General features: G+C 47.8%; 1 protein-coding gene across 2 annotated transcripts; it reads right to left on the bottom strand.

Annotated features, from left to right (window-relative positions):
* Window positions 1-25409: 25409 nt before the first annotated feature.
* On the bottom strand, window positions 25410-67426 carry YBX3 (Y-box binding protein 3). Of its 2 annotated transcripts, XM_039535045.1 has the most exons (10): window positions 67074-67426; window positions 60686-60749; window positions 58095-58128; window positions 50971-51060; window positions 49965-50087; window positions 35312-35509; window positions 31827-31921; window positions 29368-29539; window positions 28249-28349; window positions 25410-25958 (listed from the first exon to the last, which is right to left on the bottom strand). In XM_039535045.1, the coding sequence occupies exons 1-9, from the start codon at window positions 67303-67305 to the stop codon at window positions 28284-28286; spliced, it is 1074 nt and encodes a 357-aa protein (XP_039390979.1). In that variant the 5' UTR covers window positions 67306-67426; the 3' UTR covers window positions 25410-25958; window positions 28249-28283. The 2 variants fall into 2 exon arrangements, with proteins under 2 accessions (XP_039390979.1, XP_039390988.1); XM_039535054.1 differs by lacking the exon at window positions 35312-35509 and having other exon boundaries at window positions 67074-67425.
* Window positions 67427-71694: the final 4268 nt, after the last annotated feature.

Raw genomic sequence — 71694 nt, 5'->3', positions numbered from 1 at the left:
GTGGACGGGTGCACGCTTAATTTGAATTAATGCTGCTAAATTCGAATTAAAGTCCTAGTGTGGACCAGGCCTACGACTCACTCACTCATTTCATGTATCGGGGGTAGCCGTGTTAGTCCGTATCCACAAAAACAACAAGGAGTCCGGTGGCACCACAAAGACTAACGGATTTATTTGGGCATAAGCTTTCATCGGTAAAAAACCTCACTTCTTCAGATGCAACTCATTTCAGATAGACAAATAGTTGGCAGATAGTATAGAACTTTTCAACTATATAGTTCAGCATTGGTTCTAACCCAGCTTCAGGTCACAGGCACAGAATGTGTCTGAAGTTCAACAGTATTGAGATGAAGTCCCACTTTTAGGGTAGCTGTTCTATTCAGCAAAAGTACCTTTCAACTCTTGATTATCAGTTCTAATCCAAACAGTCCAAGAATCATAGAAGATTAGGGTTGGAAGAGACCTCAGGAGGTTATCTAGTCCAACCCCCTGCTCAAAGCAGGAACAACCCCAACTAAATCATCTTAGCCAGGGCTTTGTTGAGCCGGGCCTTAAAAACCACTAAGGATGGAGTTTCCACCACTTCCCTAGGTAACCCATTCCAATGCATCACCACCCTCCTAGTGAAATAGTTTTTCCTAATATCCAACCTAGACCATGCCCACTGCAACTTGAGACCATTGCTCCTCGTTCTGTCATCTGCCACCACTGAGAACAGCCTAGCTCCATCCTCTTTGGAACCACCCTTCAGGTAATTTAAGGCTGCTATCAAATCCCACCTCATTCTTCTCTTCTGCAGACTAAATAAGCCCAGTTCCCTCAGCCTCTCCTCGTAAACCATGTGCCCTAGCTCAATATTAATTTTTGTTGCCCTCCACTGGATTCTTTCCAATTTGTCCACATTCTTTCTGTAGTTGGGGCTGTGACGGAGCGGTTCTGGCGGGACCCAATTGAGAGTGCCAAATCAGGACCAATTGCTTAAACTGGGCAGTCACAGCCCTAAGGCTGGGGTTTTTCCACCTCTAAGGCAAACCAAACCAGCCAGACAAAAAGGACTTTGGTCTCACCCCACTGGCTAACCACAAGTCACACAAGCAATTTCCTTAGACACTCCAGTCTCCCAGCATCACCACCAGTGCACTCGTCCTGGGGATGAATGGTTATGAAAATCAACACCCCAATAAAAGAAAAAGGTTCCCTCGATCCCAAAGGACCAAGCCCCAGAGCCAGGTCAATATACACATCAGATCTTACCCACAAATCACGCTGTTGCCAATCCTTTAGAATCTAAAATCTAAAGGTTTATTTACAAAGGGAAAAAGGTAGAGATGAGAGGTAGAATTGGTTAAATGGAATCAATTACATACAGTAATGGCAAAGTTCTTAGTTCAGGCTTGCAGCAGTGATGGAGTAAACTGCAAGTTCAAATTAAGTCTCTGGAATACATCCCCCGCTGGGATGGGTCATTCAGACCCTTGTGTAGAGCTTCAGTTTGTAGCAAAGTCCCTCCAGAGGTCAGAAGCAGGATTGAAGACAAGATGGAGATGATGCATCAGCCTTATATAGACTTTTCCAGGTGTAAGAATCTCTTTGTCCTCACTGTGGAAAATTACAGCAAAATGGAGTCTGCAGTCACATGGACAAGTCTCTGCATACTTTGCTGAGTCACAAGGCGTGTCTGCCTTCTCTCCATGGGTCAATTGTGTAGCTGATGGTCCTTAATGGGCCATCAAGCCAGCTAGGCAGGGATAACACCAGCTTGTCTGGGATATTTCCCAGAAGCAGAGCATAATACAAAATACAGACAGTACAGAGCCAATACTTATAACTTCAACTACAAAATGATACACAGACATACAGACAGCATAATCATAACCAGCAACCCAGAACCTGGTCTTAGACACCTTATATGACCCCCTTTACTTAAGATTTGGTGCCACTACAGGACCTTGGTTGCAACACATGTTCTATATGGTCCCAATTTATATCAATAACGTCACACCCCCAACGCAAAATTGATGCAGGAAGGGATGACAAAACATCGCTGACTGCATCCCAAGAGCCCCCTTTCCTTGGGTCTGTCTCACTACAGCTAGTGTTGGGCTAGAGGCCGTACCAGTGTATAACCGAAATGGTTTATCAGAGTTATGTTCAATAACATGAATGAATCTCTTTACAAACTTAAGGTATAACTTGGTTAGCTTTTGCAGCATGGTTCCTGTATGTTTCATGTGATCTTGCCAAGAGCTAAAGAAAACAGCTACTTTATCCATACCAGCTTTGGCCAATGTTTTGAACCCAATTAACATTAAACCAATGTCGATATTGATGTTGTTCATAGAACAGGAATCTTGGCATTTAGCCATGAAAGCAATATGGTAGTGTGCCTCAGTTTCCCCTCTCATACAGCACATCAGGTCTGGAATGTATCTTCCCCTGTGAAAAGTTCCAATACTGTTTACAGGCATTAACTGTGAAACATCAGTATAGCAAGGCCCTTTAACATAAAGTGTGTTTTCATGTATTCCTTTCAACATGTTCAAGGGATTTTTTAAAAGCTTAGGCACATTGTACATTTTTACAGTTCTTGGCAATAGCAACACATTAGTTACAAAAAATAGCATTAGCAATAACAATTGGCTCTTGTGCTGTCAATATAAAATACCAGCGCTCTGCGGACATCTAGGGAGTGCAACCGCTGCTCCCGTGGAGATGAATGAGGTTTTGGAAAGAAAACTGGGAGGAAAATGTCCTGATTGGTGTGGAAGGCCGAAACCACCTTAGGGAGAAAAGCTGGATGTGGCCGCAATTGAACTTTGTCTTTATGAAAAACAGTGCAAGGGGGGGGTCTACGATGAGTGCTCAGAGCTCGGAGACCCTCCTGGCCGAAGTAATGGCCACCAGAAAAACTGTCTTCCATGAAAGATATAGGAGAGACCAGGTTACCAGCGGCTCAAAGGGCGGACCCATGAGCCTGCTCAGCACTAGGTTAAGGTCCCAGGTAGGGGCAGGGCGACGGACCTGAGGGTAGAGGCGTTCCAGCCCTTTGCGGAACCTAGCGACCACCGGGTTAGAGAATACAGAGTGTCCCCCCTCGCCGGGATGGAAAGCGGATATGGCTGCTAAGTGGACCTTCAGGGAAGATATGGCAAGGCCCTGCTGTTTAAGGTGCCAGAGGTAGTCCAGAATGACTGGAATGGGGACCTCCGTGGGTGCAAGAGTCCGTGACGCACACCAGACCGAGAAACGCTTCCACTTGGCCAAGTATGTGGACCGAGTAGAAGGTTTCCTGCTACTGAGCAGGATGTGCTGCACAGGGGCGGAACAGCGCAGCTTGGAGGTGTCTAGCCACGCAGGAGCCACGCCGTGAGGTGGAGAGCTGGGAGGTCCGGATGGCGGAGACTGCCGTGCTCCTGGGTTATAAGGTCCGGGCAGAGGGGGTGGTGATCGGTGGAGACACAGAGAGGCTGAGCAGCGTGGTGTACCTGGGCTGCCTGGGCCACGCTGGAGCAATCAGGATCAGATGAGCCCTGTCCTGTCGGAGCTTCAACAGAACCCTGTGAACTAGTGGGAATGGGGAAAAACGCATAGAGCAGTTGGTGCATCCACTGAATGAGAAATGCGTCCGAGATCGAGCCTGGTGAGTGGCCCTGGAACGAGCAGAACGCTTGACACTTCCTGTTCGCGCGCGTCGCGAATAGGTCCACCTGGGGAAAGCCCCACCTGCGGAAGATCGCGTGGATAATGTCCGGTCTTATGGACCACTCGTGGCACAGGAAGGATCTGCTCAGCCGATCCACGAGAGTGTTCCAAACTCCCAGGAGAAAGGAGGCTACCAGGTCGATCATATGTGCTATGCAGAATTCCCATAACTCGAGGGCTTCTCGGCAAAGAGGGGAGGAGCGAGTCCCGCCCTGCTTGTTTATGTAATACATGGCCGTTGTGTTGTCCGTAAAAACGGAGACAACGGCCGGACAGAAGCCTGAGGAATGCATGGCATGCTAGGTGGACCACCCTGAGCTCCCGTACGTTTATGTGAAGGGAGAGTTCCTCTGGTGACCACAGGCCTTGGGTGCGCAGGCGGCCTAGATGGGCTCCCCAGCCAAGGGAAGACACGTCTGTTGTCAGAGACAGGGTGGGCTGCAGCGGATGAAACGGCAACCCTGCACACACCATGGAGGGGTTCAGCCACCAGTCGAGGGAGTGGAGCGCACTCGGCGGAACGGTGACTAAGGTGTCCATGGAGTCCCTGGCCGGACGGTACACCGAGTGGAGCCACGTTTGAAAAGGGCGAAGGCGGAGCCTGGTGAACTTGGTGACGTACGTACATGCCGCCATGTGGCCCAGTAGAGCGAGGCAAGTGCGGACCGAGGTCGTGGGGAAGGCCTGAAGGCTGCGGATGATGGTGGCCAATGCCAGGAACCTTGGCTGAGGAAGACAGGCCTTGGCCAGAGTGGAGTCCAAGGTCGCTCCTATAAAGTCCAGCCTCTGCGTGGGAACCAGGGTGGATTTGTCCACGTTGAGCAGCAGGCAAAGGCTCGTGAACAGGTCCTTCGCCATTCGCACATGCTCCCTGATTTGTTCCCGGGAGGCCCCCTTGAGGAGCCAGTCATCTAGGTAGGGGAACACATGGAGCCCTTGGAGACAGAGATGTGCAGCTACCACTGCCATGCACTTCGTAAACACTCAAGGTGCTGTGGAGAGGCCGAAGGGAAGGACCGCAAACTGGAAATGCCGATGGCCCGCCACGAAGCGGAGGTATTGCCTGTGCGGAGGAAAAATGGCTATATGAAAGTAAGCGTCTTTCATGTCGAGGGCAGCATACCAATCTCCGGGATCCAAGGACGGGATAATGGTCCCTAGGGAGACCATCTGGAAAAAACAGTTACTTACCTTTGTAACTGTTGTTCTTCGAGATGTGTTGCTCATATCCATTCCAGTTAGGTGTGCGCGCGCCGCATGCACATTCGTCAGAAGATTTTTACCCTAGCAACCCCAGTGGGTCAGCTGAGCGCCCCCTGGAGTGGCACCATAACGGCACCGGATATATACCTCAGCCGACCCACCAGACCCTCAGTTCCTTCTTGCCGGCTACTCCAACAGTGGGGAAGGAGGGTGGGTATGGAATGGATATGAGCAACACATCTCGAAGAACAACAGTTACAAAGGTAAGTAACCATTTTTTCTTCTTCGAGTGCTTGCTCATATCCATTTCAGTTAGGTGATTCCCAAGCCTTACCTAGGCGGTGGGGTTGGAGAGAGATGTGGCGGAATGCAGGACCGTGGAGCCAAAGGCTGCATCATCTCTAGATTGCTGGACCAGAGCATAGTGAGAGGTGAAGGTATGAACCGATGAGCAGGTTGCCGCACGACATATTTCTTGTATTGGAACATGCGCCAGAAAGGCAGCGGATGAAGCCTGGGCTCTGGTAGAGAGGGCGGTGAGATGGCCCAAGGGAACATGAGCTAAGTCATAGCAGGTGCGTATGCACGCTGTCAGCCACGAGGAGATCCGCTGCGATGAAATGGGAAGACCTCGCATCCGGTTGGCAACTGCAACAAACAGTTGAGGGGATTTATGGAACGGTCTCGTCCGATGTATATAGAAGGCCAGCGCCCTACGAACATCGAGGGAGTGAAGCTGTTGCTCGCATGAGGATGCATGCGGCTTTGGAAAGAAAACCGGAAGGAAGTTGTCTTGATTGTTGTGGAACGCTGATACCACTTTCGGAAGGAAAGCTGGATGCGGACGCAGCTGTACCTTGTCCTTATGAAAGAAAGTATAGGGCGGGTCTACCGTGAGCGCTCGGAGCTCAGAGACTCGCCTAGCCAATGTGATGGCTACCAAAAAGACTGTCTTCCAGGACAGGTACAGCAGCGAGCAGGTGGCCAACGGCTCAAAGGGTGGAGACATGAGCCTGTTGAGGACCAGGTTTAGGTCCCAGGTAGGATTCCGGTGACGTACTTGAGGGTAGAGACGCTCAAGGCCCTTCCGGAATCTAGCAGTCAAAGGATGAGAGAAAACCGTATGTCCACCCTCTCCTGGGTGGAAAGCGGATATGGCCGCTAAGTGTACCTTTAGCGAGGATAATGCTAGGCCCTGCTGTTTCAGGGACCAGACGTAGTCGAGGACAACTGGGATAGGGAGCTTCGAGGGGTCAGCATTGCGCGCCTGAGCCTAGTAAGCGAAGCACGTCCATTTGGCTAGGTAGGTAGAGCGAGTGGAAGGCTTTCTGCTGCTCAACAGGACATGCTGCACAGGAGCAGAGCAGCGCAATTCTGACTCGTCTAGCCACGCAGGAGCCACGCCGTGAGGTGGAGGGCCGTCAAGTCTGGGTGACGGAGAGTGCCGTGATCTTGGGTTATAAGATCCAGGTGAAGTGGCAGAGGAATTGGGCTGGCTATGGAGAGACAGAGCAGCGTGGTGTACCAGTGCTGCCTGGGCCACGCTGGCGCAATCAAGATGAGATGTGCTCTGTCTTGTCGGAACTTCAGCAGGACCCTGTGGACTAGGGGGAACGGGGGAAATGCGTAGAGCAGATGATGAGTCCAGGGAAGGAGAAAAGCGTCCGACAGGGACCCCGGTGACAGGCCTTGAAAGGAGCAAAAGTCCTGGCATTTCCGGTTCGCTCGAGATGCGAACAGGTCTATGCGGGGAAACCCCCACTGTTGGAAAATTGTGTGGACGACATCCAGTCTCAGCGACCATTCGTGGCAGAGAAAAGATCTGCTCAGGCGATCTGCTAAGGAGTTGTTCACGCCTGGGAGGAAAAACGCCACTAGGTCTATTGAGTGGGCTATGCAGAACTCCCACAGTTGTGTCGTCTCGTGGCAGTGTGGGGAAGAGCGAGTTCCCCCTTGCTTGTTGATATAATACATGGCCGTTGTGTTGTCCGTAAAGACTGAGACACAACGGCCGCTGAGTTGAATTTGGAACGTCTGGCACGCGAGGCGTACTGCGCGTAGCTCCCTGACGTTGATGTGCAGGTTCAGATCCTGCAACGACCAGAGGCCCTGCGTACGAAGTTGGCCGAGGTGAGCCCCCCCATCCGAGGGACGAGGCGTCCGTCGTCAGGGAAAGTGAAGGCTGAGGCGGATGGAATGGGACCCCTGCACACACTTGGGATGGGGTCAGCCACCAGTCCAGGGAGCGAAGGATGCTCGTTGGAACGGTGAGCAGGGTGTCCAGAGGGTCTCTGTGCGGGCGATACACCGAGTTGAGCCACAGCTGAAGGAGGCGAAGGCGGAGCCTGGCATGCTTGGTTACGTAAGTGCAAGCCACCATGTGACCCAGGAGGCGGAGGCAAGTACAGGCCGAAGTCATGCGAGAGGTCTGAAGCCCCTGAATGATCTGTGTGAGGGCCTGGAATCGAAGCTGAGGAAAGTAGGCCCTGGCTAGAGAAGAGTCCAGGGTCGCGCCGATGAAGTCCAGCCTCTGGGTGGGTATTAAGATGGACTTTTCCACATTGAGTACCAGGCCCAGTCGCGTGAACAAGTCTCTGATCACTGCTACATGCTGCTGTACTTGGGTCCGTGAATTCCCCGATGAGCCAGTCGTCTAGGTAGGGAAAAATGCAGATGCTGCGCCAATGGAGGTGGGCAACGACGGCCATGCACTTGGTAAATACCCTCAGGGCCGTGGATAGGGGAGGACCGCAAACTGGAAGTGAAGGTGATTGAGCGTAAATCATAGAAAACGCCTGTGCGGTGGAGAGATGGCAATGTGAAAATAAGCATCCTTCATATCGAGGGCGGCATACCAGTCTCCAGGATCCAGGGTAGGAATGATGGTTCCCAAGGAGACCATGCGGAACTTCAACTTTAGCATATATTTGTATATTTGTTGAGGTCTCGCAGGTCTAGGACGGGCCGGAGGCCCCCTTTGGACTTGGGGATCAAGAAATAACGGGAATAAAACCCCTTGCCTCTTTCCCTCTCTGGAACCTCCTCTATCGCTCCAATAGCGAGGAGCGTCGGCACTTCTTGTAAGAGGAGTTGCTCGTCAGAGGGGTCCCTGAAGAGGGACCGGGAAGGAGGATGGGAAGGTGGGGGTGAAACGAATTGGAGGTGATATCCACGTTCCACTGTGCGGAGGACCCAGGCATTGGAGGTCAGCCAGGACCACGCCGGGAGGAAGTAGGAAAGGCAGTTGGAAAAGGGAGGGAAAGGATCTTGGATAAGAGCTGGTAGGCCGTCCCCGGGCGCATCTTCAAAAGGACGACTTCGGCCCTGCCGGAGGCTTAGGTGTGGCCTGACCTTGGGATGGTTGTGGACCAGGCTGTCGTCGACGTCCCCCTCGACCACGACGTCTACCGGAGTCTTGCCTGTACTGGGGCATAAAATAAGGCCAGTTAAGCTGGGGACGGAACGGACGTCTCTGGGTTACAGGAGTGTGCATCCCCAAAGTGCGGATAATAATCCTATTATCCTTCAGGCTTTGGAGCCTGGAGTCCGTCTTCTCAGAGAACAATCCCTTGCCGTCAAAGGGAAGGTCCTGGATAGTATATTGTAATTCGGGGGGAAGATTCGAACTCTGCAGCCAAGAGATGCGTCGCATGGTAATGCCGGCGGCTAGAATCCGGGCTCGTGAATCAGCAGCATCCAAGGAGGCTTGTAACGATGTCCGAGCCACCTTTTTACCTTCCTCTACGAAGGCTGCAAATTCTTGGTGCGAGTCCTGAGGAAGCAGTTCTTTATACTTTTCCACCTCAGCCCATGTATCATGACCATAGCGGCTCAATAAGGCCTGCTGGTTAGCCACTCGTAGCTGTAGGGCCCCCGCAGAGTAGACCTTGCGGCCTACCAAGTCCATTCTCCTTGCGTCCTTAGACTTAGGCGCCGGGGCTTGTTGACCGTGGCGCTCCCTGTTGTTGACAGATTGGACCACTAACGACGAGGGTGGAGGGTGGACATACAAATACTCATATCCCTTGGAGGGAATCATATACTTGCGTTCCACCCCTTTAGCTGTGGGAGTAATAGAGGCCGGTGCTTGCCAAAGGCTGTCAGCATTCGCTTGGATAGTCTTAATGAATAGCAGGGCCACCCTGATTGGGGCGTCTGCCGACAAAATAGTGACCACCGGGTCATCCACCTCCGACACCTCCTCTGCTTGGAGATCCATGCGTAACGCCACCCATCGCAGAAGATCTTGGTGTGCCTTCAAGTCAATCAGAGGGGGCCCTGAGGACGAAGACCCCACTACCGCTTCATCCGGGGAGGAGGAAGAAGATACCCCCGGGATGATGGTGTCCTGCCCAGCCTCTGGGTCCTGGGAAGGTTCCTGGTCGAGAGGTTCCCGAGCAGGCTGGAGGGGTGGTGGTACGTCCGTCTGAGTTTGGGGGCGGCTTATAATAGCCTCTGGGATGCGCGCTTCTGATGATACTGCGCGGGTGGTAGGCAGAGGAGCACCTTGGGCCTGGTGGTAAGCCCAAGGAGTCCAAAAACCCCATTGACGAGGGTCTTGGTCTGTGTATTGGGCCTCTTGGAAGATTCCTGAGTGCACCTGAGGGTCCTGCTCGACCACATAATAGCTGTCAGCCTGTGATGATGCCGACGCGTGCCTGGAGGGCCATGGAAGGGCGGAGAAGCCTTGCGCCGAGGTGCCGACTGATCTTGTCCCTCTCCGCTCCGGTGACCGGTGCCAGGAGACAGAGTAGCCTCAAGAGTGAGAGCGAGAATGGGACCTACGACCGGCACGGTGCCAGGAGGTCGACCGTGACCTCCACTCTCGGTAATGAGAAGGGCTTCGAGAGGCACGGCGTCCGTATCGGCACCGAGATCTGGATCAGTGCCGCGAGTGACGAGTCGGAGAGCGGGAGAAAGACCGGTGCCGCGAGTCTGACCGGCGCCGCATGGCAGAGCGGTGCCAGGACTGCGAGCGGCGTCGCGATCAACGCCGAGAATGAGATCTGCGGCGGGACCGGGAACGCTCGTGAGACCTGGATCGGGAGTAGTGCCAGTCCGACTCGGTGCCGGGAGGCGGTTTGAGCAGCACCAGCTTGCCGATAGATCGGGGCACCCGCACCGTCGGCGCGGGGGGTGGAGGCGGTGCCGGGTCCGTTAGAGCAATGAGGTCCTTTGCCGCTGTGAAGGTCTCAGGAGTTGATGGCAATGTGAGCTCTACCACGGCCGGTGCCGGGGAGGACACAGGATCCGGACTCGACAGCCTCTGTGGTGCCGGAGTCAACGGTACTGGCAGAGTTGCCAGTGCCAGAGCTGTCGGTGCTGCAGCAGGCTTTGGTGGCAGGCGGTCCGGTCGGGGCGCACTCTGCAGCCTCAAAGCGGGCAGTGCCGAGGTGGCAACGGCCTTCACTTTTTTCGACTTTGGCGAGAGAGAGCGTCTCAGGGTCGATTTCGGTGCCAATGGTGCTCTCTGTTTGGGCAGAGAAGAGTGGCCCTGTGCCGAGGAGGTACTGCGAGAGTCTGAAGGCGGTGCCGAAGCTGGAGGGGTTAAGGCTGCCTCCATGAGGAGCTGTTTGAGTCTGATGTCTCTCTCCCTCTTGGTGGGGCCTTGCAAATTGGGCACTTAGAAGATAAGTGCGACTCTCCCAGCACTTTAAACAGAAGCTATGTGGATCTCCTGTAGGCATAGGCCTGAGGCAGGCCGAGCATGGCTTGAAGCCCGGGGAGCCGGGCATGCGCTCCGGTCCCGGGCGCGGGAAGGGGCTAATCCCCTAACCCGCTAACTAATATAACTCTAGAACTGATGGAAACTAATAAAACAAGAAAAAACTAAAAACTAAAGTAATAACTATGTACAATTTTACAATAGAAGAACTATGAGGAATCTAGGGAAGCGGAGGACAGGCAAGCTGCACTCCACTGTTCCAATGACCGACACGGGTGGTAAGAAGGAACTGAGGGTCGGGTGGGTCGGCTGAGGTATATATCTGGTGCCGTTATGGCGCCACTCCAGGGGGTGCTCAGCCGACCCACTGGGGTTGCTAGGGTAAAAATCTTCCGACGAACATGCACACGGCGCACGCACACCTAACTGGAATGGATATGAGCAAGCACTCGAAGAAGAACTTTAACTTTATTAGGAATTTGTTGAGGCCGCGCAGGTCTAGGATCAGCCTGAGACCCCCTTTTGACTTTGGAACCAGGAAGTAACGGGAGTAAAAGCCCCTGCTCCATTGATTCCTTGGCACCTCCTCTATCGCTCCGATGTCGAGAAGCGTCTGGACCTCTTGTAAGAGGAATTGCTCGTGAGAGGGGTCCCTGAAGAGGGACTGGGAGGGAGGGTGGTAAGGCGGGGTTGAAGCAAACTGGAGGTGGTATCCTTGCTTCACGGTGCGCAGGACCCAGACGTCCGAGGTCAGGTGGGACCACGCAGGGAAAAAATAAGAAAGGCAGTTGGAGAAGGGAGGGAAAGGATCCTGAACTGAAAGTGGTATGCTGCCCCCGGGCATGCCTTCAAAAGGACGACTTCGGGTCCAGTTGCGGTTTGGAGGAGCCGCGATTCTGGTTAGACCGAGGGCCTGAATAACGTCCGCGGCCTCCACGCCCTCGGCCTCCTCTGAAATCTTGTCTCTGTCTAGGGACAGAGTACAGACAGAAAGGCTAGGGGCAATAAGTGTGCCGCTGGGTTACGGGCGTATGCATACCCAAGTTACGCATAGTAACCCTACTGTCTTTTAAATTCTGGAGCCTGGTGTCAGTTTTCTCCGAGAACAAGTCTTTGCCCTCGAAGGGCAAGTCCTGTATAGTATGCTGGAGTTCGGGTGGAAGGTTGGACGCCTGCAGCCAGGAGATGCGCCTCATGGTAACGCCAGCCGCCAAGGTCCTGGCTGCAGAGTCCGCCGCGTCTAGGGAAGCCTGTAAAGAGGTCCTAGCCACCTTCTTCCCTTCCTCCAGGAAGGCCTTAAACTCTTGGCGGGAATCTGGGGGAAGCAATTCCCAGAATTTCGCCATCTCCGACCAGGTGTTGTAATCGTAGCGACTCAGCAGAGCGTGCTGATTCGCTACGCGGAGCTGCAAGGCGCCCGCCAAATACACCTTGCGGCCCAGGAGGTCCATCCATCTGGCCTCCTTGGATTTTGGAGCGGGGGCCGGCTGTCCATGGCGCTCCTTGTCATTAACAGACTGAATGACCAGAGAGGAGGGAGGAGGATGCATATAGAGGTACTCATACCCACGGGATGGCACTATGTATTTTCGCTCGACTCCCTTTGCCGTTGGTGGAATAGAAGCCGGCGATTGCCACAATGTATCTGCCTTGGCTTGGATAGTTTTGATAAATGGCAGAGCCACTCTGGTGGGCGCGTCCGCCGCCAGGATGCTGCAGACAGGGTCCTCGACCTCTGGGACCTCCTCCACCTGCAGGTTGATGTTGAGGGCAATTCGCCCGAGGAGGTCCTGATGTGCAGCAAGGTCAACTGGGGGTGGGCTCGAAGATGATGAGCCCGCCACTGCCTCATCCAGTGAAGAAAAGGACGAGACACCGGGGGCGAGGGCATCCTGCATCTGCTCCTCAAGCTGAGGCTCCTGCTCCAGTTGCACCTGTGAGGTGGCTGCAGGAGGTAACTGGGTGTCCGTGCCAGCTGGCGGAAGACGACTAATTGTGGCCTCAGGGGCTCGATGCTCCGAAGAGGCGGCCCGCGATGGAACCAGGGGAGCACCTTGGGCCTGATGGTACACCCATGGTGTCCAAAAGGGACACTGCTGATTACCTTGTGCTTCGGAATGTGCTTCCTGAAACAAGCCCTCCGGCACATCCGCCTCCTGGTCTTGGGAGTAGTAACTTCCCACCTGGGACAAAGCCGACGGATGTCTGGAAGACCACGGTGGAGCAGATAGGCCTTGGGCTGATGTCCCCACCGATCTGGTGCTCTTCTGCACCGGGTAGCGGTGCCATGAAGAACTCCGGTGCCGAGAACGAGACCGGGACCTACGACCGGCCCAGTGCCGGGAGGTCGACCTGGACCATCGGCGTCGGGAGCGGCTTCTGGTGGAGCGGTGCCGTGACCGGTGCCATGACCTCGAGCGGTGCCGTGAGTAATATGACGGCGACCGGGATCGAGAACGGTGCCGCGAGTCCGATCAGCGCCATGCCGAGGAGCGGTGCCGGGACTGCGAGCGGCGTGAAGAGTGAGAACGGTGCCGGGACCTGGAACGCCGGCGGGACCGCGATTGGGAGCAGTGCCGGTCGGGAGCGCTGGCGGAAGCAGGATGGATCAGGGCTGGCTTCCCAATCGATTGGATGACCCGCACCGGCAGTGCCGGGGGTGGTGGCGGTCCCGCATCCGAGAGCGCGATTAGGTCCTTCGCTACCTCACAGACCTCTGGCGTGGATGGCACAATCAACTCGACCACGGCGGGTGCCGGGGAGACAGGAGCCAGACTCGACGGGCCTTAGCAAACCGGAGTCGACGGCACCGCGGTGGCTGCAGGCACCGGGCGGTGCGACAGAGTCGTGCCCTCGTGTCGCATCTCGGGCGGTGCCGGAGCGGCAGGGGTCTTAGCTTTCTTCGCTCGAGGAGAGAGCGAGCGCCTCTGGCTTGACTTAGGAGCCAGTGTCGTCCGGTGCCGGGATGGAATGGGCGCACCAGTGCGACCCGGTGCCGAAGAAGAACTCCTCGAGTCCGATGGAGGTGCACTCGGTGCCGAGGACGGAGGGGTAAGAGCCGCCTCCATGAGGAGCTGTTTAAGTCTAATGTCCCTCTCCTTTTTGGTGCGAGGCTTAAAAGACTTACAAATTGAGCACTTAGCCAATAAGTGTGACTCCCCGAGGCACTTCAAACAGGAGTCGTGCGGATCTCCTGTAGGCATCGGGCGATGGCAAGCCAAGCACGGCTTGAATCCTGGGGAGCTGGGCATGAGCTCCGGTCCCGGTGCGGGGAGGGCTTAAGCCCTGAACCCGACTAAACTTACTGAACTCTAACTTAACAACTAACAATTAACTATACTATCTAAGTTTAAACTAATTTGAGAACTATATACACAAGAACTATGAGAATGCTAGGGAGGTGGAGGTCAGCTAAGCTGCACTCCACTGTTCCAACGACCAACACGGGCGGTAAGAAGGAACTGAGGAGTGGGTGGGTCAGCTGGTGTATATATGCGGGGCCATGGTGGCGCCACTCCAGGGGGCGCCCAGCCGACCCACTGAGTTGCTAGGGTAAAAGTCTTCCGACAAACGTGCACGCGGCGCGCACACACCTACATGGAATGGATATGAGCAATCACTCGAAGAAGAACCTCAGTTACTGCACAGGGTGAGTAACATTTCCTCTTTCTTTGAGTTGGGTCCCTACGGGTGCTCCACTTTAGGTGACTGTAGAGCAGGGGGGTCTCCCTCGGTAGCCCATGCTATGGCATAGGCTGAAATGCAGTTAGTCTGGCTCCGGCTCAGGTGGGGCAACAACCACTGAGTCAGGCGGCTCAGGCCCTTTGGCAGGGTCGAGCAGTAACAATAGCGATAAGCCCGGCCCTAGGTCAGGGAGGAGTAACAACCACTGAGTCAGGGTGCTCAGACCCTCAGGCAGGGCTGAGCAGAAATAGGAGGCTCCAGCCTCCTCAGGTCAGGGAGAGGGGGAGTCTGCCACCCCAGAGTTGGGTGGCAGGGGGGACGCAGGCCCTCCCACTCCACTGCATCCCAGCCTGGGGCCCTAGCAGTGGCTGATGATCCGCTGCATAGTCAGTGGAGATCCTGGCAGCAACACACCAACATAGGCTCTGTCCACGCTGCAGCCACACTGGGGTCGGCTGCCCCCGGGCTACTTCTGTACTCCCCTTCGGGCCCTACCTGGGTCCTGGCGTTGGGTCTGGGGGGTCCAGGAGCATAGGTTCTTCGGGGCAGGGGTTGATCGGCAGGCCCGGCCACTCCTCTGGATAGTGGGCACAGGGTAGCTCCGGCAGCTCCCCCGGATAGCGGTCACAGGGTAGCTCCGGCAGCTCCCCCGGATAGCGGGCACAGGGTAGCTCCGGCAGCTCCCCCGGATAGCGGGCACAGGGTAGCTCCGGCAGCTCCCCCGGATAGCGGGCACAGGGTAGCTCCGGCAGCTCCCCCGGATAGCGGGCACAGGGTAGCTCCGGCCAGTCTGGGTGGCCATCTCGGGCCGCAGAAGCTTCCCAGTCTCGGGCTCCCTGAGGGACATTTGCTCTCTCCGGCGGCTGGGCTCCTACTGAGCTCTGAGGGCCAGCCTTTATAGTTCCGGGTCACCGCCTGACCCTTTGAGGGGTGGGCTCAGAGCTCCCTAGCTCTGCCCATCTGGCCTCCGGGTGGGTTCTTCCTCCTCCGAGGTGGCAGGAAGCCAAACCGCTTTTTTTAAAAGTAGGATATGCCCCAGGAATGTCTATTGAGGTCTCAAGGCTGCAAGTTCTGGAAAAAACCACACCTGGTTAATCAATAATCAGAAGGAACCTCTTGCTTGAAACTGCTTACTTAACAAGGTTTCTTTAAGGGACATGTCATTCTATTACTAATGTATAAATAAGGGAACTCATTTGGGGGACTCTTCGGGACTGGTCTCTCCCTCCGGATGCATCTTCTGTTCCCCACCAGCAGACAGGCTGCCACTGTGCCACTCAAGAGCCACACTCAGCTTTGGTAATTATCAATGGTTGGGGGTGTTTTACTAACCTGTTGCAGATGTGTGTAAGTGCTTGAGACTAGTAAAGTTTAGCTTTAAGTGAAAGCACTCTTGTGTTGTCCAGTTTGTGTCAGCCATCTATCGGTCGGATGGCCGTGTCTCCCCTGATTTATTTCCTGACACCTCCTTGCACAGAGTAAAGTTACCAAGTGCTTTGGGTTGAAAGAACCCTGGGTAACACAGTTATGTAACATACAAAAAAAATAATCTACATTTGTAAGTTCAACTTTCAGAACAAAGATTGCACTACATTACTTGTATGAGGTGAATTGGAAAATACTATTTCTTCTATCATTTTTACAGTGGAAATATTTCTAATCAAAATATACACTTTCATTTCAGTTACAACACAGAATACAAGATATGTATGAAAATGTAGAAAAACATCCAAAATATTTAATAAATTTCAATTGGTAGTGTCTTGATTAAAAGAGTGATTAAAACTGCAATTAATGATGATTAATTTTTTTAATCATGATTTTTTTTAGTTAATCACATGAGTTAACTGTGATTAATCGACATCCCTAAATTGCAGCCCACAGGCAGTGGTGTCATAATGATGCATACAGGTTAAACATTAAGGTGAATTTTCCCCCAGAGGTATGTGGCATGAGGCTCTGCAGTTCAGTATGTGGGAGCACTGACAGAGCTAGGGATGAGGAGGTTACTCACTCTGTGCAGTAACTGATGTTCTTCGCTCGGAGATTTTTACAGCAGTATTCATACCAGTCATGCATGTGCAGAGCCTGCCCCCCGCCCGCTAGGAGTGTACCTTAATAGTATGCGTGCACGACTGGTCTCCTCAGTTCCTTCTCTACAACAAAGGCTACCCCAACTCCGTAGAGGGGAGGAGGGTGGGTAGTGGAGCACCCACAGGGACACTCATCTCAAAGAATGTTAGTTACTGCACAGGGTGAGTAACCTCCTCTTCTTCTTTGAGAGATGTTCCTGTCGGTGCTCCACTCCAGGTGATTGAAAAGCAGTGTGTCTCAAGGAAGTAGGGACTTCGGATTTGATAGAAATGCAGTAGATAATACAGCTCTGCCTAATAGTGTACCAGAGAGAGAGCGTTGAGTAAGGGCATAATGCTTAACAAATGTTCAGAAGTCCAAGTGGCCACTTTACAGATGTCAGCCAGGGGAATTTTGCATAGAAAAGACATGGAGGTAGTCTCAGATCTAGTGGTGTGAGTTCTGATGCCGGCTGGAGGGGTCACTTTCTTTACCTCATAGCACAGTTGGATACACTCAGAAATCCAGTTTGAAAGTCTCTGGGTAGAAATAGGTGTCCCTATGGAACACTCTGTGATGGAGACAATGAGTCTAGAAGAGTTCCTAAAGGGCTTGGTTCTATCCAAATAGAAGGACAAAGCCCTGCGTACGTCTAAAGTATGCATTGTGGATTCAAAAGAGTTTGCATGTGGTTTAGGAAAGAAAGTTGGTAGGTGTATCGACTCATTGATGAGGGATGACAAAGGAACTTTGGAAGGAATTTGGGGTGTAATCAGAGGGTAACCTTGTCCTTAAAAAATAGTATATACGGTGGGTCTGCCATGAGAGCTGCTATTTCTCCTGCTCATCTGGCAGAGGTGATTGCCACTAAGAATGCTGTTTTCATAGAGAGGTGTAAGAGGGAGCAAGTGGCTAGGGGCTCGAATGGTTGTTGAGTTATGCAGGATAAAACTAAGTGTAGGTCCCACGGAGGGGTAGGAGGTTTAATGTCTGGGTATAGGTATTGGAGTCCTTTAAGAAAACGCTTGGTGATTGGATGAGCAAAAACAGAGGTATCATTGATTTTGTCATGAAAAGTTGTAATAGCAGTCCAAATAAGTGGACTTTGATGGAGCTGAAAGAAAGGCCTGATTGCTTGAGGTCTAATAGGTAGTCAGGTATGAGCGCAAGAAGTGCAGAAGTAGGAAGAAGTTGTTTAGTTGATCACCATTGTGTGAATCGCTTCCACTATTGGAGATAGCAGAACACAATCTACTCACATCACCTATGTAGGAGCACCCTTTGAACCTGCTCAGAGCATGCTAATTTGTTTTGGGAGAACCAGGTAGGAACCAAGCTTTGAGATGAAGCATGGACAGGTTGGGGTGAAGAAATTGGCCGTGTTGCTGCGATAGGATGTTTGGAGTGAGGAGCAATGAAATTGGTGGGCAGAGTGACATTCTAGTGAGAAACAGAAACCACAGTTGTCTGGGCCACGATGAGGCAATCAGAATTACCGTGGCATGATCTGTCCATATCTTTGTTAGAACTCTGTGGAGAGCTGGTATCGGAGAAAATGCATATAGCAAGTCCTGGTGCCATCGGATCATGAATGCATCTCCCAGGGAATGTTTGCCCAGCAATATTCGGGACATTTCGTGTTTTTCGCAGTTGCGAAAAAGTCTATGGTTGGGTAGCCCCAAATGCAGAATATGTTGTGGATGATCATCTCGTTTATCTCTCATTCATGATCCCAGGGAAAGCATCTGCTTAATTCGTCCACTGTGGTAGTCAGAGCTCCAGGAAGATAGGCGGATATCCGAATGTTGTTTGCAAGGCAGCAATTCCAGAGCTTCATAGCTTCTGTGCAAAGTGAGTGAGAGCAAGCTCCTCCCTCCTGTTTACACAGAACATGCAGGAGATGTTGTCTGTCATTATCTGTACATGTTGGCTCCGGATTAATGGGAGGAAGAGACAGCAGGCATTGCATATGGCTCGAAGTTCTAGGACATTTATAAAAAGCGACAAAGCGTCCTGTGGCACCTTATAGACTAACAGACGTATTGGAGCATAAGCTTTCGTGGGTGAATACCCACTTCGTCAGACGCATGTCAAATAAGTCTGTTAGTCTATAAGGTGCCACAGGACTCTGTCGCTTTTTACAGATCCAGACTAACACGGCTACCCCTCTGATACTAGGACATTTATGTGTAGGGAGGTTTCGGTTGAAGACCATTGCACCTGGGCTCTGTGGTGAGACATGTGTGCTCACATGGGATGCATTGGTAGTCATTATGAAGGATGGAGCATCCTGAAGAAAGGGAACTCCTGAGCAGAGGTTGGAGGGAAACTGTCCACCATAGGAGAGAATCTTTGACTCTGCAAGGTATGGATAGAGGCTTGTTTAGAGCATGTACATTCGGTCTGTAAACCATGGCCAACCAAGTGTGGAAGCACCTCATGTATAGCCGTGCATTTTTTACCACAAAAGTGCACGAGGCCATGTGACCTGATAGTTGTAGACAGTCTCGAGCGGTGACCTGAGGATTGTTGCAAAGTTTTGTGGCCAATAGTTTTATGGTGTTGAAGCGGTGGGCGGGAGAGATGCTATTCCCATCTGGGAATTGGGGTGTGCTCCTATGAACTCCAGGTGCTGGGTAGGAGATAATGTGGATTTAGTTTTGTTTATTTGAAGACCAAGGGATAGGAAGCAAGTGACGGTGAGCTGCGTGAATTGAAGCACTTCGTTGAGCATTGAGGCTTTGAGGAGACAATCATCGAGGTAAGGAAATATTATGACCCCTTGTTTCCTGAGATAGGCAGTGACTATGGCTAGGAGCTTGAAAACAACATGAGGGGCGGTGGATAAGCCGAAGGGTAGCACCCTGTATTGAAAATGTGTCGAGCAGAAGCTAAAATGAAGGTAACGTCGGTGGCCCGGATGTATAGTCACATGAAAATAGGCGTCCTGTAGGTCGAGGACTGAAAAACAATTGCCCTGCTCCAGTGCTGGGGTTATGGTGGTGAGGTAACCCTTTTGAACTTTTGCTTTTTGATAAATTTGTTGAGCCACCTGAGGTCGAGGATCGGTTGCCGTCCCCTGGTTTTCTTTTCTGTTGAGAAATAATGGAAAAAAAACCCTTCCCTCTGTGTCATTTGGGCACGAGTTCCCTTGCTTCCAATAGAAGGAGATGTACTTCTTGGAGGAGCAGTTGCTCATGAGAGGGGTCCCTGAAGAGGGGCGGGTAGGATGGGTGGGAGGCAAGGATAGGAAAGGGATGGAATAGCCAATTGTGACGACCTCTATAACCCACTTGTCAATGGTAATGTTCTGCCATTGATGGGAGAATGGTTGTAGGTGGTGTCCAAAAATAGAGACATGCAGTATAAGCACTGAAGTGGGAACACTGTTTTCTAAACCTTGCTTATTAGTCGGAGGGGGTTGAGACACTGCCAAGGAATTGGGACAGTGATACTGGTATCTTGGTCTCTGGCGTTGCTGTTGTTGTTGTTCATGTGATCTATGAAATTGCTGGGTATATGCGAGGTAGCGTGGATGCTAGTAAGGTTGATATCTATATTGTCACCTTCTGGTCATAGGGGTTTGAATTCCTAGAGACTGGAGAGTTGCCCTTGAGTCTTTCATTGAATGAAGTACATTGTTTGTCGTTGAGGCAAAGAGTTTGTTGCCATCAAAGGGAAGATCTTCAATGATATTCTGGCGCTCCCAGGGAAAGGAAGAGGAGGAGAGCCATGAACCTCGGCACGTGACCACTGCTGTAGCAGTGCATCTTGCTGAAGTGTTGGCTGCATCGAGGGCCGCTTGAAGAGTGGTACGTGAGATGATTTGTCCCTCGGAAACTAGAGCTGTGAATTGTTGTTTCTTTTCTTCCAGAATGTCATCAATAAAATCCATGAAGTTGTTTTAATTTTTGTGGTCATATTTTGCCAGAACAGCAGTATAATTAGCAATGCGAAATTGTAACATGGAAGATGCATATACTTTACATCTGAGCAGATCTAATCACTTACTGTCCTTGTCGGATGGGTTGGAGCGGGGAAACTGGTGTTTGGTCTTTTGGTTGACTGCATCTACTACCAGCGAGTTTGGCGCTGGATGAGTGAAAAGGAATTCAGAGTCCTTGGAAGGGATGAAGTACTTGCGGTCTGCTCCTTTACAGGTAGGTAGGCAGGCTTGTAGCAGGAGTCTGCCAGATGGCCTTAACAGGTTCCAAAAGGGCTGCATTGATCGGTAATGCAATCTTAAAAGAAGAGGGCTGCAGGATGTCCGTTAACTCATGCTGCTGTTCAGGAACCTCCTCCAAGTTCATTCTTAACTCACTGGCAACTCTTTTGAAAAGGTCTTGAAATTTTGAGAAGTCATCCAAAGATGTCAGGGGAGGAGGAAATAAGGCTTCATTAGGAGTAACAACTGGGTCTACTGGGTTTGAGGCAGGTCATAACTGATCCTGCAGTTGTGATGGTGCTGCCTGGTGCCTTACATCAGTACAGATTCGTCAGCTGGCGGTGCCGGGCCAGGTGTCATGCCTGGTTAAGGTGGCATAGCGAGTGTGGTCTCGAGGATAAGATACCCATGGGGACCAATATTGCCACTGTGGTGGGAAGGGCATAGGTGGTGCTATCCAGGGGTTTACACACCATAGGACAGGATCCTGAGAGTAGGACGAGATAATTTTTCTATGACCTCTATTGTTTGGGGTCTGAGGGTGGGAGATTTGATATGGTAAAAATTCCCCCTGCAGCCCAGCTGCCTCATCACTGGAGGAAGGCTGTTGGGACCCTGACTGAGCATTTGTAGAGAAGTAGGCATTAAGTAGGGGTGACTGCAGGATAGGTGATACCAGCAAGTCCCTTGACTATGTGAATTGCAATGCTGGAGCTCCTCTGTGAGGTGAGGGCTGTGCAAGAGAAATCTGCTGTGAAGAAAAGTTCCTCTGCACCAGTGTCCTAAGTATTGTTTCACTGCCGGTCAGCTCAGTGGGTGCCGGGAAAGCAATAGCAGCCTGCGGGGGGTCAGGCATGTCAGCATGCGTCAGCACCGCTTCCGTTGCCGTGCCAAATGGTGCCTGAAGCCTCGGCACCAGAGCTTTGCAGTACTGCTGCAGCCACAGGCTGGTTTCGTGTGGCGCCGGAGGAGCCCAGAGCATCGAAAGTGCTCATCCGGGGAAGTGCCGGGAGGGAGGCCGTAGATCTGCTCAGGGAAGTCTTCTCCCTTTGTGGGTGAGAGAACGTGTCAGTTTTTTGAAGTCTTTTTTGTCCTTTTGGGGGGGGAGGGGTGTGCTGTGGCATGCAGTGGAACTGGAGTCGGCACCCAGGTCTGAAGTTGACCCTAAGGATTTTTGAAGGAGCAATTTTATTTTCAGTTCCCTGTCCTCCCATGCCCTAGATTTAAGCTTGCTGCAGTGGGCAAATTTTTGGGGGATGTGCAGTTTGAATGGCCATCTGACAGAGGGATGGCATAATTGCATGTAGAGCAGCGCTTAAAGCCTGGGGAGCCAGGCATGTTTGTTATAGAGGTGGATGGGTGAGATTCTGTGGCCTGCATTGTGCAGGAGGTCAGACTAGATGATCATAATGGTCTCTTCTGATCTTAAAGTCTATGAGTCTATGTCGGAAGCAGCTGCCTCTGACAGGAATGAAGAAAAGAAAAAATAATTTGAGAGAGAAAAAGATAGAAAAGTGGTTACTAAATACTACTGGACAGTAGAGAAGGAACTGAGACTGGTTGCGCACACGTACTATTAAGGTACACTGAGAGCGGGGGCAGGCTCTGCACGTGTGTGACTGGTACAAGTACTGCTGTAAAAATCTCCGAGCGAAGGTACAGGGACACACCAACACCTGGAGTGGAGCACCCACAGGGACCTCTCTCAATATTCTAATATAATTGAACAGTATTAAGTGCTACAAAGCAGGACTGTGGTGAACTGGGAAAGCTATGGGAAGGATGGAACAAGAGTTCCAGCTCTTCCCTGCACTGAGCTTGCAGTTTTCCTTTTTAGAGTGTCTCAACATGAGACTTAAATAACTAATCCCAAAAGTGAACAGGGAATTTCCATTGCAATCACCAGAGGGCAGCTGGCTTTTCAGTTCCAATTCAGGTTCCATCACATTCACACACAGGAAGTGACAGAAGGAGCAAGTGGGGCAGAGAAAATATAAAATACCCCAACTTACCCGCACTGCAGCTGGAAGCAAGATGCCTTGGATCTCAGCTCTCCCATCTGACACCCTGCATCTTACTGTATCGCAAATGTGTGCTGGGAGGTGGGTGAACCAAAGAAGTGGGTCCCCACAGAACTTGATATGATTTTTAATTATTAAGCTGCCTGCAGAATACAGGGCACCAGTAACAGCAAGGAAACCAGAAAAGGAGAAATGGACAACCACCTCACACAATGCTCCCTGCTGCTTAATCACATAGATGTGCAGATGGCATATGTAAAACTTTAACCCTTTAAACCCTTCTCTATTTGCAGCATTCTATAGAAGGGAAATGGTAAGATTTGCAGCTAGCAAAAGGAAGGTGTGCATGTGGACGCAGGTAGATGCATGGTTTAATGTGTGTGTGTGTGTGTGTGTGTGTGTGTGTGTGTGTGTGTGTGTGTGTGTGTGTGGAGTAGGTGGAGCACTTGCCAGTTAAACAGGCAGGAAAGCATAAAGTGGTACAGTTAGCGGGACGGGTGGTTCAAGGAGTATTCAACATTCTGGAGGAGACTGGCCACTAGGAGTGGAGTCATGGCACTTACAAGAGAGGAGTCAGGCAATTAGGACAGGCGCTGGGTGGGAATGTGGCTGAGCTTGGCTGCAGGCAGACAGGGATCAGACAGCTCTTTTGGGAGCATTAGCAGCAGGATCAGCACATGCTGGGTGGAGGTGCTAAATAAAGTTCAACCACCAACCCACACAAGAATGAGAACTTTCTTCTCCCAGGCCATTACAGTCAGGAATCTTATACTGATTTCAAATAAAGAGGTTCTGTTAGCCCCACAGGATCTATCTTGCTGCTGTGGAATGGAGGCTTGTTTCAGGGACCTTTACAGTTGTAAGACCCTCTCCCGAGTGACAGTGAACTTGTAAATGTAGGCCTTAATGCCTGACTGAAGCCAAAGCCTGATGGAATAGGTATCCTGGTTTCCCCCTCCCACTCACATAGCATGGCCTTTGAACAAGGGGCTCCTGTGGTAAAAAAAATGGTTACTAATGTTATGTAACCATTGTTGTTCAAGATGTATTTCACATGTCCATCCCACTCATGGTTTGCAGTGACCACAAATAGTTGGATTGGTAAATTGACCTGTTTAGTCCTGTCTACATGGAATGCCAAAGTTTTTCTAACATCTAGGGTGTGTTAGTGTTGCACCTCCCTATTGACATGTGGTTTGGGGTAAAATGTAGGTAAATATGACATGAAAATTAGATACTACATTAGAATAGAATCTCAGATGACAGCAGAAATTTATTTTATCCTTATAAAGGCAGTTTGGATGCAGTTCAGCAACCCTCCTGACCAAAGTGATGGCTACTAAGAAAGCCAACTTTAGTGATAGATACAGCAAGGAAAATGTTGCTAGAGGTTCAAAATGGAGGCCCCATGAATCTTGACTAAACTAAGATCAAGTCCCAGGGGGAAGGAAGGGGAGACAGGCTCCCTTAGCTAAAAGGCACAACTTTCCCAGGCCCTTCAAAAATCTGACTGTCATATTGTTAGAAAAAAATAGTTATCCATGAGGATGGAAAGCTGATACTGCTGCCAAGTGGACCTTGAAAGCAGTAACTGCCAACCATTGCTGTTGTCGGTGTAATAGTCCAGGATATGCAAGATTGAGCACTGCATTGGTGAAACTCCAGATTAATGAGACCAGAGGGAAAAAATGTTTCCACTTTGACATATAAGTAGACCTGGTGGAAGGCTTTCTACTATTTAACAAGACACGGCAAACTTTTCTTCTGAGCAAGACTGCTCCTTAGGAGTTACCCATGGAGCTTCCAAACTGTTAAATGAAGCACCTGCAGCTTCAGGAGGACTGTGATTTTGGGAGATTAAGTCTGGGTCCAATGGAAGCAAAACTGGAACCTCCCCTGACAGATGCAGTAGAGTGGAGAATTACTCCTGCTGGGGCCACTAGTATAACCCGAGAGCATGGTCCCATTTGATCTTTACCAACACTCTGTGTACGAGTGTGATCAGAGAAAAAGTGTAGCCGAGCTTGTTCGATCAGGGTAGGTACTGTGACCTTGTAGGAAGCAAGGTTTTGGTCGCAAATAGGTCTATCTGGATACATCTGTGCAGAGAGAGACCACTGTGAGAACAGGCTTTTCCCCTTGACTCGAGGTAATGATCCAGAATATGAGCTTCCCCTAAACATTTTAAGCAGCTTGAGTGTGGATTGCACACAGGCATTGGCCTAACACAAGCGATGCAGGGTTTGAAGTCTGGCGACTGAAGCATCCCTCTGCACAGGGAAATGGAAATCCCAAACCAGGAACTGAAAAAGAAACTAATCGTACCTACGCTCTAAGTACTAATCTACTATAAAACCAAAAAAATTATTATAAATGTTCAACAAAATACACTAAAAATTTACTAAGGCATGCCAAGCAATTCCAATGACTGTCACAGGCAGTATGAAGCAACTGAGGAGGCTCTGGGGAAGGCTGGACCCTTTATACCAGCATACAGTGGCATGCAGCAGAGGGCACTCAAACTGCCCTGATGGGTACCACTGAGGGGAAAAATTTCCAACAACTGCAGGTGGGGCACATTCACACAAGGGTGGAATGTGCAATCACTCAAAGAAGGGGATACACAGTTTGGTTGTGACAGCAGGAGGGTAGTCCCAGGGAGGGGATATTACAGCTGCTTTGTGACAACTGTACACTGGCTGTGTTGGCACAAAGTTGACACAACAAAAGCATGTCTGAATTTTTCAGTAGCGTCCAGCATGCTTTTGGGTGCTGTAAACAAATCAAGTGTACTCATAACAGCAGCTACCATTTTGTTATTTAAGTGCTGAAAGATCAAAGTTAGTAGTTCAGGCTGTTTTAAAAGTAAACATGGAAGAGACACATCTACCTTTCATTTGTTTTGTTTTTTGGAAGTTAAATCACTTTTATTTGTGAGGAACGTCACCCACACTGCACATTTTCATATAGATCTTACAAAGGAAAGCAGAAATTTCTCCTCCCCGTGTCCTGAAATTAAACAGGACTGGCACAAAAACAAAAAATCCCTCATCACACCTGGGAGGTTTTAGCACCAGCGTCCAGTAAAAAAGCTTTTGACTTAAAATTTCATTTCTTTGGTTGGGGTTTCCCCCCCCACCTTCTCTTTTCTTAGTTTGGTACCAAAAGAAAAACTGGAGGGGAAATTATATATATATAATAGCGAAATGGTGAAATTTTAAAAAACCCCGCAGTTGCCGTGGAAGCTGGGGAGGTCGCTCTGACTCTCACTCTCTCTCTCTTTCTATGCATCTGTTGCAGGCGTTCCCTGGATCTCGGCTGCTGGTATATTTTTTATTTCTCTTAAGTTCCGATGTTTCAAATCTTCATTGTTTTTGTCACTTGTTTTCATTTTATTGCTTGGATCTTTCTTTGGTGTTATTTTTGTTATTACACTTTAGGACACCTGTAGAAAAGGTCAAATTAAACAAGTGATTTCTTTATTTAATTCTTCAAATACTCCCCCCTCCATTAACTCCTAGGCCTTGTCTGCACTAACTTTTAACCAAGTTTGTAGCTACATCAGCACGGAATATGGTATAAAACAATAAACCTGTAAGATTGTTGGCTCTAAGCACAACTTTTATCCTTGTACAACACTGTTAGTAGCTGTGACCAGTCACAGTGTGCTTCCCTTCTCAGTGACCTTGTCTGGCACATGATTGTCTACTTGTAACCAGTTAAATCTCATTTAGTTTGCAATGTAGACAGGACCCCCACTTCCCAACAACGCTTGTATAACCAGTTGGTTGATCCACCTTCCTCCTCAAGATATTTGAGTGGGTGGCCATCCTGCAGTGCACTGCACTGCATTCCAAGCTGCTGGTGCTGCTCTACGTGCATGTCCGCCAGGCGCTCTGCCCCCTGCTGAGGTGCTATGCGACAGTACCAGATATTCCCAAAATGCACCGACACAAACAGTGAGGCAGTGTAGCAAGTACAGACACAAAACACTATTGACACATGTCTCATGACCTAGTTACAAAGATACTGTTGAGTCTGTTATATGCGTATTGTCTAAAAACTGTGATGGAAAACTGATTTTACTGGAACAGTGTGTATCTCAATACAATCATAAAACAGTTTGATATTCCTTCTATGGACAGAAAGAAAAGCATGGCCTCATGTTATGCAATGATGGTACACAGGCCTTTAAATATCAGGGGACCTAACCCATCTCTGATGCAATTCCTTTGATATCACTGCAGTTATGCCAGGCTTTAATTTGGCCCCAAGGCTGAGCCCTGAGAAAAATCTTCAGGATTGCTCCTGATAGATTCTATTCTGAGATGAAATCTCTCTTGCAGCCATGTTCCTCACCCCTATTCCTAATATCTGGTCTTCCACCCACACCTGAGTCCTAGATGAAGTGTGGGTTGGATACGAGCATGGGGACAGACCCCAAAACAGAGAAAAATAATTTTTAGGAAAATAAGGATGAGCAGATTGGACTTCAAGTGTCAAGAAAAAGTAATCTCCACCTGGAAATGCCTCTGGGATTGGGGCAGGGGACCCTGCACACGCAGCAAAAGGAACGGCGGAAGATTACAGAATCATTTCTGTGTTACGGAATATAATTGTGGCGCTAACATCCCAAGGCTCCATGGCTGCCATCAAATAAATGCAACTCCCTCTAGCTGCAGTGTCTGAGAGGTTATTGTCAGGTGCCTTTTGTGAGCCTGTCCTGGAGATAGACAGCCCTGTCAATGTGAAAAGGGGAAATTAAGATGGTAGTGGCTTGCCAATTACTAGGCCATAGAGCAGTGGTCTCCAACCTTTTTATGCCCAAGATCACTTTTTGAATGTAAGGGCAACCCAGGATCTACCTCGCCCCTTGCCCGAGGCCCTGCTCCTTCCCCAAAGCCCTGCCCCACTCACTCCATCCTGCCAGCTCCCCGTCATTCACTCTCCCCCACCCTCACTCACTTTCACCAGGCTGGGGTAGGGGTTTGGGAGGGGGTGCGGGCTGTGGGTTGGGGCCGAAGGGTTTGCAGCGTGGGAGGAGGCTCTGGGCTGAGCCTGGGGCAGGGGGTTGGGGTGTAGGAGGGGATGTGGGCTCTGGGAATGAGTTTGGATGCAGGAGGGGGCTCTGGGCTGAGGCAGAGTATTGAGGTGCAGGAGGGGGTTCAGGGTTCTAGCTCTGGGAGGAGGATCAGGGCTGGAGCAGGGGATTGGTGCAGGAGGGGGTTTGGGATGCTGGCTCCAGGAGGGGGCTCAGGGTTGGGGTGCTGCCTCCTGCCAGGTAGCACTTACTTCCAGCCGCTCCCAGTTGGTGGTGGAGCGTGGCTGCCACTAAGGCAGGCTCCCTGCTTGCCTCGGCCCCACGCTGCTCCTGGAAGGGGCCAGCGCACCCCCTGCATGCTGCCCTCTCTGCAAGCACCGCCCCTACAGCTCCCATTGGTGACAGCTCCCCGTTTCCAGCCAATGGGAGCCATGGGGGCGGTGCTTGCGGGCAGGAGCAGTGCAGAGGGAGATCCCTGGTACCCCTGCCCTCAGGGCTGTGCTGGCTGCCTCTGGGAGCAGTGTGGGTTGGGGCGGGCAGGGAGCCTGTCTTAGCAGCAGCCCCACCAGATAGTGTGATCGACCGGGACATCCTCTAGGATCGACCAGCCGATTGCAAACGACCGGTTGGTTACCACGCCATAGAGCAAAGGAGAAAATTTTGCTCAAACTCTGGATTTTCCTATATTCCTTACCTGAGGGATGGTAAAGGTGCCTCGGGAGCCGGACATTATTCAGCACTGCTCTGCTCGGTCACTGGAGCAGGGTTCTCAGCAGGTGTTTCGGCCACCTTGATCTGACAGAACAAAGTTGCATGGAGTAGGCAAAGTGATGATTTCCAGCCCCTTCCTCCATTCAGTATTAGTATCAGCAGGCATGAAAGTAACTGAGGACACGGGGTGGGTTGGCTCTGGCCCCCGGAAGGGGCGGGACCTCTGGCAAAAGGGGTGGGGCTGGGATCAGCATCCCCCAGCCAGCACTTCCAGGCCACCTGTCTCGTGCTGCCCAAGGCTCCGTGTTGATTTAAAGGGTCTGGAGCCTCAGGCCCTTTTAAATCGCTGGCCCCAGGGCAATTGCTCCCCTTGCCCACCCACCCCCCAAGTCAGTGGCTGGGTGGGGGAGCGGGGCAGGCGCCAAAGGGGCATCCTTAAAGCGCTGCCAGCACTTTAATATGGGCTGGGTGTGGGCCGGTGCGCATACCCATGAGTATCACTTTCACCCCTGAGTATCAGTAATTGAGGCTTGGAAATCCCAAGAAAAATGAATCCTCAAATATTGACCATAGTAGAGTTTTGTCTTTAGCACACTACTTCCAATTCAGCTACAGCATGGAGGGAGATCAGCTGTCTCATGTGGTTTGGGGAATGAAACTCAGAGCCTTTCATCACTAAGCTTCTTGCTGGACTCTGCAACTAGACCCTGTTTGAAGAGCGATGGATGGCTCAGAGGGAGTGGGGAAAGGCAATGGAGTTCCATCACCTAAAGGACACTGGTTCCAGTTCAGGAATGGTCAACAGTTATTCCCATCTGATGGCTGTTTACCATCCCGTGTGAAATGAGTTGTTGGTTCTTGAGCAAGTTTCTAGTAGGACAGGTGATTACATCAAATACAACCACCCTCACATTTAGCACCAGTTTTGGCAGCCTCAACACGTAACTATGATATCCCCTGCCCAAGTCTTTCAACACAGGGTTAGGCACATGGGCAGCAGGTGAGGGAAGCCAATAGCTACAGAGCTGTCTTAGGTGTACATGTTGGTAGCACCAGTCCCAGAACTCAATATACTTCTCCCCATTGCCAGGGATGCTCTCACCTCATTGCCATCTTGGGATGGAGCATTAGGCGGGCGGGGTCGGCGCCGATAATTGTATGGGCGCCGGTATCCACGACGGGATGGCTGCTGGCTCATAGCATTAGCCTCGTGCTGGTTCTCCTTGTTTTCAACCTCTCCGACCACTGGTGCAGGGCGTGGACGTGGGGGTCCCCTGAACAGGGGGCGATACAGAGAAAATAGGTATTTAAAAAACCCAATAATTGCTACCAGTAGAACCTCCCCAGGTGATAAGAGCCATCTCAAGCAAGTTCCCTTTGAACTCTATCAGACCAAACTTTAACTGGATTCAGCTGTGAATCAGAGATGGTGCAGACCCATGAATTCATCCAATCCATCTCGCTGCAACAACAAAGGACAAGATACCCACCCCAACCCCTTGTAGGCTTCCTTTCCTACCCTACAACACCACTTTTGGAGAGTGTCAAGCCAATACAATTGAAAACGGTGACCAAAAATATGTACTGCCCACCACCCAGTTTCCATTAGTTACGTGGCTTAAGCCATCCTGACCCTCACCATAGGAACTAGGGGCCAATACAGCTTTCCAAAAATAGAGGTTTAACAGCAAAGCCTCAATCACTCTGGATTTACAGCAGGGCAAAATCCTGCCCACTGATCTCACACAGAAAACAGTATGGAATTACTCTGGCTTCAAATGTAGGAGTCAGTGATGTCATCCCCATAGGAGGAGCACACAGAAAGGATATGGACTAATAATAAGTCCAAGGTGTGCGAGGCTTGTGTTTTGGCGCTAAAGGACAATGATTCTAGTCCCAGTTCTAACAGAATGAGTGTGATTCATGCTGAGTCTGTGTGAAGAATGTGGCGTCATTACAGCTGAGTAGAAGATCTGACCTTACTCCAGATGAATGCAGTTCAGGACCTCTTATCTCACACTCACCATTCATGCCCTCTTTGTGGGATGAATGAGACACATCCAGGACAAGCATCTAAATGGTCCTTTCAAATTGGAGGGGCTTAGTTCATTAGAAGTGGGGCCAAGTCTCAAAAAGAAGTTTGGTGGTTTCCAGGTTCAAGCCTTGGATGAAAATTAGTCAAGTCTTGATTTTACCTAAACCTGTTTGTTGCACCAGTCCTACTCATGAAACCAAAGAGGACTCAGAGATCTCCTCAACCAATATGGTGGAAGCTCCACTGAGAATCATTTAACACTAGGATTGGAGAATTTCCTGCTGAGTGAAGGGAACAATCTTATATTGCCAGTGGAAGATGGAAAACATGTAACCCAAAAAGAGTCCATGAACTTGCTGTTGGAAGGCACCAGTGCTCATGTGAAATCCACCTGACCTGTCACTCTGTTATTTTTATCCCAGTCATCTAACCGGTCATTTTGTTTTCTGAGAGGGGAGTGAAAAGTTCTCTAACCTCTCCCAAAAGCACTCTGATGAGTTCCCCCCTTTAAAAGCACTACATTTTCTGACACGAATGTCAAGAATAACTCTGCAATAACTCTCCTTGACCCCTGCCCCCAGTCAGTTAACTTGAGCATTCAACAAATTTAGGGAAGACACTGTGGAATAAGCTGAAGTTTGAATTTAAAGCACAATAGCTATTCCAGACTCTTATTCCACAGTAAGAGTGCCTTTGTGCAGTTTAGCTTAATCCACTTTCCCAAACTGATTTAATTTAAGACTTGGAAGTGGATTAAGCTAAACCACATGAAGGCACTCAGTGTGGAAGAAGTGTACATAAAAGGAAACTGTTGTAGGATAGCCATTTCCCCATGCAGACAAGTCTTTAATCTTGAGGTCCTCCCTCACACCTAGCCAACCCCAAGTCCCTGCAGAAAGTGTCAGAACAGCAGGATACTACAGAGTAATTGCAATGCCCTGATTAAATATCAGGACTCTAACTGTCCTTATAGATCTTGAAGAGTAAGACTCAAATAGTCTGTCTACACTGCAAAAAAACCCACAGCAGCAAATTTTAGAGTAAAGTGGAGCTCACACTACAGGGCTAAAAAAAGCAAGTGTAGTTGTTCCAGCTTGGGCTGGAGCCCAACTCTGAAACCCAGCACAGGTGGAGGGTCTCAGAACTCAGGCTCTAGCCTGAGATTTGCTGCTGTGTTGGGTTGTTGGTTTTTTGGGGTTTTTTTTTGGTGCAGTGTAGACATACAGGAGAACAGGTAATATGTGACACATTTTAGAATGTTGCCAATTGTTGAGACACCAGAGAAGAGGACAGATTATCACATGCCCTTTGTGTGTGTGTGTGGGGGGGGGGGGGACTAGGGTAAGTCCCATCACCCCTCCATCAGCTTCCCCTTTGTAAAATGGTGAGAATGCTTTTTACACACAAATCTTTGTAAAGTATTTTCAGTTCTGGGGAATCTGTACCAAAATGATATTAGGTACTATATAGGCATTGTGACTGCTTTAATCCAGTAGTTTGGATAGGAGGGGGTGTATGGTACATACCTGCGATAGCGTGCGCGATAGGAGGGATTCCGATGGATCTGCTGATGAAGCTGTGCTCCTTCTGGGACCCCATCCTTGATTTCCCCATCACCACCCTAAGACCAAACAAAAGGATTATGGGATGTGTGGGCAGCTGATGGAGGATTTCTAAACTACAGATGGTTGGAGTGAAAGCCAGCTAGTCCTTCCTCTTCTGATCATGGGACATGATATGAGAACAAAGGAGAACATGGTAAAATTAAACAGCCAGTAAATTTAGAACAAATCAAAGGCAATGCACATTCATGCTGCATATGGCTGACCTGTGGAACTCACTGCTGCAGGGCATCAGTCAAATACAGCTAGATTAAAAAAAAAAGAACTGTATAACAACTTTGTCCATTAGAGGAATGGAAACTCATACTTCAAGGTACAAAATAAATCAGTTGCAGCGGACAAGAAGCTTTCAAAGCATTATACAATTAGCCAAGTGCATTACATGGATTTTTCCTTTTTTGGAATTGAAGGAATATCTAATATTCAAGGCAGTATACTTGACTATATGGACCAACGAGCAGAACGGTCAGGAGCAAGATATCAGGACAGATGGACCAATGGTCTGTATGGCAATTCCTATGTATCAAAGAAGGAACAACAACATGGTCAGAAGGCTCTTACTCTGACAAAGTACACGAGCCAGCAATGCCCCTCTTCTTCCTCAAAGGAAACAGATGGTAGAAAAGCCACCTGAGGATGCCTATTCACTGTTCCAGAGAGAGGCAGAAACCTTACCAAAAATCCTTCTGACACGTGCTTGTGAGTGCCCCAATCCAGTGCACCATGTTCTCTTGTATTATTCATCGCAAGAATAGATGCACTATGGGAAGAAAGCTATTGGTGCAAAGATGCTATTTCTAAACACTTTTGGGACCCCAGATATCAATTTGTGTTGAACCGCTCTTGGTTGAAAGCCACTCTCTAGCTCTGTTAAGTCACCTGAAAGGAATGTCCATTGTGACAAAGACTGTTGCAAGAAACGCCAATATTATCCAATCCTACCCAGTCAAAACTATTCCAAACCCAATCTAAACTGTATCTCTTGCCACCCAATGAAGTAAAGCCAATACATACTATGGAGGGTTTGCAGGATTGGGCTTTCAACATAAAATAATTCTTCCAAATCAGTCTAGGGCAATCTATATCAATCCAACTCATGCAGTGCACATTTCGATCTACTCCAACACAGATCAGTGCCCTCCCCCTGTTCCCCCCGCCTCCTGCCTGGGTTCAGGAGGCTGGGAGTGTGTGTGTGGGGGGAGGGGGAGGGGGAAGAGCGAGGACGTGGCACGCAGCCTCCCCCCTCCCTCCTGAACACTGCAGGCAGGAGGCAGGGGAAGGAGGGGGTGGCTGCACGCTGCATCCTCGCTCCTCCCCGCAGCCTCCTGAACGCCACAAGACAGCTGATTTCCACAGGCAGGAGGTGGGGGGAGCAGGTGGGCGAGAGGCACCGGGAGGGTTAGGGGGGCTGTCAGCTCTGCGCAAAGCAGGTGGCCAAACAACGTTATAGCAGAGCATTGCACAATTTTAAACGAGCATGTTCTGTAACGGAGCAGGGATGTAACATCGAAACAACATTAAGCGAGAGGACGTTAAGTGATGAGTTACTGTAATCCATACCAAATCAATCCAATTCAAGTTTATTCAATCCAGGCCACATAAACACAGCATCTCTAAGACAGCCTAACCCAGTTTTCATCAAACAAATGCCAAGGAAATTAGAGATGAAAAAAATCCTATTAGGTCATCTTGTCCACGATGCTGACAAACCAGGATCGTTCCTTTCCCTACTTGGTATTGTCACCCTTCAAATACTTGAAGACGAGTTAACATAGTCTCACTTAATCATTATTTATCAAATCTATAAATATTTAGTTTTTAATCTCTCTTTACAGTACATCTTGCCAGCCCCTTGGTAACATGTCTATCTCACTATTTTATGATACTAAGGTTTATAATTTAAATCTGTATGTCTTGTTACCAAGATTTGCTTATATCATCATAGCACACAGGACATCAGGAAACGAAATACAGAATCTTTTGGTTTTAGGGCACTGATTCTAATTGTGAGTTTGGGGCAAAAGCTATCATCAAAGGCTGCAAAAGAGATGCCAGATATGGAATGATTTTAGTGAGTCTCAACCAGTTCCTAGTTAGTCATTATACCATCACCACATTTAGCATTAACTGAATTTTTAACTTGTGATCTTAGTAGAGGGGCCATGGAGAATGAACTTTCTTCAAGACAGAGGTAAGATACAATAGAAAGGGTAGTTATGTTTGGGAAGCTTGTAGTGCTGCTCCTCAGTGTACCAGATCTGAGGGAAAAAATGGACTTTGGTCTCCAAGAGTTGACAATCTGTGTCTTTTCACTAATGCTTAAACTCATGGGATTGGGATAGGAGGAATATTAAGATATCAGGCCCTTCCTGGGTCTGTTCTTCCTCCAAAGTTTCCTAGAGGCACAGACCTGCACTAAAGACACTTACAGTTTCACATGCTGTGCCTGCATATAGCTATGCCAACTATTTTTAGCAGCCTGACAGGGGCAGCTGCTGAGGTGGAGGAGGGGTGGAGAACAGTAGGGAGTGGAATCAAGACAATGAAAAAACAGTGAGCGAGCATGCAAAAGAAAAGGGTACATCAGGTAATGCCATTTGTTGGTGGAAAAACTGACAGACAGAAAAGTAACTAGGAGGAATCCTCATCAAATGCTGGCTAAATGGATAGTACAGATAGGAGTAATCATCGACAATCTAAAAGGTGTGAACACCCAGGAGGGAGAGACAACTTGGACATTTAGAGTGGTTTGAGATAGAACTATTACTCTTATCCCTTTGGAATAAGAAGGCTCTCAACATACTACAAAACAGGTGACACTAAAATAATCCCATAGTTTCAGAACTCTCCCCTTGCTTTCTTTCTTTAAAATGAACATGGAAGAGCCTATATGGATGTTAGGAGCCCATATTCCCCCCCCACACACACACACACCTTTCATGGGGTGGATGATGTCTGGGCACAGACTGAGTCAAGACAGACAGCTCTAGATCAATAGTTTCCTCCAAGCGAGATCCACTGAACAGCAGATGATCCATAAGAGGCAACATCTTTCAGACTTAGCAGAGGGGATGGCGGGAAGGATGGAGAGCTACTGGCTTGTCCACAAAGAACAAAAAGTTGGAGAACTACTGAAATATGAAGGCTACAAATGCACATAAGAGGCAACAGGTGTCCCATGGCTCCAGCGAACTCCACAGGTCATTGCAGTAGGTGGGAGATTGATGGAAGTGCACCAGCAGAAGACCAACCTAGAAGTTCAGTCACAACTGTGTCTGAATCAGTCCACTGAGAAGCAAATTCACAGACGTAGAGGCAGATGGGGCAGCAAGGGAGAAGGGAACAGAGCAGGGCAGGGGGATAATCATAGTTTCCAGATGCTGTTTTACCTGCGTGCCATCAGCATGGGAATAGACCCGTGAGCGGCGGTCAAAGGTCTGTCCCCCACGGTAAGGTTGGAAGAAGCGCTGCCGGTATTGTGGGCGGCGCAGCTGGTTCCGTGACCCTGGGATATGCCCTTCGGTGATGAGAGGATCCAATCCTTCACTGCTCCCGCTCCCCTCCTCCTCCTCCTCCTCACCCGGGTACTGGCGAAGCAAAGAAACAGAGTGAGAACTAGGAGGAGGAAGGAGGGGGCAGATGTCAAACCAGTGCCTCCCCTACACAAAACCAATGCAATTCTAGATTACACACACACTTGACCACCATATCAGGGAGGAGACAGTCCCTTTCTGTGACTCCAGTGCAAATGCACCAGGACAGCAACATCCAGTTCCAGGCACTGCAGTGCCAGAAAGATGCAATGAGGAGGAAAAAACAAACAAAAAAAAAAAACCCAAGAATGATGAAGGGGTTGGAAGTCCTGATTTAAGAGAGAGGGTGGAAAGATAACATGCAGCCTAACTAAGGAAGAGTGGGGAGGGGCATAATGTGAACATCAAGGAGCAGGAACTGGTTCTAGGGAGAGGAAGGTACCAAGGGACATGATTGGAAGCAAATACCATTTCATCGTTACCTTTGCGTATTTGCCTACTCTGGTCTTTGTACCTTCTTCCATGCTAGCCACAGGCCTGCACTGTACTCCCTTATCCTAGCATGCATACCCACCAAATTCCTCAAGACTCCCTTGCGCTGCAAAGCCCAATCCAGATCAGCAGGCTGCTCCCCTATCCCCTGTAATGGATGTGTGTGCTGCAGACAGATTACTAGAAAAGTCGCACTCCCCCACATCTCTGAGGAGCCAAGACTAGAACCCTAGTACTTCACCTTGAACAATGTAGGCCTGTACCATGTGAACTACAGGAAATCCCCTTTATCAGGCTTAGGGCAGGTCTACACTTGCATCAGCACAGCTGTACCAAGGCAGCTGCACTGCTGTAGTGCTTCTGGTGAAGACTCTCTAAGGCAGTGGTGGGCAACCCACAGCCGGCCCATCAGGGTAATCTGATTGTGGGCCGTGAGACTTTTGCTAGCTTTGACTGTCTGCAGGCACAGCCCCCCGCAGCTACCAGTGGCTGTGGTTCGCCGTTCCCGGCCAATAGGAGATGTGGGAAGTGGCGGCTAGCACGTCCCTGCGGCTACCAATGAAATTTCATTATGACAATATCACTAGCGCTACCAATTTTTCAACTGATCATTTTAGCAATAGCTTCCAGCCAATATACATGGCCCACAATCCCAAACCATTTCCCGTGCCTTTGATACTGGAGAAAAGTCCTGTGACAGCCTACGTATTTGCCAAAACCTTCATCTTTCCCATGACAGCTTCCAAAATGCAATTTAATTTAAAACTCTTGCAGCATATAGAAGAGAAAATTCAGGGTCAGTGTAAAACCTGTGAATTGAATACCAAAATAACTGAGGGAATACTATAACTTGATTGGTCTTTTCATTTGATTTAATTAATTTAGTAAAATCCTCCCCCTTTTCATTTAAATGCAGCTTCTGCAGAACTTCTAGTTTAGACATGGAATCCAGGATTTTACTATAGTTTGTTCCTACTACCATTGAAGTCAATGGCAGAAAACTTGTTACAAACACTTACTACCTCCACTCCATAATCTAGAAGTGACATGCAAAAAAAAAAAAAAAAAAAAAAAAAGTCTCCTTTTTCCTTCTTTAGGGAGGTACAAAGAAAGTAAGTGTGTGTTTCTTCAAAGTGGATTTTATCTTATTTTTAGGCTTTGAAACATCAAGACAATCAAGTCATGTTTTCCCTGTTTTTTGCTAGAGCACTACTACAAGGACCAGTGAATAGGAGTGGTAGCCTTTATTGCCTGCAACTGACAGGAATTAGCTGTTTCTGGTTTTTCACTAGGATCTTCTTCTCAGGTTTTTCTTCAGTCCTGACAAGCAGTTCACACCTTGATTCTCCACACTGTTACACCATGTTTATGCCATTGTAACTCCACTGACTTCAGAAAAGGTGAAGAGTACATAGAAATGATTTAGCAGCGTTAAGAAACAAGTGTATTAGTGTTTTTAGACAATCAAAATAAAATCCTTTCCCCTCACAGTTCCACAGGAGACTGAAGCCTGGATGCCATAATCCCACCAGTTCTTTAGCCATCTATAAAGTCTTCCAGGAGGGAGTAGAAAATACCTGAATTTCTAATATACAAAAAGACACTGTGCGGGGGAGGTCAGGAAAGACAAAAACATTTCAAAATATTCCTCCAGGTTTCTTCCCATTATAGATTATAAAACAGAAAAAAAAGGCACAAGTCCAATTCTTCCACTTTTGCAGTAACATACCAGTTACCTTAATGGATCAGACTCAAGGTCCATCTAGTCCAGTATCCGGTCTCCAGCAGTAGCCAGCATGAGATATTTCAGAAAAAAGGTTAAGAATCCTGCAGCTAGAGTGGGAGGCCTCATCCTAATAGTCAGAGACTGGCTTTAATCATGAAACTGTATATCCCTTTCAAGACCTTCCTTTGAGCATTAATTATTATAACTCTGAATAGTCTTATCCCTATAAAGAAGCTCCCCGATTTACGCAAGCGTTCCTTTATGCCTTTCATAAGCTGAATTTTGCGTAAGTCAGGAATGTATCTCCAACAATTATAAAAAAAAGCTTACGGAACTTTTTCCGTAAGTGCAGATTTACGTAAGTCGGGTTTGCATAACCTGGGGAGCATCTGTAGTGCTATCCCTCTTTGAATCTTTCTAAGTTTTTGGCCTCAAGAACGTCCCCTGAAAGCAAGTTCCACAGTCCAATTATATATTTCCTTTTGTTAGTTTTGAATTTGCCACTTTTCAATTTCAACATCCCCTTGTTTTCCTGTTATGAGACAGGGAAAAACAGAAGCGCGTGCACACAAACACACACTATTTACTTTTATCATGTCTTCTTTTAGTCATCTTCTTTCTAAGGTAAGCCATCCCAATCTTATAATTTTTCCTCGTATGTCAGTCTTTTCCATGCTTATCCATTTTCATTGCTCTTCTGTGAGCTGCTGTATTTTTTGCAATATTGTTTTAGCAGTGAGGTGACCAACACTGCATGCGGTATTCTGCAGTGACCCAGTCCTCAGCTAGGCTATTCCTACTGTGCGGAAAGGCAGAGGCAAACCAATTCAAGATAGATAATCTTAAAATTTAAACTTTAAAAAGGAAAAACCCAGAAATTTGGTAAGGACAACAATACTGCTCTACAGCCAAAATGCTTCTGAAATAAATGTAGTCAAACTTTACTAATTCTGGGTCACTGAGAACGAAAATGATGCTTAAAATTGTTGATTGGCTCTAGTTTTCAAGTTATGCTATTGGGTCAGTATATACGACCCTTGACTTGGGAATAGCGGAGGATAAGTGAGTTATAAAGGGAAGGAATCTCAATTGAAACCAGAAATGACTAAAATACATCTTTGACTGGATCTATGAATAAATCTATGACTGGGTTTGGACAGTACTTGCTCTTTAGGCAAAACAATGAATGATGCAATCCGAAGCTGGTATTGCGTCATACATGATATGAATTGCATCATGTTATTCCTAGAAGTCATGGATGATGCAATCATAACGAAGCTTACATCACTCTGCTGAACAAATTGCCCTATATCAGCTCTAGAAATCATACAGTGTCGTGCTCTCTTATTTGTCAGTGTTTTATTTTGCAAAGGGACACATTTCTGTTTAGCCAAAGTGAGCAGAAATGCCTGGTACTTGTGTGAACAGTGCAGATAACTTCTGCTATGTTTGTGGTGAAGTGACTTTTGCATCACAAAAGCGCAGTCTAACCACTATGGTTAAGAAAGCCTATGACCTTTATTTTGGCTGCAAAATTAGAGATCAGGACAAGAGGTGGGCCCCACATATATGCTGCAACACTTGTGCAACAAATCTTCGCCAGTGGTTGAACAGGAAAAGGAAATCTATGCCTTTTGCAGTGCCAATGATTTGGAGAGAGCCAACAGATCATACCAGCAATTGTTACTTCTGCATGGTGTCTCCAGTTGGGAAAGGTGTGTCAAAGAAGAAAAAGTGGACTGTGCATTATCCAAACATTCCATCAGCTATACGCCCAGTACCCCACGGAGAAGGGCTGCCGGTTCCTGATGCACCAGAATCATTCTCACTTGAGTCAGACGAGGAAGAGGAAGAGGATGAAACTTCTGGTTCTGAACCATCAATGTCACAGGACCCACATTTTCTCCCATCCTCCTCCTCATAACACAAGGTGAACTGAATGACCTTGTCAGGGATTTAGAACTACCCAAGAGTAAGGCAGAGCTGTTGGGCTCCAGACTACAGCAGTGGAATCTCCTGGCAGGTGATGTTAGGGTTTCCATGTTCCGTGACCGTCAAAAGGATCTTGTTCCATTCTTCTTCATGGAAGGTGATCTTGTAGCCTGGTGTGATCGATGGTGTGATGGCAGCCCTCAACATCGTTCACGATCCAGATGAGTGGAGACTGTTCATTGATTCATCGAAGACGAGTCTTAAAGCTGTTTTACTGCATAATGGCAATGTTTTGCATCAATTCCAGTTGGTCATGCAGTCCATATGAAGGAAACCTATGACAACATGAAACAACTTTTGAGGTGCATAAACTATGACCAACCTGAGTGGCAGCTTTGTGGCGATTTGAAGGTTGTTGCTCTCTTGCTTGGTCTGCAGACTGGATACACAAAGTACTGCTGTTTTCTCTGCGAATGGGATAGTCGTGCAAGAGATTCCCACTACATCAAGAAAGATTGGCCACTCCGACAGTCATTGAAGCCTGGAAGGGAAAGTGTTCAGTATCCACCACTTGTTGAATCAAGGAAGATTTTGTTACCACCCTTACACATCAAGCTGGGTCTGATGAAGAACTTTGTCAAGGCCATGGACAAAACACAAGCAGCTTTCAAGTACCTCTGTGGAAAATTTCCAAGGTTAAGTGAAGCTAAGATAAAGGAAGGTGTCTTTGTTGGTCCTCAGATTCGTGAACTTCTTCGAGATGATGCATTTGACCATGCACTGCGTGGCAAGGAAAAGATGGCATGGAAAGCCTTCCGGTTAGTGGCAATAAATTTTCTCGGAAACAAGGCAGACAACTACAGGTTGTTGGTGGAAAACCTCCTCAAGGCATACAAAAGCCTTGGTTGCAACATGTCACTAAAGATACATTTTTTGCACTCTCATCTAGATTTTTTTCCACCAAACTGCGGAGCAGTGAGCGAGCACGCGAGCGATTTCACCAGGACATTGCAACAATGGAGAAACGCTATCAGGGCAAATGGAGCCCATCAATGCTTGCAGACTATTGCTGGACAGTGACAAGAGATGCTCCATTTAATGAATACAAGAGACAAGCCAAGAAGCGCCGAGTAGACACTGAATAGGACTAAACTATGTACATAATAGTTTTTTGCCTTTTGTTTCATAATAAATTTTAGTTTAAAAATCAGCAAAAGGGTTATATAAGTGTTACATAAACAGGACAGGTGAAATATTATCATGTAAAGCAACCATAAACACATGAAAAAAACCTAGGTTTACAATTTATGATTAAAACTCTACTATCTACACAATATACATAGACATAAAATGTAAAAACTTAAATACCTTAGAAACAGTAGCCAATCAGTTGTTTTAATTGTCATATTTGAATTCAGCACATCAAAATACATAATAAATAGCACATTTTATCTCTGAAGCAGACGACTTCTCAAAAAATTGTAGACCAGTGTAACAGAACACTAATATAAAGTAAAAAATCCTTGCTTAGGAAAATAAACTGTAAAGTACCATCACAACAAAATAAATTTGTTAATACCATGCTGTGTCGCCCCAAGAAAAGAATCAGCTCCTCCTCTCCCTGAGCATCACCCCAGTTATCCCAGCACCTTCAACTCTCTCTGGCTTGCGATGCTCCTTTGCTTTGACACTCCAATGACCACATCGCTTTCCTCTGGTCCACTTGTGAACAATAGCTCCTCTACCTGGACAGCCACACTCATTCCCAAAGCGCCCAAACCGTGTTCCCTGTCAAAGTCCCAGTGGTCAACCTCATCATTCACATGGAGGTATGCCCCTCATGTCCAGGCTCCTTGCACACCACATTTCAGCCAGCTAGCTTCCTCTGGCAAATCCCTTTTACCCCAGCACCGCCTCTTTTTGTTGTCTCCTCCTTTAACTGCCTCCCAACTCCTTCCCCCTCTTTCAGCAATCTCACTGCCAGTCTCTCTCCCAGGACAGCATTCTATGCTACTGCATCACAGCTGCGGGCCTTATCCCTCTTGATTGAAACTGCAGGAGGGGCTAGTCCCAGGGCCAGGGCAACTACAATTCCAGATGAAACATATCACTGATTCATGTAATGGCATTATATGCCATTTCTTATGCAATTTGTTCTCCTTTGACTGCAGCTGCACACTGAGTAGAGGTCTACACTGAGTTGTCTACCATGATGTCCAGGCCCTTTTCTTGTGTAGGATAGTTAAATTAACATTTGCCCTCATGTTGCCCATTTACCTAGCTTGGTCAAGTCTATGTAGTTCCTCACAGTCCTCTCTGTTTCTGACTAACCTAAATAAAAGACGGTTACTCACCTTTGTATCTGTTGTTCTTTGAGATGTGTTGCTCATATCGATTCCAAATTAGGTGCGTGTGCGCTGTGTGCAAGATCATTGGGAGATTTTCACTCTAGCAACACTCGGTGGGTTGGCTGAGATGCCCCCTGGAGTGGCATCTTTATGGCACCGGATATATGCCCCTGCCTCAGTTCCTTCTTGCCAGCTACTCTGACAGAGGGGAAGGAGGGCGGGTTTGGAATGAATATGAGCAACACATCTCAAAGAACAACAGTTACAAAGGTGAGTAACCGTCTTTTCTTCTTCGAATGCTTGCTCATATCGATTCCAATTAGGTGACTCCCAAGCCTTACCTAGGCGGTGGGATTGGAGTGAGATGTCGCGAAGTGAAGGACCACTGAACCAAATGCAGAGTGGATGCAGTCGCAGCCTGGCATGCCTGGTCACAAACGTGCAAGAGGCCGTGTGTCCCAGGAGGCATAGGCACGTTTTCACAATCGAGGTCAGGAAGCTTTGCAGGCTGTGGACAATGTTCACCAGGGATTGGAAGTGTGCTTCTGGCAGAATTGCCCGGGCTAGGCCTGACTCTAATACTGCTCCTATGAATTCTATCCTCTGGGTTGGTACCAGAGTGGATTTCACGACATTGAGCAGGAGGCCCAGCTGAATGAACATATTCATGGTGAGCTGAACATGGGACCGCACATAATCCCTGGAGCGACCCTGAATAAGCCAGTCATCAAGATATGGGAACACTTGGACCCGTTGTCGACAGAGGAAGGCAGCTATCACAGCCATGCATTGGTAAATACCCTGGGGGCCATGGATAAGCCAAAAGGAAGCCCAGTGAATTGGAAGTCCTGTTGATTGACCACAAAGCGAAGAAAGCATCTGTGCACTGGGTAGATCGCAATGTGGAAGTAGACATCCTTTATGTCGAGGGCGGCGTACCAGTCTCCAGGATCTAAGGAAGGAATAACGCTCCCTAGTGAGACCATGCGGAACTTCAACTTTACCATAAATTTGTTGAGTCTGCGTAAATCCAGAATGGGCCGAAGCCCGCCCTTGGCCTTGGGGATTAGGAATTAGCAGGAATAAAAACCCTTGCCCCTTGACTCTCCCGGAACCTCCTCTATCGCTCCCAAAACCAGGAGTGATTGGATCTCCTGTAGAAGGAGGTTCTCGTGAGAAGGGTCCCTGAAGAGGGACGAGGAAGGCGGGGGGGGGGGGGGAGCAAATTGGAGGGAGTATCCCCTTTCCACCGTGCTTAGGACCCAACGGTCTGATGTTATGTAGGACCACGCACGGAGGAAATGGGAGAGACAATTTTGGTAAGGCAGGGAAGGATCCTGAATGGAGACTGGCGCTTTGTCCTCAGGCACACCTTCAAAAGTTCTGCTTAGGCCCTGCCGATGGCTTGGGAGGGCCCTGGACTTGGCTGGCTTGGCGTCCAGTTTGTTTCTTTTTACCACCTCGGCCACATCTTCTAAAGAAATCCTGTCTCGGCCGAGGGTATGATACATGATAATTCGAGTCCTTCAGACTCTGCAGCCTCGAGTCTGTCTTCTCAGAGAATAGGCCCTGGCCATCAAAGGGCACTTCCTGGAGGGCCTGCTGTAACTCTGGTGGTAAGCCAGAGACCTGCAGCCACGAGATGTGGCGCATGGCTATGCCCGAGGCCAGGGTCCCTAGCTGCCAAGTCTGCCGCGTCCAGAAAATCTTGTAGGGAGGTTCTGGCCACTTTCTGGCCCTCCTCTACTATAGCCCCAAATTCCTCTCTGGACTCCTGTGGAACGAACTCCTTGAATTTTTTCATAGAGTGCCACGAATTATAGTCATATCGGCTCAGGAGTGCCTGCTGGTTGGCCACACTGAGCTGCAAGCCTACGGCCAAGTACACCTTGCACCCAAACAAGTCTACGCGTCTAGCGTCCTTTGATTTAGGCGCCGGGGCCTGCTGACCGTGCCACTCCTTCTCGTTAACAGAAACCACAACAAGGGAGCACGGTTGGGGGTGCATATAGAGGTACTTGAAGTGCTTTGAAGGGACAAAGTATTTCCTTTCCACCCCCTTGGCCGGAGGTGGAATAGAGGCTGGTGCTTGCCAGATTGTCTTGGCATTGGCCTGTATGGCTCATGATAGGGAGGACAACTCTGGATGGTGCCTCCGTGGACAGAATGTCCACCACAGGGTCCTCTAGCTCTACCACCTCCTCTACCTGGAGGTTCATATTGCACACCACTCTGTGGAGCAGTTCTTGGTGGGCGCGGAGGTCCATAGGAGAAGGGCCCGAGACCATATTCCCCCCACTGCCTCATCAGGCGAGGACGAGGAAGATACCCCCAGGACTAAGGGATCCTGCGCGAGGTCCTCTTGTGGAGGATCTTGTTGCTCAAGGTGGGCAAGGTGCACTGGCGCTGGAGCAGTCGCCTCAGAGCCTCTGGCAGGGGAGACAGTGGCCTCCGGTACTCAGGGCTCTGAAGGCGTGGAACGGGAAGCCCCCGAAGGAGCCTGATGGTATGCCCAGGGGGGTCCAAAAGGACCACTGTGGGGGTTCGTGGCCCAGTTCCTGGCCTTCTTCTAGCCACTGGCCTGTACCGCCTTCGCCCTGGTCCTGGGCATGATAGCCACCTTGCGAGCGCGACGACGCAGAGGCGGAGCGGGATGGCCAAGGCGGTGCTGTACACACCGGTGCCGAGTACCCGGTGCTGTATGGTGCCGGGGACCAGTGCCGTGAGGCAGAACAGTACCGAGACGTCCATCGGTGCCTGATCTGGATCTCGATGTCACTCTCCGGTGAGATCTGCGTCGGGATTGGCTCTGGATCAAGTGCAGCTTTGACCGGTACCGGAAGCAGTGCCGGGAGTCTGATCAGTACTGGCCGTAACACGATTCGGATCTCTGTGAGCATCGCGAGTATGACTGAGGCCGAGAACGAGAACAGTGCCGGGATGAGGATCGGTATTGGGACTGGTGTCATCCTTCGCTTGGCGACAGTGGTTGCATAACGGACGGCTTTCCTTTCGACAGCAGCGTCCGTGCCGGAGGTGCTGCTGGCTGCACAGGAGTTGGCTTTGTGAGCACGATCAAGTCCCGTGCCGTTGAAAAGGTCTCCGGTGTGGAGGGTAGTAGTCTCAGCTCGAACGCAGTGTGCACCAGGGAGCTTACATGCACCGGCCTCGACGGCCCTTGCGGTGCAGGAGCCGATATTTGTCCTATGCGCTTCAACTGCGGTGCAGGAAGTGATGGCAGCTGTCGAACCGACAAATAAGAAGTGGCCCGCACCTGCTTGGGCTGCTTCCTTCTTCTGGCTCGGAAATAGAGACCGGTGCCGTGGTGGTGGAGGTGCCAGGGAGATCTGGCACCGCGAGTCTTTGGTAGAGTCCAAACGCAGTGCCAGACCAGTCGGTGCCACAAGGGCACTCCACACCGAGGACAACGGTGCTGAGTCTTGGCGCGCAGAGGAAGCAACCAGGCTAAGTGCTGCCTCCATAAGGAGCTGCTTCAGTCTAAAGTCCCGCTCCTTCCTGGTCCTCGGCTTGAAGGCTTTGCAAATGCAGCACTTGTCTGCTTGGTGGGATTCCCCCAGACACCTTAAGCAAGAGTTGTGGGGATCTCCCGTTGGCATCGGCCTCTGGCAAGCCGAGCAGGGTTTGAAGCTCAGAGACCCAGACATGGGCCTGGGTACCGGGATAGAGGAGAAGGGAGAAGACTATGTCCCCCCCCACACTACTTAAACTAACTAACTATACTAAGTAATTCACAACTATTAACAACTATAACCAACTAATCAGAAACTATTAACAGATACTAAAGCAAATGCTAGGGAGAGTGGAGATCAGCTAAGCTGCGCTCCACAGTTCCAACGACCATCATGGGTGGTAAGAAGGAACTGAGGGGGCACTGCGTCGGCCGGGGCATATATCCGGCGCCATAAAGGCACCACTCCACGGGGTGTCTCAGCTGACCCACCAACTGTTGCTAGGGCAAAAATCTTCCAACGATCGTGCACGTGGCACGCATACAGCTAACTGGAATCGATATGAGCAAGCACTCTAAAGAAGAACTGTTACCTGCAGATTTTGCTACCTCACTGCCCTTTTCATTGTTAAACACTAGGCCCAGTACAGAACCTAGAGTCACCACACCACCTTTTGCCATGATGAAAGTTGACCATTCTACTCTGCCTTGTCTCCTAGCCAATTTCTGATCAAATGACAACACTTTGCCTCTCACCCTATGATACCTGGCATCTTTAGTAGTCTCTGCTAAGAGACTTTGTCAGAGACCTTTTGGAAGTCTAAATGAATTATTTCATCTGGTTCTGCTTTGTCCACTACTTCACTGACAAGGCCAAAGAATGTTAATAGTGTTGCACTAATCTATTTTCCTTTGCAAGAATTGTAGTGAGTAGACCCTGTAATAAAAATAATCTTCTAGATGTTTTAGTTATTGTTTCAGCCACGTTACCAGGTACAGATGTACAGCTTATAGACCTATAATTTCACAGATCACGAGCCTTTTTAAAATAAACATATGTTCGCCACCCTCCAATCCTCCCATATAGCAGCTATATTTAATGAGACAATGATTTCTGCTGTTATTTAGGGGCACTACACTGTCCTGTTTATGTACTGGATGGAGCACATCAATAGACTGTCTGGAATCCCAGGTGTTCCCTATGCCGTATATTTTATGGCCTTGGCAATACACACCCTAGTCAAGATCGAAGGCATTGGGGCAACTATGCTCAGGTGGGAAGCAATACGTACCATCCTGAAAGTTTCAGACACAACTGGCATTCAGGACCACTCTGATAAAAGGTGATCTTTTGTGCAGGTTGAAAAGTGGATTCCTTCCAGTTAGTTAACAATCCCGAAGACTGGAAGAAACTGTATACACTGAATCGCTGAGGAGAGATCCTGGTGAGAGCTAGCTGTTAGCCAGTCAACCAGACATGGGTAAACAAATATTGCTTGGTGTCTGAGGAGTGCAGCAACCACTATGAGGCACTTGGTGAACACTCACAGGGCTGTGATACAGGAAGGACTCTAGTGTCTTGTCCTCACACAGAACCTCAGAACTTGATGCAAGCATTTGGATGCTGCATGAAAGCAGGTGTTCTTAAAGGAAGCCATAAATGCCCCCCCCCCCCCATCGTGAACATCCTGAATGTGAATGGTTATATGTACCTGTTGAGGTTTCTGAGGTCCACAATGGGTTTCAGGCCATCATTCTTCTCAGGGATCAGGAAAGAGAAGAAATAAAATCTTTTCCCTTCAGCATTTTTGTGGAAACTCCCCTATAGCTCTTCTTGAGAAGATAATCCACTGCTTCTGATGGAACAGTCTCAGAATATGGGTCCCTGAAGAGGGAGGTGGCAAGGTGGCACAATGAAAAACTGGATGGAGTATTTGTCACTGATGGTGTCCAGTACCCAGCAATTAAGTAGGAACATCTACCAAAATATCCAGTTTAATATCTCCTCTGACAGAGAGGGTAGAGTGGGACACCTTACTGACCCTTCTTTCCTGAACCCAAAGGATAGGGAGACATGATGTAAATTGGTGCACAGCTCTCAACCACACCTCGCAAAACTTTTGGTTAGAGGCCAGTGCTGAGGGCCACGTGGCAAGGAAACCTGATTCCATACTGTTGAGGCCAGTAGCAAGTTTAGGAGGTGGTTCATATCACCTTTGGGGTTGCATGCTTTTGTGTTGTGAGGGAACCTGACTTTGAAAGAGCAGACCTCCTCCGAGTTGAGGAAGAGGACTGTTAGCCACCAAGAGCAGGCAGAGACCTTAATGTTCTCTAGGGCTTCATCTGTTTTGTCATTAAAGAAGCCCAGGCCCTCAAAGGAGTACACTCTATACAGATGGGCAACTGTTCTTGCACTTCTGTGCAAGGCATCATATGCTGCTTTTAGGGAGCACTTAGTAAGCACATGTCCCTCAGCGACCAGTGTCCTAGTTCCTTTCTTCGGTTCCTCAGGAAAAGATTCCAGGATGTGGCTCGTGGCATCCACAGGGCATAACTGTAATGGGACATGTGGCTTATAGTTGGCCACCCAAAATCATAGTGAGACAGGTAAGTAGGAACATCTACCAAAATATCCAGTTAATATCCCCTCTGACAGAGAGGGTAGAGTGGGACACCTTACTGACCCTTCTTTCCTGTACCGCAGGAGTTTGCCAAGAAACACTATAACTGACGTCCTTCACGTGGTTTAACATAAACCCTGTCTGCTCTCTTGGAAATGAGAGCAGAGAGAGCCAGATATCCTAGGGTACAGCTGTAGACAGAGCAAGTTTCTCCCTGGGCTGCATATGTAATATGATAAACAGGGGATTGATCTCTGGTGCCATAACCCGTTTGCAGCTGGAGAACACTTGCTATTCTCCTCACTAGTTACTGAAACAGTATCTGTTCATAAGGGAAACCAATGAAGCATCAATTTGTTCTTCTGATGAGATGCTATTCGTATGTGCCTACAAAAGGAACTTGAACGTTTCCTCTGAAGGAGTCTCATACTATTCCGCAGATGAGGATAGATCCAAGGGGTCTCTTTCTGTTATCAGTGTCAAAGACAGGCTGTGTCAGTGGCAGATGAGGAATAGGTGCTTGTGAGGGCATTGGCGCAGAGGGAAGATATAGTGTTGGAAGAGGCACTGGTGCCAGTGTAGAGATTGGCCTCAATCTCCAGCAAGGCTTTCATGGAGTCCTGTACACAGGGCAACACACGTTGAAGATGGCCCTGCAAGATATGCTTCCATGATACCTTGAGCTGAGGTGGGGGAAGATGACCAGTGTCTTGAGGTTGAGTCAGGAGATCCTCCAAGTTAATCTCCAAAGGGGCTGAAGGTACCCCCAAGGCAGTTCTGGATGAAGACCAGAGAAATCAGTAAAGAGACAGAGTTCAAGCAGCAAAAAAAGCAAGTGGGGGGTTGGCTAGTTGCCTTTGTCAGTGTCCACTCCCCCTCCCCCCAACTCAGGCACACAGATATCAAAAGGCATCACTGCCACGTGAACCAATGAGGAATCCAAATTAGTTATTCCAGTTCCTGAGAAGCATGGAGAACAGGTGACAGCAATGCCATGAAAGTCTTCAAGGCCCTCATGGATTGAAGGGTATGAAGGAGAGGGATGTGGCTTCCTCCCTCTTTGTTGTTGCCGCCTCTTGGGTCAATGCTAGGTTTGAGATCTTAGCAATTGGTGCAGATATTGCCACTGTGTAAATCTAAAGTGACACAGAGCCAAGGAAATTCCGATTTTCAGCCCATGATAGTTCTGGCCTCAGGGCTCGCAAGTGTGTGTCTTGGACCCTGTGTCAGAGGATCTCAGCACAGAGGCTGAACTAAATACCTTTGGCAGACCTGTCAGGTTATCAGGCTGTAGGCTTAGGTTTGAGGCTGCAGGCTCATCTCAATCTCCCATGTGGTGCACAGAATGAAAGTATAGCACTCTGCACAATGCTTTAGTGAATGGGCATCAAACTCTGGAATAATCACTGGGCAAAAGGTGCACTGCTTGAAGCCCTTGCATAGATAGGGGCATAACATGGTCCCTGTACAGGCAAGGAAAGCAATCGTTTATTCCATTACCTTTTAGGCCAGCGTAGACAGAACCAAAAAGGAATGAGTGAAGAGAATAGAGTGAGTACTTCACTGTGCAAAGAAATAGAGACACATTTTTAAAAAGGAAAATACTTTCACAACCAAGCGCGACTTTTCACATCCTCCTAGACACAGACACCAGGGAGGTATCTCTTCAGAAAAACTCAAGTGGCTGAGTGTATTGTGTCAGCTCCAACATTGTGGGCACATAATATTGGTAGAAGACAGTGGCTGGTTAACCTCTCCCCTCTGGGCACATCAGGAGGAACATACCACTTGCCTCCAAGTGCAGCTGGATTTGTTCTTCATGACATAATGCTTAACTTGGAATTCCCCAATCCTCATGCAGGGAATCTCAGGATCTGGGGTTGAAATGAGAGTGCTGGAACAAAAAATGAGCCCAACTTACATTACGAGGTGGTCCACGGCGTCTGCCATAATAGCCACGTCGGTAACGGCGCCTATCTGCAGCATAACGACTGCCTTCCACGGGGACTCCATCTGGACCAGTGACATTGGCTGCTTCTGCACCCTGATATAGAAACAGAGAGAAAGGACGTGATGAAAAACATGCAAGAGAACAAGAGCCAAGTGGAAGGTGGACAGACCCAGAAAAAGGAAGCAAGATAGGGAATCAAAACACCTCCTTGTTTCCGTAATTACAGAATTAAGATAAGAGGTGACCGTCTTCCCTCCAAATAGCACGTTTCTTTGGCACTGCTTATTTTCCCATTTCTCACAAGCTGCATATGGCAAGACTACACAACCAGGTCAGGTATTTTCAACCTCATTACCAGAAAGAGATTCACAAACTATAGGGAGTTCAGAAGATATCAGCAAAATGATCAAAGGGACAGAAAAATTGAACTGAATTTTGAGGAACAAAAACTAAAAAACCCAACCAACCAAACCACACACACACACCACCAAAAAAAAAAAAAAAATTAAAAAAAACACCCACACTCCCTGAATATCTATAGATTAGCTAAATGACAATTAACAGGGAACATGAACTTACAAGTATTTGAAGGGTTCAAATACCAAGGACAGAGAGAATTATTCAGCGGGGTACAAAAATGTGCATGTACAGACCTACAGCCTTCCTATTTAAAAAAATTAATCTGGTCAAATAAGAAAATTTTATAGCCCATAGGACTAATGGGATGAAATTAAAGAGAACCAATTTCAAAGTGGAGATCCTGATATATTTTGTAAAGACTTATTAGACAGGACAATAGTCTCCCAAGGGAAATAGTAGAAGCTCCATCAGTGCAGTAATTTATCACTAGACTGGACAGAGCACAAGAGGATGTATACAAAGGAATGATCCTACATCCAACCCTATTGGGAGAAAGGTGGCAATGAACTACCCAAGACCACTTAGGCCTTTTGCCATCTCTCTCAGATTCTCTCACCTTCTCTCCCTCGACCACATCAAATTCTACAGTCTCTCCATCACCAACACTGCGTAGGTATTTCCGTGGGTTGTTCTTCTTGATCGCGGTCTTTAAAGAGACAAAATAGTCATCTTGATCAAAAGTCAGAGGTGGAATGCAACAGAAATCAGACTCTCCCAGAGCAGTTCCCCAATAGCAAGTTAGTGGCTCGCGGCAAGGAAATGGAGTGGCTGCTACCCTTGCCACTGCCCAGTCTCAAACTATTCATGTACAGCCTCACTCTGCTTTATTCAGAAAGGGCACTATCAGTGATTTAAATGACATTGAGCATCTTAGTACCTCAGTACCACACAATCCTTAACAGAGCATACACCCTCTAACTCACAGGGTGTAGTGAGAGATATTCGCATTTTTAGACATCAAACAGAGGCACTACGTAGATAAAGTTACTTGCCCAAAGTCATACAGGAAGTCTGCTGTTGAGCCAGGAACCGAACCAAGGTCTCCTGAGTCCTAACTCACCCTCTTATGCTCTAGACCATCCCTACCATCCCACTGGCATCCACATTGGCAATTTGTCCCCATAGAGTTCAAAGAGTACCACTGTATCTGTGACAAATACTCTTAATGCTGTCACTACAGTGATGTTTCTGTATCATATAATGGAAGGGATATTTAACCCTAGGTGTTTTTCTGGGTAGCAGAACCAAGGGCAAGAGGAAGCCCTTTCTGAAAGTCACTTAACACCTTACAGTTAAAAGGTCATTAATAATGCCAGTCCAAGTAGCATTAATGGTTCTAGCCCTCTTCCTAAGCAGCATCCCCCACTCCCCTCCAAAAAAAGTTCAAACAGGGTAGGTCAGAGAAAGGATCAGATTGAAAGCTGCTCAGAGTCACAGGAGGATCTGAACTTGCTAAGAGATACAAGTTAGTTCTGTTCCTGTAACTCAAGAGGGAAGTTCACCTAACTGCTTGTGGTGAAGCATAAGATTAGACAAGACTAAATATGCCCATGTGCGATTTTTTTCTCTAATGCTCTGGTCCTTTGTTTTAAGAAGGTTGTTGCATTGGTTGCAAGTCCCCAAAGGGAGGAGACACAAGTGCCTGAAACCTGATTGGACCTGCATAGCGATAAGTGTTTGGTATACATGGGATAGCGTACTTAGGTCCTGATCTAATTCCACACAGAGACAGGTATGGGCAGGAGGCCCAAGATCTGACATCCTTTCAGAGACCATAGAGGACAGAGGTGCAAGAAGCCACACTACCCTGACAGCATCTTGAATTTCTCTTCTCTGTGAAATTATGAGGTCTAAATTAGCTGTTACCACTCAAGTAAGAGATCTTGGAGTCATTGTGGATAGTTCTCTGAAAACATCCACTCGATGTGCAGCAACAGTCAAAAAAAGCTAACAGAAAGCTTGAAATCATTAAGAAAGGCATAGATCATATGAGACAAAATACCATATTGCCTCTCTATAAATCCATGGTATGCCCACATCTTGAATACTGCGTGCAGATGTGGTCACCCCATCTCAAAAAAAAAAGATATACTGGAATCAGAAAAAGTTCAGAAAAAGGCAACAGCAATGATTACAGATATGGAACGGCTGCTGTATGAGGACAGATTAATAAGACTGGGACTTTTCATCTTGGAAAAGAGACAACTAAGTGGGGATATGATAGAGGTCTATAAAATCACGACTGGTGTGAATAAAGTAAATAAGGAAGTGCTATTTACTCCTTCTCATAACACAAGAAGTAGGGGCCACCAAATGAAATAGGCAGAGGTTTAAAACAAACAAAAGGAAGTATTTTTTCACACAATGCACAGTCAACCTGTGGAGCTCCTTGCCAGAGGATGTTGTGAAGGCCAAGACTATAACAGGGTTCAAAAAATAAAACAAACAAACAAACCAGATAAATTCATGGAGGATAAGTCCATTAATGGCTATTAGCCAGGATGGGCAGGAATGGTGTCCCTAGCCTTTGTTTGCCAGAAGTTGGGAATGGGCAACGGGGGATGGATCACTTGATGATTACCTGTTCTGTTCATTGCGTCTCGGGCACCTGGCATTGGCCGCTGTCGGAAGACAGAATACTGGGCTAGACCCAGTATGGCCAATCTTATGTTCTTAAGGGTTTCCCTAGGCTCTAGAATTTGATGTAAACAGGCAAAAAGGTCTGTGCAGTATCAGCAACAGGTTTGAAACCAAGACTGACTCAGCCCTTCCATCTCACAGGCGATTTAAGACACACTGGGCACTCAATAGTTAAAATAAACCCAGGGCTGTGAGTTCAATCCTTGAGACAGCCATTTAGGGAACTGGGTCAAAGATCTATCTGGGGATTGGTCCTGCTTTGAGCAGGGGGTTGGACTAGATGACCTCCTGAGGTCCCTTCCAACCCTGATATTCTATGATTCTAACAGTATTTCCTTCTCAAAGAGAAGCCTATTTGGAGAAGTTTTCTTCATGTATCCTCTGATGACAGAGTCATATCATGTTACTATATGACATGTTAAAAAATAGCCATGCTCCATCCAAGAAGCAACTGCATTTCAGTGTACACACCTTGATGGTTGTCCCACCTCAAAAAAAGATGTTAGAATTGGAGCAGGGCAACAAAAATGATTAAGGCTATGGAACAGCTTCCATATGAATAAAAGGAGTGAGACATTTCAGCTTGGAATGGGGAATTCTTATGTTCTTAAGCACCAAAGAGGGATAGGGATAGGGAATGGGGAATTCTTATGTTCTTAAGCACCAAAGAGGGATAGGGATTTTTAAGGATGCTAAAGGGGCTGCAACTAGAAGAAATTAGTTAAAATTTCAGGAGGAAAGCTCCAGGAAATATTTCTTCATTTATTTCAATTTGGAATAGCCATAGCCTCCCCAATGAGAATAGTAGAGGCACATCACTTGGGTCATTTATAACTGGTAATAGACAGAGACCTAGATAAGACACCAAAGAATGATCAGGCTGTGGTCAAGAACGTAGGGAAAGTTAAGCAAGATGAGGCCAAATAGGTCTTTCTAGCTCCAGATTTTACATGATTTGGAGCCATGGCAAGAGAGAAACTGTTAATACAAAGCAGCCATGTATGCTCTAAGGAGAGAAGCATTTTAATCTGTATGCCCTGTGTATATATAAATAGCATCCAATAGCAGCAAATAAAGAGTGTTAACCCCCACCCTGATCATGAGATCTGTCTGCTCCCTCCCACTGTGTGTGAGTGGAGGGTGGGTGTGTCCCTTCAACTAGGTCAGCCTTATTCTAAAGAGATTACATGTGTAATCCAACCCCTCCTCCACACTTCCCAAGTGCTGGGGGAGGAGTCCACAGAGGCAGGGAACAGTCACTACCCAGAGAGGAAAGAGGCAGTTCAGAGCAGGATGTTTGTGTATGTGATTGATAGGACTTTGTAACTGCCACTCCCTGCCTGACTGTTCCCTTTCCTTCTCACTCAGGCAGGCCTCAATCTGCTTGACTGAATCACTGTACCATCCCAAGGGGAGCTGAGATCCCTGCCAGCTCCCATAAATTCAGCAAGGGCTGGTTTAGTTTGTACTTGGCTGGGAATCCTACCAGGAAAACCACACTATTGCAGTGGGGATATCACTTCTCCAATCAATACCAACTCCAACTGCCTAGTATTGCCTGAAGGTGGTCAGGCCTTCAGAGTTTCAAATGCCATTTGGCTAGGGCTCCTGACAGGGTGGTAGGACAACAAAAGAAAGGGAAGGGAGCATGAGTTCAGGAACATCAAATCCTGGACCAAGTCTAAGACCAGCCAGAATGGTCTAGTTATGGACATTGAGACAACGGGACAAATTTAATCCTAGAGACATCTGAAATAAATGGAATTTCACTCACTAACATCAGGCCTGACTTTTGCTCAAAGGGCACACTCCTAGAGGATTTTAACCATCCACTTTACCCATATATTGACCTGTGGAAGGACAAAAATTCTCCCCATTTTCCCACTATAGTGCCTTAATCTACATAGAGAAGGGGAGATATGTGATTCCCATGAGGACAGGAACAAAGTGGTGACAAAGAGAGCGGGCAGAAACTCTTCTGCATCAAAACACAAAACTATTATTCTTCACATTTAAGAACCCTTATCTACCACCATATTTTACGCAATAATGCTACCAATGCCATTCTGATAGCCTGTTTTAAAAACTTTTCAACGGGCATTGTTGTGCCTACTCCCATGCCACTGTGAATAGCTGGAGAGCCACCTCATTGTCCTTCTTTAAATTTCTCCTTAAAAATACTTCACTGCCATGATGCCTATTAAAAGTTTGACAATGATTAGGCAGCTCACTTGCTGCTATCACCTTTTTCACCATGGTGAATATCTCACTGATCCCTTGTGCTGACCCCATCTGTTAGTGTATCCACCTGCTGCCTATAGCCTGGCACTTACGACTGTCAGCTCTTTGGGACAGGGACAGTGAGATATTGTACAATGACTAGCACATGAGGCCATAGCCCCTAATGCAATATAAATCGCAGTGAATTACACACAAACACCCTTGCATGTGTTCATTAACATGTTCACAAACTCTTAAAAACTATGAGGTTAACTCTGACTCAGGAACAGTCACACCATCAAGCGGAGCATCCTTAGCACCAGTAATGTTATATGCACATACACACTAACCGTTGTTTAACATGCAGGCTATGTGTGTGTCTTGTCTACTCCTAGTGGCTGGCTCACACAGAGGATAAAACCTCTTACACCTGATGGAGTTACTCCTTTAACTTTAAGTGGTAGAAGCCTGTGCTTAAGGTTTGGTGCTTAAGGTTTGATGCTAGCTCATCAGGGGGCATTTGAAATTTTGTTGTTTTGGGGCATTTGGGACAAGCTTCCCATCAGGGAATGCATGTAACCTTGTAAGGATAAGGCCTTTCTCTGTAGCCATATTAGAAGAGCAGCAGCCATTAGCCAAGAAGCAGAAAGTCACATCATCACATTCCTGTTTTAATAGTACCTACCATCACCAGATAAAGAAACAGATCTTAAATGGTTCAAGTGTTTGATGGCATTCTGTCTGGCAAGAAATCATTTATCGACAAGCTGTGATTTTGTCTTTATGGTCTACTTTATTGTTTTGTCTTTATGGTCCCCCATTTCTCTATTATCTATCTGTATGGTCTCTGTCTGTTGATTCTTTCTGCCTGTTACATAATTCATTTTGCTAAGTGTAAACTAAATTAAGGTATAACTGGTTAAAGAATTGTTTTACAGTATGTTAGAATTGGTTGGAAAATTGTTAACCAATCATTTAATTAAAATATTACTAAAGGTATGATTCTATGATTAACCAATAGAATATCAGGGTTGGAAGGGACCTCAGCAGGTCATCTAGTCCATCCCCTGCTCAAAGCAGGACCAACACCAACTAAATCATTCCAGCCAGGGCTTTCTCAAGCCTGACCTTAAAAACCTCTAAGGAAGGAGATTCCACCACCTCCCTAGGTAATCCATTCCAGTGCTGCACCACCCTCCTAGTGAAAAAGTTTTTCCTAATATCCAACCTAAACCTCCCACACTGCAACTTGAGACCATTATTCCTTGTTCTGTCATCTGGTCCCACTGAGAACAGTCTAGATCCATCCTCTTTGGAACCCCCTTTCAGGTAGTTGAAAGCAGCTATCAAATTCCCCCCTCGTTCTTCTCTTCTGGAAGAACAGGACTCAAGTTTCACTATATAAACTGGGGTCCAAAAGGAAGTTCTTGGGAACCAAATCCAGGACACAGCCCCAAGATCAGAGCTGCCAGACCTCAAAACCCTGCCAACCACACTGTAAAAAAGCTGGAGTCCCCCAGATGACCTGATCCTGACTAGCCATGAAGACGACTGGGAGTTGTGAGCATTGTGAGCATAGTGAATGCATTCATTTTTGTAGGGAACTGTTAATAAATAGAGGTTAAGTAGGATATTACTGAGTAAGGCTCTTCTACTGGTAAAAGACTCTGCAATCCCGCAGAGTGTAAGGTTATGCCCTGAGCCCACAGAAGGGTACGGGTGGATGCCTAAATTAACAGGATCACACCTAAGCCCTAAGAACAGGGTAAGGTGGGTGCCCTAGAGCCTAAGGTTATGCCTGAGCCCCAGGAATAGGCTAAGGGTGGGTGCCTAAATTAAGAGGGTTATGTCTTGAGCCCTAGGAACTGAGTAAAGGTGGGTGCCCCTAAGATGTGTGAGTAACAGAATTTTGTGTGGGTAACAACTTCTTGGTCAAATGTGCATCTCTCAGATATTACAGTAATGAGTGTGATATTACAGTAATGAGCTGCTGGACATTTAACCCTCAGGAGGTCACAGCCATCCTCAAATCTCAGAACAGAAGTCCCAGGTCATGGGGAAACACTTTAAAAGCATGACCTGCTGATGGTTCAGGGAACCCCATGTGCACTAGCAGGCTTCTTGTTGACCACTCCCTGCCCAGTCACAACTGGTGCATTCCCTCTTGCCTGTCATTCTTGGTTGCAGCTGTCTCACATTGTGACAGCTGATAATGTCCAGGCTGGTTAAGGATCTGATTTGATCCTTTTCCTTCAAGAATGGCAAGAAAGGGGACAGAAGGAGAGATTGATAGTAGAGCAAGAGGAGGAATAGGGCTAAGAATTAAAAGGAGAAAAGAAGAGTGAGAGGACTGGAAAGGAAGCCAGGAGTATGAACACAGAGGGTCTGGTGCAGAAGAAAAGGAGGGTGGAAGGATGAGGTAGAAAACAAGGTTCATTTCACTTCATTTGAGCCAGATACTTCCTCCCCCACACCAACTGAGCAGTTACCCTGCTGGAAAGAAAAAAGCCCCCTGCCTAAACCACAGGGGGCAAGAGAAGACAGAAGCAGCTGAAAGACAGAGAGGGGGATCTGTAAGTGTTATATACAGAGGCAGCTGGAAGAGTTCTGACTAGGACAACCCCTTTTACTCCATATAATGAGAGTGGCTAAGAGAAGGAAGTTTGTCAGTGATACACATGGGGCTGAAGCAGTTCAGGATGACGCCTTTAGCACTCATAAGGAGAGACTAGGGCTGAGAGATGAGTATGGACAGTACGTGGCAACAAATTTTATAATGTATAAAATCTACAAAAAGACAGTCCACTGCCTCTCACTCACCTGATGAACAAACACATCTTCTTTTGTGTCATTTCTGTGGAAAAAGTGTGGAGAGAGAGAGAGAGAGAGAGAGATGTAATCATGGGACATCTGATTTAGGCCTGCAGCTTTACTGGAGATAGTCCCTGGGGTTCAACTTACCAGTCCATGTACCTCTTTTAAGGAGGAACAGAACCTGGAAATACATCTCCTGGAGCCTCCATAGGGCGCACGCCCCTTGGGATTCCAGGTGCAGTACAAACCTACTTGGTCTCTCCATTCAGACCTGGCTGTGAATTCCCTCTGTATCATTTCCCCAGCAACAGGGGATTTTCCACCTTCCCCAGGGACCACCCTGTAATCTGTGGGCAGACATCCAAGGTGTAGTCTGACATAGGCAGCCAGACTATTATATTCTCTCCCTCTCCTCGACCACAGGACCTGCAACTGAAGCTCCCAGTACATTATCTCACAGGTCAAGTGAGACTGTCAACAGGACTGTGCACAGCTGTTAACATAGCTCCCCTTACACTGAAACCCAAAACATCCCAGGAGAGGAGTGACTAGGAATACTCACTGGGAAGGAGAGAGCTACATATGAAATAAAGGAACCAAAAAAAGGTACTAGGTTGTCTAGACAATCCTCTACCCGGTATAGGATTCTGCATGTGATACAGGATGACATATCTGAGAGAACTCACATCCAGTGCATGCACATAGGAACTCTTAAATACTCCAAAAGAATTTCAGTCCCACTCTACTGTTTACAGTGGCTTATGAAAAGGTGCTAGATTGACAGTCAAGAAATCTGAGGGACTCCCCCCTGCCCTTCTCCCAAATATGCTCCTCCTGATTTAGGAAGATAGAATTGTATAAGAATATAAACCTTTTTATATCCAGGAATAAATGTCAAAAAGGGGTTAGAAACTTCCCCTGTAAGCTGGTTGTTCCATAATTGGCTACTATATGGTCTATGCATGTGGCATTGGCTACTGTCAGAGTCAGGATACTGAACTAGAAGCACCATTGGGTGTAATCTCTATGTTCCCAGGAAGCAACGGAAGTCTCTATGGCCTATTCAACCGTTTGGTTTCCCTACTGGGACTGAGAACGGGTGGATCAGAGAAAGCAGGGGAAGATAGTAAGTGTGCAAATTTTGATAATGGTTTTATTGTGCAGAGACTTCTCCCACTGGACTGAGAGCCAGAAAATGCATTTCACTGAGAGAGCATACACCTCTACCTCAATATAACGCATCCTGATGAAACATGAATTCAGATATAATGCGGTAAAGCAGCGCTCTGGGGGGCGGGGCTGCGCACTCCGGCGGATCAAAGCAAGTTCAATATAACGCTGTTTCACCTATAACGTGGTAACATTTTTTGGCTCCCGAGGACAGCATTATATCGAGGTAGAGGTGTAATTGGAAAGAATCACTACCTCAGAGGGGCTGAAGTAAATCTAATGACCTAGGGATGGAAGGCTTGATGTTATTTTCCTTAACTCCAAGCCATTCATTACCCGCCTGATCTTGCACGACCTTGGAAACTGTGTTTTAGAAGGGGATCTGGAGCTCTCTCAATATGAATCAGATCCCCTCTTCCCATCCCCAATATGAGTGCCCTATATGAGGGGCAGCCAGCCTCAATGAGCTGTGGTTGCACTGAAAGATTCCATACCCCGGTTCTCTAATTCATCAGACATCGAGTCCGCCACAATACAGTGCTGTATTGGAAATGATTTCTATGATGTAAAAGACTAACTCCCTAAACTGAGGCTTATCTGGATTCTTTTGCTATATCCATTTTCTGGCAGAGGATTTTTAAAAAAAGTTTGAAAACTATTTAAAAAAAATAAAAAATATTAATAAGCACGTTTCTGTAGCTTGTCAACTGTAAGTTTATCATAGTGTTTTCATGAGCAAGCCACATACCACTAGCTTCTAGCTCTCCCATTTTTTGCCTGAAGTCACTTAGAAACAGTTTAGTTACCCACATGAGTGGGTGGTAAGATGCCCTTAAGGGTGGACTTAAGAGTACAAGATGCAGCTTCTTAAAATTCAGTTGTGGCGTGTAGACCTAGAATTTTGGTTTGACCTATTAGAGAGAGGGACCACTTCCAAAGTTCAGATGTGGATATGGACTTGAGCTTTGGAATACCCCGTAACTTCTGCATGTTCAAGTCTGTACCCAGCTATAACTATAAAACATTGAACTGTGGATTTTTAGTGGAGATTGTAATTGGGATGAGTGAACGTGTTTGGACAGAAAGTATGAACACCTTTACCAAAACTTTCTCCAAAGCTCAAATCTGTGTCCCCCCACCACCACACACACGTTTGGAAAGGTTCAATAATGTCCTCCCACATCCACCTATCATCTGATTTTAACTCAGAACCTTAATGGTTATCAGGCTGTCAGAGCTAAAGTGCAGCATCAGAGGCCAACCCTGTGGTATTTTGAACCCAACCAGAAACAGGAAATACCAGAAATCTCAGAAAACCCCTCTTCCTGTGAGATTTCTAGCCTGATTTTGAAGGCTCAAGAGTTAATAGATCCATTAAGCACGTGAACTGTGGTGCTGCACAAATTTATCAACAACAACAAACATACCTGTTGATAAAGCCATATCCATTTCTGACGTTGAACCACTTGACAGTGCCAAGAACTTTAGTGGCTGAAAATTAAAAGTAAATTAATATCAGTCACCCTCTAGTAACACACATCTAGTAACTTCCTGCATAAAACGCAACAGGTGTGTGTTCCCCTTCCTTTACACCTGACAATACCATACTGAGTTATTTAGGACAAGCCAATACATAGCATAGCCTTATTAAAGTCAAAGAAAGGCTCCCTTATAATACTTTGCACTTACATAGCACTTTTTTAGTTTATTTTACCCAGGTGGGGACAAATGAATAGTCCCGTTTCACAGATGTGGAATGGAGACTGAGGGTAAGCAATTTATCTGAAGCAGTGGTCCACAATGTGTTACCTGGACCGCAGGGTCCAGGTGGCAGGGCAGCGACAGCTCGGAGCCTGACCCTGACCCTCTGCCACGTGACTGTCCCAGATTGGGGGTGGACCGCTCCCCCAGCCTCCAAAACTTGCAGGGGCAGCCTGGACCCCTCCACTCCGTGCAGCAGGGAACCTGGTAGTACCTTTAGCACGCAGCTGAGCTGGGCTGCAGCTGTGCGCTAACTGGGCCGCATGCAGAACCGCTGACCTGAAGTCACATAGCAAGTCAGTGGCAGAGCCAAGAATGGAACCCACTTTTTCTGATTTCCATCCCCATTCTCTCACCACTAGATCACATCTGTCACTTCTAGGCTATCTTTCCAACTTCTACAATCCAGCTGCTGCCTACTGATCCCCATGTGCAATCCCTAGCTTGAGAATGGGCTGTGGCAAGATGCAGGATATACAAGCAGAGAATCCAGCTGCCAGACTGGGGCACCACTTAGTTGTGTTTAACTCTAGTATCCAGCTACCAAAAAGCAAACACGGCAGGAATGCCTGCTCAGGACAACTAGAAGTAGACAGAAAAATACCACAGAGAACTTCATGCTGCATCATCTGGAGTGTGAGTGACAGGCATGATGTGACCTGACAGGTCTTTTCCAGCATCACTGGAGCAGGGGGGCTTTTACCACTTTCCCTAAAGAGATTATACCACAGGCTGATAGAAAATACTTTCCTAACAGTAAGAACTGATATCCCGCTGGAAATGCTCACCCTTTGCTCTTTTTCACCCTATAGCAGGGTGGTCCCCTGCTCCTGCCCTGAAGGGCTTAAAACAGCCCAGGAGAGGGCTGTGGCTGGGGCAAAAAGCCTGGGCTGATTGGGGAAAGTAGGCTCAGCTGTGGCCATGCTCCAATCAGGCCCAGCTGGCCCCTATAAGAGGCTGTGAGCCGGAGGCCCAAAGAGTCTCCCTCTGCCTGTAGAGGAAGAAGGGTCTGTTGGGAGCTAGACACAAGGTACCTGAGTGGAGCAGGGCTGGGGAAAGGCAGAGGAGCTGGGGTGCTCCAGCCTGGAAAGCCCCAGGCTGTTGCCTAGGATAAGACCAAGAGGTTCCGGGGGTTGCAGAGAGCAGCCCAGGGGTAGGCAAAAGCAGCAGGTCCAAACCCAACATTGCCAGTGATAGGCTGATACTGCAGTCTGCCCCAGGGCATGGGGGCTAGATGTTGACTAGCAGTAGCCTGATTCTGAGGTGAGATGGACATAGTGGATGGGGGTTCCCTGGGAAGGGGAGACCCTGGGAGAAAGGGGTTACTGCCAGGGGGCAGCACCCCAGATAAAGGGGCACCAGGTCCTAGGAGGGACATGAGGGCCAGAGGACAAGCGGATCACCAACCTGGAGAGGGTGCTCCAGGCTGGAAATCGAGCTAATTCCCTGAGAAACCAGCAGAAGGCACTGCAGGGGTGAGTCTGCACATCTACACACCCCTTTATCCCTAGTTAAAGAGCCTCTTGGTTTTCCCTGAACAGCTTTTTTTCTTATACAAACTCTTGCATTCTATGGATACAGATATAATTATACCCGCTCCTGGGCCAATTCTTCCTTTCTTTCTAAAAAATCAAAAGAGACTACATCAGTGAAACAGGGAACCTCTAAACAGATGGCCTGAGTCTCATCTATTGGTCTCTGCCACAGTTAGTGAGAACTCAGCATGATCTTGAGCCTAAAATTCCACAGTTCTTTATTTGAAACATTAGGCTGGAAATTGAGCTAATTCCCTGAGAAACCAGCAGAAGGCACTGCAGGGTGAGTCTGCACATCTACACACCCTTTATCCCTAGTTAAAGAGCCTCTTGGTTTTCCCTGAACAGCTTTTTTTCTTATACAAACTCTTGCATTCTATGGATACAGATATAATTATACCCGCTCCTGGGCCAATTCTTCCTTTCTTTCTAAAAAATCAAAAGAGACTACATCAGTGAAACAGGGAACCTCTAAACAGATGGCCTGAGTCTCATCTATTGGTCTCTGGTGTTTTCCTCCTTCTGTTTTTTCCATGATAATTGAATCCCACAGTTAGTGAGAACTCAGCATGATCTTGAGCCCTAAAATTCCACAGTTCTTTATTTGAAACATTCTGCTAACAGTCCCCAACCACCCTCTTTCACATGGACCCTATTACACTATCTTGGAGGAACAAGTTTCACCAGGTCCTATAGCATGGGATGTTCCCCTAACCAAATAAGTGTCTGCATATTATATCTGGAAAAAACACGCATGTTAAAATAGTAACAGACTTTCTTGAATTTTAGAACTTTTAAAGGATAAAATTCACTTTGAAATTTAATTTCTAACATTTAACTTATTTTTATTGACTATACCTGCTTCCAAGAACAAGGAAAAGAAAGGGAGCTGTACAGAGAATTGTCCAAAACCCTTAACTAGAATGATAGGAACACAGATATTACTAAACTAGATCAGAGCAGGGGTCCATCAATATCCAGGCCTCCACCACATCTTGTGGCCAAAGCCAGTACTTCATGCTTCAGAGGAAGGCACAAGAAACCCCAAAAAGGGCAATTATAAAGGCCCTATGTGAATTGTGGGATGACTGTAAAAAAAATTGCAACTGAGTAGTGGACAAGCCATGCAAAATTAGAAGAGATAATGGACATTTGCAGTTGATAATAAACTAAGTCCATTATTATTTTTTGGCAGTTTTCCACTCCTGTCAAAATTACGATGGAAGCCAAATATTGTGGAATCTGGATTTTCCAAAATATCTCAAGTTAAGTGGGGTTTTAGCAATTATGGAATAAGTTGCCACCAGGGAATACCTCTACCTAACCCTAGACAGTTAAGAATGATGGTCTAGACTACTTATACTTTTTTTAAATCTGTCTAATGTAACTGTGGAAGTTGTCATCATCCATACAAATGTATCTCATCCCCACCATGGAGATATCATTTCTAGAGATAAGAGTTCAGTACCCTGGCCTGTCCAGTTAGTCTGCCAAAACGGGGATCAGTACAGTGCCAATCATGGAGGTGATTTTTGTGGTATGCACACGTGTCCCACTAGGAACTGAATTAAGCCAATCCTCTCATTTCAACAGGTCCATGGAAAGCTCTCAGACTGAAAACAATTTCCCAGGGAACTTCAGAAACAAGTTTCATTTTTTTCTTAATGAAGAGTCAACAATAATTGGTGGGTAATTAATTTTTCTATGTATCCATCAAATTCAGGTGGTCTCACCATGTGTTACAATATGCTTTCAGTGGCACTTAGCATACATATTTGCAAAGCCATTAACACAAAAGTTTGAGATTAACAAGATAAATAAAAGACTTGCTCAGGAGACCATTTTCAACCAACCAACGCAGTCAAAATGCTATCCTTACATTCTCTGCATCCAAAAAAAAAAAAAAACCACAAAACCTAGCAATAAGGCTGATTTGCAGACAACAACAATGTTTTGACATCATTTAAGATTTTATCATTCTTATTAGAAAAAAATAAGTAGTAAAGGCACAAGTTAGCTTTCCAGTCAGGAAAGGTTTACTTGTAAGTGTATTTTGAAGCTCCAATAAAAAGCTATTATACCTTATCGGCTATTTCCTCATAGTCTACCAATGGCTACTGATATGCACGGAATTGCTCTTGATGAATCAGAGAGCAAGGGAAGTGGGGGAATGCACAGTGATGTTCTCCCTCTTGCATTTTGCAAGACTCCTTCCACCCTCATTCCCAAGGATATTTTTATTAATCTGCTCCTGTATGTCAGTAACCATAGGACTTTGAAAGCTTCTCTTGGGAAGCCTATTCAAGTGTCTCAGTCCTTATGAGCGTAAAGGCCTTTTCCCTACTAGTTAGTCTAATAGCCCCAGTTTTATTGTGTTAATCGTTTAACCATTAACAAGTTCACAACATAGGTGCAGGAATCAGGGACGAGGGGACTGCTGCAGCACCCCTATGTTTTACCTGGGGTCCCGGCAGCTGGCCGCCACGTAAAACGTGTGGGTGCTGCAGCACCCCCTGCACGCCTAGTTCCTGCACCTATGTCAGTTCCATAGTAATAGTCCTGACTCCTAACAATGTAGAACCTAGTTCCACATACACTATGAAATGGTACTGCTGCAATGTTTTTAATGTGCACATTAGGCATTTAAACATTAACTGAATATGTTACTGGTAAAATTGATGCTTATCAGTTAACCTGTTAACATTTTACATCCCTGGTGCAAACATAGCATGCAATGGTGTAGTTCCTAAAACACATTAGGGCATTTTAAGCCATCCTACAAGCTACTCTATCCAGTAGAAATTAGAATAGATGGCAGCAGTACTCCAGAATACATAACTGCTGATATACTCCTCAGGTATCCCAGGTGTGCCTGAACCATGAAATCCAGTTGTGCAAGTTTGGTTTCTCAAGGTTAGGATCTAGGAGCACTTGTTTCGATGCATCTTTGCCCATGACAGTATATTGCAAAAGAACCTTAATCCAATACTTCCAGAGCAACTGTACTCCAGAATGCTGATAAATTATCCCCCAGTTAGTGTGAGTATGGCTAAAATACCCCTAGAACACTGCTGATATACCTCCACACTATATTACTGATCTACCCAAAATGGATCTAATATAGTACTACTAAAGGAAACACAGAATACTGCAAAACAGTCTAGGAAGCTGATGACCAATATCAGTATCTGACCCCCCCCACAAATGACCTGGCTTTAACTCCACCTGCTCATTTCTCTCTCCCCGCTGCTACCACCACATTTAATATCCTCAAAAAGCTCTCCTGCCAGGCCAAGCTCCTGCTCCTTTCTCAGTGCTGGCCCCCCTGCACTAGGATACTAGGGAATCGCCATCCTTCAGCTAGGAGGACTTTTTTTTTTTTTTTTTTTTTTTTTTTTTTAGGACATTCAGAAGTCCTTAAGGAATTCATTGACAAACGACAGACAACAATCTGTGTCCAAGTGTGTCAGATCAGGGTGAGTCAAGTGAAACAGGAGCATGCATCCTCACAGGGTTACTTCTGATGTCGGCTGTGACTGACAGGCCACTATCTTCCCGAAAGGAATGAGGGCAACAGAAGCTACTTGTGAGAGGAAGCAGCAGATCTCCCAACACCAGGATCTTTTCCTCCCACCGTGAAACCTCCTTTACACCTGTCTGTGTCCATGAGCAAATGGATGCTGAATATCAACTATAAACCACAAGGTGTTATCTTTTATTGGACCAATGTCTGCTGGTGAAAGACACAAGCTTTCAAATTACACAGAGCTCTTCTTCAGGTCCAGGTAGATCAGAAAACTTGTCTCGTTCACCAGAAGTTGGTTCAATAAAAAATTATTACCTCACCGACCTTGCCTCTGTAATATCCTGAGACCAACATGCTGCAATAATAGGGAAAACAGTAGTCCCGTCCCCCCCCCCAATCTCGGACACAGGTCGAACCGCCCCCGTGGCCTTTACTCCAGTCCTTGGAGACAGCGTGAGGCTTCCCAGGCAGCGGGGCGGGCGCAGCCGCGGCCGGGGGAGGGCACGGCACCTCCGACAGCCTCGCCGAGCGTTGGCCCCTGGGCCCGGCGCGCGCGCGCTGCACAGCTCAGAGGCCGACGCGCCCTGTTTACACGGAGACTTTCTACGACGTTCCCGTGAGCGCCCCCGCCCCCGCGAGCAAGGGGCCTGGCGGGCCGCGCAGCGGGGCAGCTCCCGGCCGCGAGTCCCAGGGGCGGGGCGGACCCGTCAGCTCAGCGAGCCCCGGCAGCCGGGGCGCGGGACGCGCGCTCCCGCCCCGGACACAGCAGCAGCAGCCGCCGCCGCCGCGGGGGCCACATGCGGGATCCCCGGCCCGCTCCACGTGCGCAGGGCGGCCCGGCCCAGCGCAGCTCCCAGCCGCGGGGCTCGCCCCGGAGCGCTCGGGCGAGGCGGGGACGGGCCGCCCGGTGGCTGTCACCGGCCCTCGCTCGCTCGCCGCACGTGCGGCGCTGCCCCCCGGTCCCGTGCGCGCCCCCCCCCGGCCGGGCCTCACCCAGAACTTTCTTCTCCGTGTCGGCGGCGGCGGGGGCCGCGCTGCTGCTGCTGTCACTGGCGGGGGCGGCGGGGGCCGCGTCTCCGCTGGCGCTGCCCGCCGGGGCGCTGGGGCTAGCGGGGCTCTTGGGCTTGGCGTCCTGGGCCGGGGAGGCCGGCGCGGCGGCGGGGGAGCCGGTGGGGGATGGGGGGGCCGCCGCCGCCGTGGGGCTGGTCTGCGCCGCCTCGCTCATCGCGTCTCTCCGGGGCGGTCGGTGGTGGCCGCGTGCTGGCGCGCGGCGCGTCGGGTGGGTCGGTGTCTCGCGCTGGGTCGCTCGGGCTCCGCGCTGGGTCTTACTGCCCCCAAAATGGCCCCGCCGAAGTTTTTAATACAGTCAGCGAGGGCCAGCCCCGAGCCTGGGGCGGCCTCATTAGCATTTAAAGGGGCCGCGCCGCCAGAGCGACCTGGCCCCGCCTCTCGTGGGGCTGCTCCACGCGGGACAGGGAAAGTTGCAGAGGAGCGAGCGAGCGCGTCCCCATTTTATCACCATCGGGGTTTGGGTGCTCAAGTGACACAGCCCGAGGGCTCAGGAGGACAAGACATATTGACACACCTAGGGGCCACTTCTACATTTGTGTACCGCCCCACACGCCCATGCAATCGGCTGGGGGTAAAGGGGCCCTGGCGTCCTGCCCTACACACCACACGGGCAACTTGGGCCTAGTTTTACACTAGTGTAAATCCACTGATTTTAGTGGATTCTCTTCTGATTTGCACCAGCGGGAGACCAGATCCAGGCCCATTTTTTTCTGCCAAAGGAATCTGATAAAACATAAAAACATCTGTGACTTAAATTAACTTTCACTATCTTAAAACAACAATGAGTTGAAATCTAATCAATGTTAAAAAGGGAGGGCAGGGGGGGACTTTGATGTCCTACCAATGCCCCTGGGTCATGCTGCTAAGTTTTGTGGTGTTTACAACTACATTTTCCTATGTTTTTAAAAAAAGTTTTTTCTTTCCTCTTGCTGTTTAAAAAACCTTCACAAACAGGGGAAACTGACAGACTACACAGGGAAAAGAGTGAAACTGTGCTCAAAAGCCAGGCTTTTAAAATATAGGTGCATAAAGTTAGACTTGTGTTCATATACCTAACTATGTGGCCTGATTTTCAAAAATGCTGTCAACCCAGCCACTCCCTATGAGGACAATAGGAGCTGCATGAGCCCCAGTTCTTCAGAAAATCAACTTCTATTATCTCTTGTAACCTTGTCTCACAGGCTCCTGGTGGCATGGACTGAAATCACTAAATAAGAATAAATAATAATTTATATTAAGTTATTCAGGGAAAGCACTGTGTGTTTGTATAGCACCCAGGCAATGTTAATAGGAGGGTTTCTCCTCATGCTACTGTAATAATAATAATAAATAGGTCTTTTTCTCCTCTGTGTTTTGCCTACTTTTCCCTCTCTTCTTCCCCTCCCCCTTGCTGCTCCTGTGCCAGGTGTCTCTTTCCCACTCCCTTCCCTTACCTCTTTTTCTCTCTTGTTGCTTCCCCATATCACTGCTTCCCCTCTCATTGCCCCTCCTTACTGCCTGCCTTCCCTGCCCCATCTCATGTCTCAGCTTCCTACTGTCACTGTTTCTGTCTTCAGCTGTGAATACACTGCCACTTTCAGTGCTAAAAACACACCCCTGAGCGACAAAAGTTTTAGTGCTGAAAAGCGCCAGTATAGACAGCGCTTTATCGCCGGGAGCAGCTACCACCCCTCGTTCGAGGTGGTTATTTTTTTTTTAATCAACGGGAGAGCTTTCCCCCGACAATAAGGCGTGACTACACTGCCCACGTCACAGTGCTGCCTCAGCCGCACTTTAACATGGGCAGTGTAGACATAGCCTTCATGTCTCTCCTTTCCCCCTTGCTGAGCCTTCCCGTCTGTCTCTCCTGCCCTCCCCCCAAATCCTTATAGTGTTGTCCCTGTTGCCCCTCCATCAATGCTTCTACCTCCCACTTTGCTGATCTCTTCCATCCTCATCCTTTACCCCCTCTTCGTGTCACTTCAGTCACCATCACTTCCTCATTACTGCTCTGCCACCTAGGCCTTGTCTACACTAAATTAACTATTTTGATATGCAAATAATCTCAGGCTTCAGAGTTAATGCATCATTAAATATTACAGAGTTAAGTCAACTTAAGTTATGTTGACGATCATAAGTCGCTTTAATAACATCAGTGGAGCACATCCACACAACACTCCTTGTGTTGGCTGACCACGTCCAGAGTCATTGCTCATGTATCGAAATTCCTATGGCTGGTGCAAAGCTGCAACTGCACAGCCTCCTCTCCCCATATACTCAGCAGATCCAACAGCTTCAGTGTGCTCCACTCAGGAGTGCATCTGCTGCAGAAAGCCAGTATGGCCAACTGGAAAGATGCTGTGTGAACTGCTCAGGCCAAGTAAACAGGAAGAGGAATTTCAAAAATTCTTGGACCTTTAAATGGTGGAAGGGCTCATACCTGTATAACTTCAGGGCACCAGAGTTTAAACTGCTGACCAGAGCTATCATGATGAACACTGTGGGATGCCTCCTGGAGGGCAATTAGGGCGACATAACCAAGTGAGGTATCTACACTGATGCTGCATCACTCTAACTATGTCGCAAAAAGCTCGTCAAGGTGGTTTTATTATGTCAGCTTAGCAGGAGAGTGACATCAGTGAGAGAAGTATGTACACTTCCACTGTTTTGTTGACAAAAGCTGACTTTTCTCGACAAAACAATGTAGTGTAGACAAGGTCCTAGTCCTTCCCTTCATTATCCCCTTATGTCTCTCCTTCCCCAGGAGGTAGAAGTGTGAACCTACATCTACTTTGACCCTGCTGCCACCTGTCCCCTGATATCCAGCTGCTAACCTATCCCAGATGTGAGCTATTCAGGCCCTCTACTGCTTTCTGCACATCAAGGCCTGAACTACTTGGAATGTGGTTCTTGGCCTATACACCTGTTATTCCCATCTGATGCCCAGAAATACCTCAATTCACTGAGAACTCTGCCAAACAGACAGTTAATTTCTTTTAAGAGCATTCCCTGCTGAAGAGTACCAAGGTACTGATAACATGCCTCTGTTCTAAGATGAGGCACTCTCTGCCAGTGAGCACTTTGGTACTGGTTTGAACTATGCAAAATCATGTATTATTGAAACTTTTTGTGAACCTTGAAGAAGCCTCTGCACTTCACAGGTGTCAGAGCGGGGGGGAAATGTAACAGTGCCCTTTCCTCAATCATAAATCAAATCCATAATACCAAAGTTTCTACTAAAATGATCAATAGTGAAATAGTGAACTATTTTCATATGCAAATGATCTCTAACTCTGAAGCCTATGCATCATTAAATATTGGAGTTATTGCTGACCACTCAGACATCAATGTTCCAACTCACATCTCGAGTCTATCTACAAATTTCAGTAACATTGTTTTTGCCCTTTTCTAAATCATGAAGATAATGATTATTACAGTAGTCTCCATTGTGCTAGTCTTTGAACACACCAATAACAAAAAGATGATCTCTGCTCCAAAGAGCTTACAACTCCCCTCAACTCGATACTGTACTTGGCAGATTATATTATAGTTATGTGTTAGCCCTTTGCAATTTTCAATCCATATGAGTATTCGCATCCAAGCCAGTTTGTATTAATTTTGAGTGTAAGATTTTGTGACACAGAATCAAATGCTGTATTAAAATCCAAACCTGTTGCTACTGGTTTCCTTCCTTCCATTAATTGTGCAGTTTTGTCTAAAAAAATAACTTACTCAGATCAGTCCAGGAAAATCTACAGTTATAAGCCCTGCTGTTCATGGCTTTTACGTTCTTCTCTAAAAATGTTTCCTCTTAATATTTGTCAAATTATTTTAATAGGGAAATAAGAGTATCAGGGAAGTGATTGCCAGCATCATTCTTCTTCCCTTTCTTGAAGATTGGTACATTTCCTTTTCACCAGTCTTCCATGACTTGTCAAAAACAATTACTTGCGCTACAGAAAATTCATTTCATAGATTCATAGACTAAGGTCAGAAGGGACCATTATGGTCATCTAGTCTGACCTCCTTCACAACGCAGGCCACAGAATCTCACCCATCCACTTCTATAACAAACCCCTAACCTATGTCTGAGTTACTGAAGTCCTCAAATTGTGGTTTAAAGACCTCAAGGTGCAGAGAATCCTCCAGCAAGTGACCTGTGCCCCATGCTGCAGAGGAAGGCGAAAAACCTCCAAGGCCTCTGCCAATCATTTCCTAACTCCCTTAATAAATTATGATACATATTTGTGGGGGCTGATGTCTGTATCTTTATATTTCCAAGCAGTCTTCTTCCTAGTTTTTAATGAATAACTGTTTTATTGAGGTTTTCCTCATTGTCAATTTTGTAATTTTTTCTTTATTCTTCTTGTTGAAGATTAATTTTTAAAAATAAGTTTGTCATCTTAGGTATATCCAAGTCATTAATTTCATGCCTCTCTATATTCATAGTAGACCTAAATTGCCAATAGTACATCAGTTGCTTTCCTCTAATATTATAGGTGATGCAGTTAAGGTTGCCAGATACTTCCCATTATAAAACCCTGTATTCAGTTGCTTATAACTT

Source organism: Mauremys reevesii, linkage group 1, assembly GCF_016161935.1.
Source record: "Mauremys reevesii isolate NIE-2019 linkage group 1, ASM1616193v1, whole genome shotgun sequence".
NCBI lineage: Eukaryota > Metazoa > Chordata > Testudines > Geoemydidae > Mauremys > Mauremys reevesii.
This window is presented reverse-complemented; position numbering and strand designations above follow the sequence as displayed.

What these genes read in the sequence shown, in the direction of transcription:
- YBX3 (XM_039535045.1), bottom strand. Translation starts at nt 67,305, where the DNA reads ATGAGCGAGGCGGCGCAGACCAGCCCCACGGCGGCGGCGGCCCCCCCA. An exon ending in GGATATGGCTTTATCAACAG is followed by an intron (nt 58,129 to 60,685) that starts GTATGTTTGTTG and finishes CTTTTTCCACAG; the next exon opens with AAATGACACAAAAGAAGATG. An exon ending in AAGATGTGTTTGTTCATCAG is followed by an intron (nt 51,061 to 58,094) that starts GTGAGTGAGAGG and finishes GTCTCTTTAAAG; the next exon opens with ACCGCGATCAAGAAGAACAA.